Raw genomic sequence first — 65,110 nt, 5'->3', positions numbered from 1 at the left:
AGGATGTTGCCAGGTTTGTGTTGCTGTTTGATTCCAGGCACATTATGTGATACTCAAAGAGTAACAGTGTGTTTTTAAACGCCACTAGTAGAGAATAATGATCTTATGGCTGATTTGGGCCTGCATGAATGCATGTGTATGTGCACGTGATCACTACATTGAAATGGTGAAAGCTCCTTTGATATTGGTGAAAATAAAAGCCATTTCATCACTTTGTCCCAGCTGTTTAACAATCACGTTCTAATACATATCAGTTGGTTTCTACATATTTGTCACTATTAAAGTGTTTTTCTAAATGATTTCGCTATTACTTGCAAAAAAAAGGTGAGATTGTATCCTTCTTTACTAACCTGGATGACTGAATTACTCTTTCCAAATGTTTTAATTAGCGTTACTAAATATGCTAAGCATAGCTTCAGAGCGCCCTCTCTCGGTTATTGCCTCCAACTGGCTTTGTGGCACATAAAGCAGCCTCATTCTTTCATTTGGTGAGACATTTTAGAAACGATGGAATTTGTGTACATTTTCTTTGAGTTTTTGTCACTAAATAGATGCAAAATAATAATCATCTTATCTTGTGGATCCCGTGTCATGGTGAAAGTTTACCTAATGTTTAAATATCTACCGTCACAACATCAGGAATAGCTCCGGGCTGTTGCGGCCCTTTAATTCTCGCAGTCTGCCCTGTACAGTATTTGTATGACACAAACATCAAGGTGAGGCTGCAGTCCGGTGCCAGCCACGTGTCAGTAGTGGTACATCTATTTGACTGCATATTTACGCAAGAGCATAACTATCAGTATAGAGACCCATTAGTAAAGGCGAGTAAACCTGTCGTGTTGACGAGGGACTAACAGAGTCCGCTTAACTTGGAAATGAGATCATGAGAAAAAGCTCTGTGTGTGTTTGAGGATTGGGGATTTGACCGGAGAGAGCTGGAGATGGTCAAATCTGCGCTCTCTCGGCTTGCTTAAAAACATACGTTTTTAATTTTTTTTTAAATAATTAAAAACGACAATATAGCCTACTTTCATAATGATAGTTCAAGCAAATAGCCTAACATTTATTGATTGGCTATATTATTTATATTAGGGTAAATATTTATGTGCAGATATTCCGAGGTGTTGAAAATAAAAGTGCAGCCCTGTTGTAGGGCTATATTTTTATCCGGGTTGAGTCTGTGGATCTTCATATACATGTCTACATACATTCATTAATAATCCACGTAAGGTTTTATATATATATATATATATATATATAAAACATTGAAATAAAATCACTTTTAGTCGTATTTCTGTTCCATAAAAATAAGCCTGAGATGTCTACACTTTAGTTTGCTGTTACACAAGTATATATGGTTGGGGTGCTTTTTTATGTAAAAATAAATAAATAAATAAATTAGGACACTTTTTACTCAACTGTTTAAAAACTCTTCTGGTGGATATTTACTTAACTGTCCCTGTTCTTAACCAAAATGAAAAGACTTCCAAAATTGCAGACACCAAATCCTCGGTATTCTAAAATGGTCCTTGACCTGCATGACATTATGTTCCTCAATGAGACATGTTGCTAATTCCAAAGTTAATGATCAACCTGTCACAGTCCTCTCACATGGGTGAAGGTCACATTTTGGATTTGGTCACAAACAAAAACTTTAACTGGGCCTTTTGCTGCCACTCCGTTACTCTATTTTGTGTATATTCCTCATGTATCCTCTTTAATGTGTGTTAATACACAGAGTGTCCCTATACCACATGTGTAAAGGAGAGGCACTTCAGGACTACAATGGTCCTGATACGTTTTTCAAATGGGGAACAAGAATGTTGGGCAATGTCAACATCTCTCTCTGCCGGGCTAAAGAGGGTCATTACTCCGAGTCAGCTTGACCATAGAGTTTATCTAGACACACACTCATACCAAAATCCATGAAATTAAAAATAAAATGAAGATATCACAAGTGTAGACCATCAGACGTTGGTATAACAGTTTTTTTTTTTCTTCATCTGTGATTGTAATCACAACATGCCAGTACATTTTGTAATTTAGGCATCACCAAAGCAACAAACAGCACCAAGTGTTTTCTTAAACTTGCAACAGTGGTGGTTGGGCTGAAGTCAGAGTAGCTTTAATTCACTGAGCCTGCATGGTTAGAAGTCAAATAATGACTGAAATCCAACTCATTGCATTACACCCAGATTTAACACTTGGCAACAATTACACATGCTGTATGTAGGCCTGTTGTTGAATGATGAAATACTAAGGTTTGCACTTCTGCCACAGATACAAACCGCAAATGGATGTTAAATGAACAGCACCAACATTTTAGGACACATTAATGGATTTTTTTTGTTTGTTTTTTTACGTAAATTACAAAACATTTTTTTAACCATTAACTTTTAATATACAGGATTTGTTTGTGTTTTGCACAGTAAAATCCTCTTATAATTATATTATGCTCATGTTATGTGGAATCCTATCCATTATGTCCCTGAAAAATTACAGGCTAATAACAAGGTGCAGACAATGTAAACTTATGGTTAAATATATATATTCATTAGTTTTCTATTAATCTCTTTCTGTTCTTCTATGTTTTATTTTATTAACATGACATTTAAATTGGTCATCTGCTCTACTAAGCTTAAAAAAAAAAGTTTTTTGAATAGTTCAGCACATTAATTGGAGTGTTGTGATTTTAAATGCTGCTGCTGCATTTATTGTTGATCATTCTGTTCCATCCCAGCTCACAACCCTGAGCATACCCTGGAAATGAGGATTGCATTTACTTTCTCTCATTGAGTAAAAAATAAACTGAAGTAGCACACTGCGTTCTTGTCAAATTGACATGTTCTGTCTAAGAATATATATCCAGCACCCAGACCAGTGGTGTGCCCTACATGTCTCCTCTTTCAAGGCTAGTTTTGACACTTTGTTGATCAATTAGCCTCCATGATGATCAGTGTTACATTTCACACATTCAGGTGTCATTCCTTTACTTGTTATGACAAGGGCAAACACTAAATGATAAAAGTTTAATGAGTCAGTTAAAGAAGTGAAAGCACAAACACCTGCATGAGTGAGGCCAAAATGACACCCAAAGCCTAGTTTTCTGGTACGGATGCTGTCGGGTGTCTGGGGGGTTTTCTTGGGTGCAGGGCCGGGGGGTGGAAACAGGCAGGGTGCACCCTGGTTTGTGAGAGTAAGGCGGAACTCTTCTAGCATTCCTTCAAACACCCAGGAGTTGTTGGCAGGAATGTGTTAACTTTAAGCTTCAACTTTCAAAGTGAGGATTTTTTTTTAACTGAAATTGAAAGATTCACTTAAGCATGTCCCTTTTTTTTGCTGCCTTTGTATTCATCTGAGTGTACCAAGTCACACAAAACAGCACAGGGCAAAGGGTTAAGTATGTAATTCATCAAAATAAAATTAATAACGAGAGAGTCTTCCTCTTAGAAAGTGCTGGAAAAAAATGTTTGCTGCCAACTTGCCTGTGGTGACAGTAAACATTCCAGAGCCGGGCTGGAGTTTGGACTTGCCATTATCTGCCACAGCTGTGACAACGCCTGTTGGCCGCAGGTTTGTGGCTGGCCACACTGTGTTTACCTGGAAATGAATCTGAAAAGCAGCTGGACTGGGAAGGCACACAACCCAGCTAAATAAAAACCGAGAGTGGTCATTGCAACGAGATGCAGTGTGGGAGGGAGTCCAAAGTTATTGCACTGGCCCCAGTGGGTCAGGGCGCAAACACAGGCGTAAACGCACTAAGGATATCCTCAAATACACACCTTTTGATATTGAGAGGAATGTGGCGAGGAATGCCATTCGATATGTTTTATGTTGACTGTATCCAGGACACTGCAGATTCAATACTTCTCTCTTGTCATGGTAAAGGACCCTATGTTGACCGCTGCCCTTCATTTATCAAACAAGGTGACAGTTTATCTATTAGACCACAGGAGTAGAGTGAGAACAGTGGCATCCCAAGAGATGCACAGATCAGATGACACTAAAGAATGCATGTGCACCAAATTAGAGTCTTTAGGAGTTTAGATTGTTGCAATGTAGAGTTTAAAACAAATGAAGGGACCACTTTGTCAAAAGATACCCTTTGTAAAGGAATTATGTTATGTGAATTAAGTAATGGCTAATAAATAATTTTCTAATTCTTTATAGATCAGTTATAAGCATAAATAGGACTAGTTTTCAGGTTGCAATGTTGTAAAAACTCTCTGACTGGCTAGACCCCATAATTCATGGATCTAAATCTCTTTAATAACAACTTATCAACATGTATAACTGCAAACTTGATGGCTTATTTGAAAGTGAGACACCCATGAACATATATTAATGGATTACCAACAATATTATATATATCATACTATAACTCCATTATTACCAAATAGAAAGGATAAACCTGCCAAATGGGGTTTTCACAACTTTGCAACCCAAATTTTGTTCTTTTTAATGGCTTAGAATTATTACATTTAGGTGCAACTTCTAAGATTTTTTTAAAGGGCACCTTATTAGAAAAGTGAAGTTCAATTGAATGCATCATTAAAACATTCCAGGTAAAATTATGTAATTTATAGTACAAATCTCAGATTTAAGACTACACACATAAGAACACTAAAAAAGGTGATTGGTTGATTGAATGAATGAATTAACACAAAATGAAAAACTATACTTTATGTGGATTGTGTGATATATTTTATAAATTGTATATCGCTTCCACTCTGACATAGATGTGCTCAGATGCCATGGTTCCTTGTAATGTCTGAATTTTAAGCAACTTGGATGGGATGTGTATTAGAGCCAAAAGATTTAATATCACCAAATCAGCACATTGTTATTCATTAGTGGACCAACTGCAGAGTCAATACACATTTAATCACAGACTGAAGGCAATTAAAACAGGGGGGGGGGGGGCAGTAGTGCTATGTTAATTAAAGTGCCACGCTCCCATGGGAAGCTCTGTGTCTAAATATCACTACAATTAAGCCGATGCCATAATCCATGATGAGCTATGGCCATTCACACTCGGCCGTCATGCTGTCAGATCCATGTCAGCATGGACAAGAGGGCAAACCTAGCCTTGTGATTAAAAAGTTATGTATCAGTAATGGTCTTCCTAATCCTAACTGACTCAAGGGACATAGGCATTACCTATAGAATCCTTTTCATGATAGTTGAATTAACTGATCAACTTTTTTTATCTAGTTTTGAATTGTTATAATGTTAAGCTTTAGTACAAATCTTCCTTTGATGACCACAATGCTCAACGGCTGGAACCATCACTGACAGACCCCTTGAGAAAACACACACACACACACACACGCACACACACATCTCAGCTCTACATCAGAGAGAGGCTTTTGGTCCATTTCCTTTTTCCATCAGTCACTCAGTCAGTCAGTGAGTGAGGGTCATATCTGCTGCTGTCTTATCTGTATTCCAGGCTGATGGGGAAATTCAAGTTTGGGATTACCTCTGACTGCTGACCCGAACCCATCTCGGAAAACCAGCCAGCCCTGCTCTTTCATTATCCTCATGCTTCAAAGCGCTGTAAAACAAATTCTCACACTCTCTTCAGCAGGAATATCTAAAAAAAAAAAAAATCCCTGTGCCTGAATGTGCTATGTGTTTCGTATGCATGAGGGTAGAAATTAAAAGCTGATAGTGAAGAATGTATATATGGTCTGCATTAGAGGAGAACCTGTATCTTCTCCCTTCTTCCAGGCAGTTGTCTCCTTCCTGTATGGACTGAGGGCCCATCCATATGCAGATGGCTAATTTGTAGTGTTTACAGAGGAGCAAAGAGGGGGCCGACAACTCATGAAGAGGGCTGAAAAGAGGCTGCCTACGTGTCACCCCAGGAGCCTGGTGGTAAAGCCTGCCCTACCAGAGCAACAACATAAGTGTTCAATCTGTGTTTGCTTACCCGTGGACACCGATGGCTGAGTCCTGGCCTGGGGCCCGTAAATTGTGTTTTTTTTTTTTACAGGCCCTGACAGCTAACAGGCTATTGGGAACAGGGGCCCAATGACACAGCCACTCAACAGATTAGCACCTCATCAGCCTCCTGCAGCTTCGAACAAATACGGTCCCTGCCTCCTTTAAGACACAATAGGGCCGCCACCGCTAAACAGCCCCCCACCAAGAGAGCCCCCACCCTTCTCCAGCCACAAAACTTCCTGGTCTGGTCTTTCTCCGGGCCACAGCTGCATCAAGGGGTCCTTCCCCAGTCCCTGAGCCCACCCCGACCCCAATTGGCAAGATCTGTGCATTTCAGGTGAGCAAATATTGCCACTTGCCTGAGAGTTCAATGGCCAGCCCTTTCAGGCAGGGGGTTGCGTATTGCACTTGCCTGCTTTGCAACAGTGGTACATGTGGCCTCACACAGCAACCAGGTCCATAGGATGGGTCAGGGGAATTCTCCAGGCACAGCTGGAGTCAGCAAATCAAACATACCTTTATGGCTCATCTGCATTTTCCCGGACTAGAAAACCATTTCCAGCTTTCATTTCCTCTCTCCACGGCTTTTACAACAAAAGAACGTCTTGATGTCCCTACCAGCAACCACACACATAGCTTTGACTTTTTTTCTGCAATACACAGTCTAAAACTCTGACTTAGAGACATCTCTTATCTGACATAATTACCTTTACTATCTTTTCATTCAGCGTACCCTAAAATTCCCTGAAAATAGACACGCATAACTTCCATGATTCAGGCCATTAGGTAATAGGTAAACATGCAGGGAAATTGAAAGTTGATCTTGTCGACCACATGCCATGTTTTTGGACACATTTGTCTCCAATACACACATGCTTAAGGCATAAATGTCCTCTGCGGTTGCTGGTAGATTGTATTAGAGTTTGGAGATAGAGTGTTTCCTGGGACTTGTGCCCTTTAGCAAGGACACAGTAAGCAAAAGTAAAACAGTCTGGCTATACTGTGTGGGTTATAGTCAGTTACAGGCAGAGGGACTGATAATAATAGCAAAAGCATAAGTCTACAATGTTAAAGCTGTAGAATAAATGTATTTGTTACTTTAGTTATGGACACTTACTGTATCTGAAGGAACAGTTTAACACTTATACAATTACTTTCTTTATTCCTGACAATGTAATGTAATATTATGATGTTTAGGCTACATGGGATGACATCAAATGAATCATTATAGTTACTGGTCATCATGCCTGAGAGACAGCATTCTGAGGAATAAAGGCCACCAGCTGAATGTCACACCAACAAGCTTCTCACAGCTAAAGAGTACAGGGCCAGCTTAGGTAAAGGCTACAGGCCTGTGGCTGTGTATTGGGTCAGAAGTTGATGTTTTAGTGCCGAGGACCACCTTGGTCCCCCCTGGAAGTCAAACAGAAGTGTGGGTATAGTCGTGTCCTGGGAGGCCTTCTTTGCCATCATAGTGAAATGCAACTGGCCAAGAAAGCAAACAAGATTCCCCCCCCCCCCCCACCAAACCCAGACCAACCTTGTCTGTGTGATGGGTTTTTCTGTTGTTCTGTTTGTTTGCTTGTTTGGTCTGGAGCCCATGGATACCCAGCATGGAGTAGAGAAGAGAAGTGGAGGAATGGAGGATGTAGAGAAGAGGTAGGGAGAGGTATGTGTGTGGAGGGGGGGGGAGAGAGCAGAGGATGCGTGACACTCAAACCTCTCCTTGAGGTGACGAGAGGCCTGCAGAGAAGCTACCAGGCAAAGCTGCTCAACAAATACACAGACCCCCAGGATCAGGGCAACAAGGACAGATTGCTGTCTCTGATCCTTCAGCAGATGCTATTTCTGACATGCATCTGACAGCACAGTCTTGATTCATGTAAATTCTAAAAGGACCTTTCAAACAAGTTTTGTAGTTGATTCTAAAGGAGATTTCTTTGGCTGAATCCACTTATAATGTGTGAAACACTTCTGTGAAAAGCTGGCACAAGTAATTTTTTTTAAATGTTGTAGACAACAGTGCACATGTCTGACGCTCTACATGTACAAAATGAATTTGTATTCATCTTAAGATAACCAAATGCTTCACCACACACACACACACACACACACACACACACACACACATACACACACACACACACTGTTTCAGAGACTATTCCATTACAATTTCACTTTATTAACCCACAGAGAGTGACACCTTCTGGTCGCAAAGAGAACTGCCTGTTTCAGTGGCGACAGCCCAATGACAGTGCTACTGTACATGCATTGTCCCCATGGGACATTATATGAATATAAACAACAAACATGGGCACCTATGTCACTCATTTGCTTCCTTTTATTGCATTGTTAACTATATACATATTACCTATTGCTGAGCCTGAATATTTTTATTTGTCCTTATATTTACAATATTGTTAAAGACCCCCTTTAGGCATGTTTTTAAAATACTCTTGTTGGAATGTGCATTTGTTTTTGATATGGGTTTTCCACAAACATTCACGTTCATTGATTCTACTCTACCACCAAAAAATAACCTATTCCTTCTCCTCATACAAATATCCAGAATCTATGAATATGTAAATATTTCTAATTCTAAAAGTTGAACTATTAGACAAACAACGTCTCCTACTTCACTAAAAGGTCCATATTCAGTGTTATGTGCACTGGAGGCTTCAACCTTCCACATCACAGTTGTGTAAGTTGCATGTTGGATCACGATTTTGCTTCCAAATTGGTTATGTCACAAAATCATGCACGTCTTAAACTAAAGATTTAAGGTGAGTACAGAGAAACTTCCCCCCTTGAGCAGAATATGAATGTGTCTGCACAAACTTCTGCAAACTGAGGGTCAAACATCAAAGTGCAAAATACATTTCTGAGTCAAGGGGGACATGGCATCCCCACTAAAGTGAAGTATTCCTTCAATCAGTGTATATTATTAAAGGTCACAGTTAAAGGTGGTGTTGGTTGCTGGACTACATTATATTATTGAGAGGTGTTTCTAATTTGTTGTCCTTCTCATGAGGGGGACAGAATATTAGAATTTCTTTTTCAATATAAGGCAGTCCAGTACAAAACATCACTAGCACCTCTATGGCGGTGTAAACAAACTAAAGGTAGACTTTATGGCAGGACAGTTGTATTGGATTGAATTAGACTGTACAGGTGTACCTAATAAAGTGGAAACTGTCAACATAGCATAAACCTTTTTAAATCAATGTTGTAGGAAAGGCATGGATTCATGAACATTTTACACCTCAGTCCAGCCAGAGGAGGGAGACACTGCACTTTATTTCCCTAGCAGTTTTTGCTCTAATCTCCTTACTTCTAAATCACTATACCGAAAAAGAAATCTATTTAATTTCTTTGAGGTGTACACCTCATTCCACTATGAATCCTTAAATTTGACTAACACAAGCTACACTAAAATATGTGGGCTTAGTTAGGTTTTTCTTTGTTCACTGCGTAATGTGTGAGGACCAACTCGGTGAACTCTAAATAGTTCTTTGTATTTGTGCCTGTTCACTCTATAAATGTCTCCCCCACAGAGGTTAATGGGGTCGTCTGGCCTGCAAAGACGATCCACATCTTGAAAACATTCAGACTAACAGATGCAGGAGAGCAGTATTGAGTATCATTTAGAGAAAGAAAAGAGTTATCTTCAACCTCTCATCAGTGGCTATTAAATGATAGCATTGCAATAATGCTAGCCACGATTGCTAACAGTGGTCAGTCAGTATCTACAGTAAATGCAGAGAAGATTGGTGGAGGAATCAAGGAAAGCACACTTCAAAGATGTTGGTAAATTAATGACGGCTGTCTATTCTCTGTGGTTTACGGTGAACTGTACCTTCAAACAATAGTCCCATTCTGAAGTACAGTCCAGGAATACAACGTTTTATTCATACGGCTAGAGCTTAAGCACACGTTCGATACTGGAAGGGATTCCATGATAGCAATTTCAAAGTCTTCCACAAGCCCCCATTTCACCACCACCCTTTTTAACTATGTCATTACTCCCTTGTGGTGAGCGACTGGCTCTGCAAACTGCTCGGTGTGGTGCAACAATCAAATCCAGCTGCTGAGAATGGGATCTGACATGTTAAACCACTACACACACACACACACACACACACACACACACACACACACACACACACACAGTGATGCAACATACACAAAACTTTAAGCTAAGTCACTGAAATACAAAAGAAAGACATTCAGAGCTTGAAGAAAACTTTTCATTCTCAGTTGAGAAGTTGAGTTTTTATTCCATTGGTATGTACTGAAATATACAAAACACTGACACCTGCCAATCCAGCGGCAACAAAGACAGGAAGAGGACAACAAGAAACAGGAACATACTCCCAAAACACACCAACAGAGAAAACTACAAAACTGTAGTACAATAAACTCCCATGTGAACCAAATTGTAAGTATACCTAGTTTCTACTGTGTCCAGACAAAAAGGGCTGTTGAAACGGTCCAACATAATAAACAATGAAAACTGACAGCAATATTTTGTTCTGTGTAAAACCTTGGTTGGCCGCCTCTGGCCATGCAACACTTCAGATACCTAAGGAGCATCAAAAACACATTGAATCCAGAATTGGGGTGCTTAAAAAGTCACATTCAACAATACTGCAGGAAAAGATACACAGAAACATGAGGCTCTAACATACATAGAGTCCATGTTGTTTTAGCCTCATGTTGAACACAAAAAACAACGGCTCCATTATTGCATTTACTGACAATTCAGTGAGTCAAGAAATTCATGTAAATTTAGAAAAGGTTTGGAAACATTGAAATGAATATATTTGGTCAGGGTCTGTTGGTCATTGTCTCCAGGCGAAAGTTGATCAAACTTGCACACTATTAGCTGCCAGTAACAGATCATACTCTCATACTCTAATGACATGTTGGTTGAAAATACCTGAAGAGGTTTGTTTAAAATAAATGGTGACAAAGCAGCCAATACCGCGCGAGTTACATCAACTTTCTGCTGATTATCTCTGGGTAAAACTCTGCACCTAGACTGGATGCTCTCTGTAGCAGCGAATAGTGTTTCTATTCAATTGCTATGTTCAATTGCAATAGTGCAAAAATCTACCACAAATATATATTTTTTTTTTTTAAAACATACAAATATATGTGATAGTTCCAGTTTCATACCAAAGGACAGTCTCACAAACAGTTGGGAAATGAGAACAAAACTCAACGTTTTAAATTCTCAGACTGTAAATCCCTTGTGAAAAGTGCCCTTTACTCCTGGGGTAAGCTCTCAGTCTCCGATCTCTTCTCTCACATAAAGATAAAGAAAAGAGTCATATTATTACTCAAAGTTATCCAAAATTGTGTGTACAACAACTAAACTCTGAAGTTCACCTTGTTTTGGTTTGTGACTGAATGAACCAAACTTGAGTAAATTCCTGGAATGTTTTGATATCGTGCAAACAGAAGACGAACACTCTTCTCTCCTGACAGTTTCTTAATGCGTTTCTGCGGCACGCATCTCTACCTGCGTACTGCTTGTAGCAGTTGTGCATCATGCTACAAATTCTGTTGGGTTTTCCCCATTTTGAAAGCCTCTGGAGAGTGATTCTCCACCTGATCGGCTTATGATCCATTTCCACAACAAACAGTTCTGGAGGGAAAATCCGCCGCTCCCACAGCTTCACGAAAAAAGTCCCTGTGACAATCCTTGTCCTTTAATACATGTGGTGTAGTAAGTCCACTGTACCACTAGGGGTCCTCTTCCATGTCATCAAGGTTGGGAGCCATGATAAAGTGTTTGGGGTAAACGAGACTGTGCTCGTCTGCGTACTCCTCCCAGCGTGCGTCGTCGCTCTCGTGGGTGATGTAGCGCTCGCCTCGCCGCGTCTCAAACTCCCTGAGGTCCAGCCATGTTTGATAGTCCTGAGGGAAAGATACATGAACTTTTAAAATAGTCCAGCACAATGTACTCCTTAGTGAGGAGGTGTTCCTGACATAAAGTGTATCAGCGGACTGTTGATACTGAAAAAAACTTCCAAACGTGATGATTATGAGGCAATATCCTCGGAAAGTGTAAGTCATAATGAATCTAACAGTATGTGTATCATGTCTGTGTGTTCACATTTGACTGAGGTACGACTTTGAGAAGAAAGAGCGTGATTTGGGTTAAAGGGTCAAAGAAAATAATGTAATATGTTACCTGTAACCAGGGATGGCTGAGACACTTGTCCACACTGTACCTCTTCCTCATCTTGACTTGGAGAAGATTGTTGATCAGATCTGTGGCTGTGAGGGAATTTAAAGATTATTTTTGGGGCATTTTATGCCTTTATTAGACAGAACAGCTAAAGACAGGAAATGGGAGATAGAGGATGAATGCAGCAAAGGGCCGCAGGTCCGAATCAAACACGCAGCGGCTGCGGTAAGGACTGAGCCTTTGTCCATGGCACGCACGCTCAACCAAGTGAACTACCCAGGTGCCCCGGCTGTGAGGGAATTTGATAACGTGCAGACTGTATCAATACACTCAACTAAAAAGATATATAATCTCATACCAACAGCATAGTAAAGGATGTGACTTTTTAAAAGGGCAATAGCCGTTCACAGCAAAAGTGAACAGTTGGATTACTAAACATTAGCATCAACACCTTCATCAGTTGTTTCACCTTGTAATATATTTCACTCTGTGTGTGGGAGGAGCTGCAGCCTGGGCAGCTGGGGAGGTTTGAGAGTGACTCATCACAACCACAGCCAAAGACAAGTCAGATCAAAGTACAGACAACCCAGACGTGTAGGTGGTGAGGACAGCTCTGAGGCTGCATGTCTGAGTTTCACTCTGACACTAAACTACAGGTGAAACCATGCCGCCAAGCACTGACAAGAGTGAAGGATAAACTAGCTAACCTTCAGGGAACAAACAAACAAACTGTTGTACGTCTTCTTACCCTCTGCAGAGATGTCCTTCCAGGGCGTAGGAGGGTACATGAAGGCAGCATTCTGGATCTGGTCATTAATGTCCTCGTCCTCATTAAAAGGGAATGTCCCGCTCAAGCTGACGTACACAATAACTCCCACTGACCACATGTCTAAGGAGCGGTTGTAGCCCTTACTGCGCAGCACCTCTGGAGCTAGGTAGGCCGGAGTGCCAACTACAGACCGTCGGAACGACTTCTCGCCAATTATACGGGCAAAGCCAAAGTCACACAGCTTTACCTGTGAGAAGACAGAAAAAACATGGTCAGCGTTTTTACACACAGACACAGACACAGACACAGACACACACACACACACACACACACACACACATAAACTGTGTGCACAAATATCTGTTTTGTACCTGAGGAAAGGGCTCTGCGGAGGCCAGTAGTACATTCTCGGGCTTCAAGTCACAGTGAACAATGTTTTTGAAGTGCAGATGTCTCAAGGCCACCAGGATCTGTTGCAAGAAAAGTAAAAAAAAACCCCACATATTTAGCTAAAAACTAAAAAATCCAGATGACAATAATATAAACATGTAAATGTTTTAATGCATGGAGTGTCTGGTATAAACAGGGTAATGTTTGTATAATCTAAGCAGTAGGATCTATGATGCTGCCATATGGAAAAATAATAGCAGTATAGCATACAAACGCCCTTAAATACTTCCATCCTGACCCGTACCTTCACATAATGACACATGAACTCATCTCATCATCCCATCTCTATATTCACGAGGCCTGGTGTAAGCTAGCGCTGAACGCATGTCTGCCTATGGCCCTGTACCAAAACCACAGTGCGCCTGCTCCCCTATCCTGACCCTGACTTTGACAGAAGTCCTCCCGGCCACATCAGAGCCAGGCTCGCCGCAGCTAATGGGGCTTTTGTTTAATGACCCAGCTCCTGTTTGGGACCCAGGATCCACAGAGGCCCAGGGGCCTGCTGCTCTTCTAATCAGGCCACAAAGCCACCAGCACACTGCAGACTGTAATCCACGGCCAGGGAGGAGGCTGTGATGCCATGCAGACCAATCCCGTAAACAATTCCCCCCAATCAGCTCACCACAAGAATAAACAGGCCCCGGAGCTGCAGCAGAGGCTCAGTGTGCTAACACACCCCAAAAAACAGAAAGGAGGACAGGGAGAGAGGGAAATGATGCTATGATACAAAATCAAACACAACAAAAAAGCTAGTAAGAACTTGAGGAAGATGCCATTTGAAAATATAAAGCGTGAAAAGGAAATGACACATGCTGTAGATCTAATTGATTATAATGTTATCAGGCAACGAGTGAGTACTGCAATCTTAGTCTTGAAGACTTGAGCAAAGGGATGAGAAGTGTGTTTCTACAACACGGACCTGTGTGACTAAGAACTTGGTGATTCGTTCAGGCAGTTTGCTCTTCTCGCTGGACAGAATCATCTCCAGCATGTCGCCGTGCAGCTTCTCCATGACAACAAACACCCGCTCCGGCGTCTCAAACATACACTCCAAGTTGACGATACCCGGGTGATGCAGATTCTGAGGGAAAGCACAAAAAGACAACGTGTTTACCCTGATTCAGGAATAGTGGGGCTACAACTTAGGAAAGACAGTCTGTAGCATGTACTATATAATGAAAGGCTCCAGCCAAGGCCTCTCATACTGACAGTACATGCTAGACTTTGATTTCATTGTGTGCTATTATTGATGGATTCTTGTCATTACCTGTAATATGGCCACCTCATTCCTTAGCTGGCTCTCCTGCTTAGTAGGAAATCTCATCTTGTCAATCACCTTGATGGCCACATCTCTGCCGCTCTTTCTGTGTTTGCCTAAAATATTACGGGACACGGTAAAATGGGTAAATAGCCTACGAATGTAATACACACAGTAGAGCTATACTATATCAAATGTTAGTTGTACCATATCAAAAGTGAAACATACCTCCATACACAATGCCAAACTGGCCGGATCCCAGTACCTCATCAGAGAATATTTGGTACACTGAGGCAATATCCTATACAGAAATAATTTGCATTGTTACTGTTGTGTTTTCTTTGACTGTTTTCATGCTTACATCGGTAAAGGTTACATTATTAAAAGCCCGGAGATAAAAAATGTTTTGCTCTTCCAAAAATGTTTTCTGGTATTGCCAAACAATTAACTTTCACTCAATGCAGAAGTGCAACTGAGATGAAAACCCCTTGACCAAAAATATGGGTCAGCAGCTTCCCTATTTGTGCAGCATAAAAGCTTCCCCTGGATGTTTTGGTAAAGAAACAGTAGGATACAGTTTCTGATTTTACCACAACAGATACTTTAATAGCACTTGAATGCATGCATGTGGAGACTATGCGGGGAAATGGTGCAACAGCGTCTAAGAAAAAAGAAGCCCCACTTACCACATTCTCCTGGATCTGGCAGTTGGACACAGATATGCTGATGGACAGCTCTTCTGGAGAGGAAAACACATGATGTTTCCACATTCAAAAATCCAAAAAACGTCACTCTACCAAAGCATAAGCATGAATCTTTAATCGTTAAGTCAAAGACGCATTGTTCAAACACTAGTATTCTTTTCTCCACAACTTTCAAGCTTATTGCAGCTGCATGCAATAAGTCACGGCCCCACTTAATGAAACATTTATTACACAATAAATTGGCTATAAATTCATCTGGGAAACTATGTGTGACTAAATGGTGCAAGCATGCAATGCATTTCATAACTGGGATTTTAAACAGCCGCAGGGGCTAATACTGCATACTAGCCCAATGAATACAAAAGCCAGACATAAAAGCAAGTAGAAAACATGATGTGATCATTTAGCTGACGCTGCGCACAAAATCTTTATTTCAATCTTGGAAAATACGCTCTACTTTGTAATGAGAAATGACCACCTATATAACAGCAATATTTGCAGATTAAATATCAATATAATTTACCAGTTCATCTACAAATACTTAATAAATAAATGAATACAGAAGAAGGGACAAGGACATTTTTAAACCACTCATTGTCAATTCCTGTCTTTATGTTAAGGACTAAGCTTCTCTGACCTATAACACCTGAGTACAGTGAGGGAGGCTCAGTTTCTGTAGAGTCATGTCAGACATTTGTCACTACTGTCACCATCTAACAATGACACAGGGTTTTCCCTGCCTATCGAAAGCTAATGCTGGCTACCTAAATGGTTTTTTGACCATTTAGCCGAGGTGGTGTGAAGAGGGCCCTTCTTTTCAACACACATAATCAAGGAAAAGGAAGACTTTTCATTTGTTGTGGCCCTAGAAGTTACCTACTTAGTCCCATGTTGAGTCAGGAAAAACCCTGTGATATCACAAGTCATCACTGACACGGCACACAGTCACAAACTGAAAACGTACCGCACTGATGTGTATTACAAACTATACTGTATATCTGATTTAATATAAGAAATGAAATGCCTTTTGCAAGCCAAAAGGTTTGGATATGGTTTGGTGTGGATCTTACCCATCCCATAATGGACTATATTAACTGAAAATGTCAAAAGAGCACTCTTAATCACTTTTTTACTTTCCAGTGTCTAATTTAATATGATTGGTTGTCTGAATTACAAGAAAAAAAAATGTTAATTCTATTTCAAGTTGTTTTTCCATTTCTTCCACAAAAAAACAATGTTTCTAAGGACAAGAAAGCTGTAATCTTGTACTTACTATGATCTTTGCCCTGGCCAGCAGCACTGGCCACACTGGGCTGAGGGGTGACAGGCATCAGGGCCTGTCTGATGGCTTTCTCCCAGCCCTGAGCCACATCCATACCGACTCCTGAGGCAGCCAGAGAGGGGCTGTGGTAGTGACTGCAGTTGTTCTCCCCTACATAGTAGACCATGGTGGCTGTGATGATCTCAAAGCAGTGTGGGTTGCTGCCCTGGGCCAGATTACTGTAGTCTCTGGACTGTTCCACCTGGAGGATCTCGGACAGAGGGATTTCCTGTGGGACGGGGGAGGGACAGAGATCACAACTAGTTACACAAAATATTATCTTCTACGTTTCTCAAATAAATGAGATCCAGAACATATTCATCAAGTGAGAGCCTGCCTGAGTGATGCCTGCCCAGTCAACCAATACACCTGAGGTATAAACAATATGGTGCAAAAAAACAACAGCAGATGCCCAACCACATTTCTAAGTAGCAACATGTATTATATAAGTAATGTCACAGAGGGAGGAGAGGTAAGAAATGGGAGGAAAAAATAATAATACAGAAATACCTAATTGGATATTTATTAGATAAATAATTTTTTTTTAAATGTATGAAAAACTAATACATAAATAAAATAGATCTACAGCTAAATTACTAAAAGCAATTGGCTCTTTTTATCAAGTCAACAAGTTTCCTATTTGCTTAAAAAAAAAAAAAATCAAGTTACTAATGTTGTAAAAGTAGACAGCACTTTTTTAAAGGTGGAAAAAAATAAAAAAAAATTAAAAATCTTATTTAAGCAGAAACATGCTAAATGATATAATGTACCACCTAAACAATGACAAGACAGAAACAATAATACAGGTAGTAACACTCACACACTCCAAAAGTCTCCCAAATCACTGGGTGTAATCACAGTGTTGATTATATAGTCCCAGCTCTAACTTTCTCTCCTCGACTCTTCTCTTTCTTATGAGCACATACAGAAAGGCCAGTTGAGCACACTTTAAAAAGTCCCCCCCCCCCAACCCCCGCCCTTCCCCTTCAAATTCACTGTCAAATCAAAGAGAGGAGGGAGGGTCAAAAATTAAAAAACACAGAGAAGTTCCAGCCAATGGGGGCTCATAGAGGCACACGCTGTCTCTTCCGCGTGGCTCACCACAGAGTATCAGATGAAGTGCTTGTGGTTAGCGGGGCCGGGTCACGTGAGCAGGCCCTGCGGTGGCTGAAGTGCTCTGGTTCCCTGATTACAAGGCAGGGCCAGCCAGAGGCCCCATCTGAGCACGAGCCGCTGGCGCTACCGCTAGCCACTGAGACGAAAGACACGGCAACTACTGTTCCTCCTCAGGGCAGGGTGTGTGTGTGTGTGTGTGTGGGCGGGTGGGTGTGTGGGTGCAACGTTTGAGTATGACAGGACTCAATCTGGCAGGGACAGAGAGAAGCCCCCTCACCCCATAAAAGGTTCTTCAGAGAAAGCCACAAGTACAGTGGTCTCATCTTCAAACGAGGAGCCGTTATGGCTTCCAAATGGAGAAAATGGCTGCCATGCCTGGCAAGCAAGCCACCACACGACCACCACTAATCAGATTGGAGGTATAAAGAAAAGAGGAGAGGGGAGGACAGTGGCCACACACTGATGAGCAGCAGGCTAGAAACTTCAGAGAAATGACAGGAAAATGCCCAGGACGGTTTCCCGGATACACACATGAGCATATGGAGAATCTGTGGTTTCAGAGAAGAAACCCCTGAAAGAACATTTGTCTAATGTATGTGCAGGAAAATCATCTCACGTTATCTGTCATTGGATAAAAAAATCTGCTACTCTGAGGCAGCGGGCATGGAACAAAAGATCGAACTTTGAAGCATGAAAAGAAGGCATTTACAGCTAGCCTTGAATTAGCCTCCTGAAGGTCTTAAACATAGCTGAGTGCCAAGTTGATAATAAAGAACCACATAAAGCTGCCAGTGAACACACCCTGAGGAGTCGGTCCCTGCTGAGGTTTCCTCTCCAAGGCTTTAGTGGCAGGGGATGCAGGGTGTGACAGAATAATTGGGAGAGAAGGGTGAAGGAATTAAGTTTTTTTCAGGCTTCTTTTACAACCAGCATAAGAGGGAGCTAGTAAGAAAGAGGACTATGGACACAGCTGCATATTGAACCACCTGTTTGAATGACACGCACACACTCAAAAGTGAACGTGTTGACTCTCACACTGGAAACTCTGCTGCATCCTACACACCATCCCACTGCAACACAAGGCTGACCACAGCTCAAGGAAGTGTCAAAGTCCCAAAAACACACAAAGCGACATGAACAATAAAATTATTACATCCCCCACCCTACACACACACAACCACCAACACACATGTGGAAGTCTTTACCTTGCAGGCTGTAGTTCCCTCCCTCAGTCCTCAATGTATAATTACTGTGCTATTAAGCCCCTGCGGCAGTGTAATGACTGACTACGGTGCTGGCACTGAGCGGGGAAGTGTCACACAACACAACTGGTTTTACATATTGAAATTACAGTGTTTCACTCACAGCCACTACTTACTTTGGAATGGATTAAAAAAAAAAAAAAAAAAAAGATTAAAACTCCAATTTAAAACTAATTGTCAGGTTTTTAAGAATTCCACCATGTTATGGAATAATGGTGCATCAAAATTGTCCTGTAAATCCACATTTCTTTTCTTTTTCTTTTTTTTAAACTTGGGAATGCCTGTCAAAAAGATTTTTTTTCTTCTTCAAAACCCCTTCAAATGTCCTATCTGATCTGATATACAGGAGCTAAAGATAGTGACTGTTAGTGACTTGATCCTTTTGCTTCTTGCAGGAAAGAGACCAGGCAGCAGGGTGATAAACCACATAGGGAAATTTCAGCGGGCCGAACTGACCTCAGGGTAGTTTACAGTTGCAACACGACAGCCCTCAAGCTGAGTCACACAGCGACCACTGGTTAGACTGTATTAACATACCTCTCATAAGTGTGACGGGCAATATTCAAACGTGGATATGAAAAATAATCACTCCTAATGACTTCAACATCACCATATTTGAATCATAAAAAAGTAGTGTAATGGTAAATTGTCACTACTATGGTGCTATCATGGGGACTGTGTAGATATTATTCTTCGGGGACTCAACATTGAATCAATTTGCATCCAGCTGCTCCATTTTCTGACAGTTTAATAAATGCTTCTGTGTGTTTAATGTGGAGGACAAGACATGATTTTCCAAGAACAAGGCAGAGATGATAGTTTTATGCTTACTTTGTAGAACTTGGCTCCGGTGTCATTCTGGAAGAGACTAAGACTCTTGCTGTCCAGCCTCCAGTAGTGTCTCTTCCGCTGTTCAAGAGGGAAAGGAAGGCCAAGTTAGTCCAAATGACAAAACACACATCACCTACCAACATTACAGTGCTTTAAAGTTTAGTTTCATGAGGAAAATACCTTCTGTGCTGAATTCAACACATGTGAACAGCTTTGGAGAAGGAGTTTTCCCCAGCATACAGGCTAAGCACAGCCCATTTCAGACTGGGCTCCTTTGTTGGGCTTTTGGGGTTATCAGTCTTACCAGGTTGTCCCTGCTCGTATAATGAACCATCCAGCCCTCCTTCACCACAGTGGAGCTCCGCCTCTTGGTGTGTTTGATGGACTGGACCACCCGCATCAGAGGGATGTTGCTGCTAGTGGAAGGGCTAGACATACACACAAAATTAAGATTTCATGAATCAATATGGCAATTACTTACTCTGTCAGGGCTACATATACTGAAACAGTAACAGGTTACATTTCAATTGACCTGTAGCCAGCTTATGAAACCTTTAATATTTGTTTTTCTAACCACCCAGTGTCTGCTAGGTCATTCCTAACAGAAATCCTGCACAGGAAGTGATGCATTTTATGTTTGCAGCAGTGGCAACACTACTGGAAACATAAAACGCATACTGCTGGTGTAGAATAAACATAGGAATGGGGCAGTTAGACCTGGTTGTTTAAAACATAACCGCAAAGTCCCCGGTTTGAATCAGGCCAGAGTGGTGCCACCTACTCTTCAACAACAGAAAATCTACAATGGCACATTATCAGCCATAATGTTTGTCTTTGAATGTGGTAGCAGCCATGAAAATGCGGTAATGTCAAACTGGATAACCTCTGCTTAAATCAACATCTTCAAACATACCTGATTGTCTTGATAGGCTCTTCGTCCTTCTCTCGATCCAATAAGGGAGAATCCATGTCGAACATCCTCTCATCTGGAGTGGAGGGTTCCTCTGGGTCGTCCAGTCCTCTGCCGCCATCCATATCGCCACTGTCCACCTCCATAGTATCCATGGTAGTGTCCGAGTCCGGGCCAGGACTGGCTGGCTCTACACAAATACATTAAATATGCAAATATTTAAAAATTGCAAATATCTGAGATATACCACTGTGCCTGTGAACTTGGATGAAGAACTTACCTCCATTGAAGTCCACCTCCCCCAAACAGTCTCTAGGTACCTTTGAAGCACATCGCTTATGGCAGTTAAATCTGCAATCTGGCAGATGAAATAAAAAAAAATAATAAATGACTCAAACACATTATAATTATAGTAAAGCATCACCAAATAGTGACACAATGTCTTTGAAACTCTTCATATATAGTCCTACCTTTACACTGCATTCCCTGGCGAAAGAGACCCTTGAGCAGACGCTTGCAGTACTGGCAGATAGTGGGACGAGTGTAGGTGTGAATGGCGAAGGTGTGTGGAACCTTAACCCGCCCCAGCACCATCTTCTCCATCCAGATAGGCCTGCCACTCCAGGACAGGATCCGCTTCCCTGCCTCTTGATGGGACCTCTGCTGCGGAGGTTGGAAGGATGGGGGGAAAAAAAAGAAGAGAAGGGACGTTGGGAAGAATTAAAAAGCCATATGCAGGAAGGAAGTGAAAGGGGAAAATAAAGGATCAACAGCCTCAAAGGGAGTATTTGAGTGATATGGAAAGACAGAGTGAATAATGATATGGCAGTAGAAGAAGAGAAAGACATAAGTGGAAAAGGGAAAAAAGAAATCTGTCAAACGGAGTTAGCATGACTTTGCATAGTTAACACGATCCTAGTGGTCTAAAGACGGTTATTAGATTTGTCATGTTTTACCACGTATAAGCATTGTATATGAATAAATCAAGCTGTTTGGAAGCTTCAGAAATGGAGAGGGAAGCTTTCTTCATGTAGATACTAGATACAGAAACTTGGACTTTTAATGTCATTAGTATAATTACATTTCCTGATGACCTTTAGTGGCGACACAGACAAGAGGGGAATATTCCAGTGCAAGCTTATGCAAAAACTGTCTCATAAAAAGGATCTCTCCACTGAGCTCTATGCAGCTCAATTCAATGTTCTGCATCAGTGGTATTTTACAACAGGGCCCAGGAGATTCACCCATGGAAACGAGCCAAATTTGATAAGTTTAACAGTTGAAACAAAGCTTGTGAGCAGCATGTGAATTGACTGCCTTGGCCAAATCACCTGGCTCGCAGTCTGATTTAGGATAATGTCTGAACTCCAGCCAGCTCACTTTTATGTGTGAGGATAATAAACATCACCCCCCTTCATTCAGAGGACAAGCAGATACTGATGTCACATGTTCACAGCGCTCTTTGAAGGGTTTCTTCACTTCTATCCAAGCACAATCAGAACTCACCTCATCCAGGATGACGACGGCATTTTCGGGAGGTGCCGGTCGGGGGACGGAGAGGGAGGGGCCAGGCAGTGAGACATTGGACAATCGCCTTTTCCGGACACCAGAACAGTTATTTGGGATCTTAAAGGCGCAGCGCTTGTGGTAGTTTAGCCCACATCCTTAAAACATGAAAACACAAATGACATCAGTCACAAACACTAAGGTAGTATAAATGCTACAGGTTACAGTACATCAACCTGTGAGGTGAAAAAGGGGTGAACATATTTTTAATTTGCAAATCAGCCACACGATGGCCCCACTGATGGCTTGGAAGGAGAATTTATGACTATGAACGTTTCACTGGTAAATAAATCAATTTAGTTCATATGTCAGATGGGACTTCAATTGCACCCAAATGACATGAAAATGAAAGAGTACAATTCAAATCTGATCCAATGAGGACCAAAGAAAAAAATGAAAAGGCGGGCCAACATGCCATAATTCCACTGGGATCTGAATGTTAAGCATTTCACTGGCTACACTGCCAAATCTGTCTTTTTTGCTTCAAAATCTCCCTGATACATTGTTGAAGTCAGAGATTTGGTGTGTTTGCGTGTGGATACAGTAGGAAAGAGTGATTTTCCCCCTGAGATACAGTGAAAGGTAAAGTTGGTTAGCTAAAAACCTTGTGATGACACAGCACGGTTCTGTAGTATTCAACAAGGTGTGTGTGTGTGTGTGTGTGTGTGTGTGTGTGTGTGTGTGTGTGTGTGTGTGTGTGTGTGTGTGTGTGTGTGTATGTGTGTGTGTGTGTGTGTCTCTAACCTTCACATTTGAGCCCCTGCCGGACGAGACCCCATAGCATCTCCCCGCAGTAATCGCAGAAGGTGGGGGCCTTGTAGGAGTGGACATAAAGGGCATGGGGTCGTATCTGGAAGTCTTCAACTGTGGCTTGAGCTAGAATCAATAAACAAGTTGCATAACTAAAAGTTGGCGAAAGCAAAACTAATCTGGAAAACAGTGTGTATTAAAAAACTACAAAAAGACAAGTGAGGAGAAAAGATGGCAAAGGAATCAAAAAGACAAGAAGATAACAGCCATTTATCACACGCATCTCACAGCTATTTCACACAGTTTTTTAATATAAAACCAATATTGAAGACGATACACAGCCTCATCATAAGTAATCTAATAGAAGTGAGATTCTCTCTGCAAGTGTTCTGATGCAAACAAATAAATCGGACTTCATTCCAGTGTATATCTACGCTTCTGCAGTAGAGGGCGCCACATCTGCAAAGACTCAATTTCATCACTCTTAAGTGATAGGGCACACCCATGAGACACCAGAGAAATGCAGAATGGTCCTGTTATATCAGTCCATCTTTGTTATTAAGAACACAAAATTAAAACCAACAGAGCTGTCCCACTTCCTGTTTATCTCTTATCTTTCCTTTGTGTCTATACTGTTTTGTGTCAAAGAGACACACTGAGCTCATTGTTGGAAGCAACCGCTGGTTAATCATGGCTGTGACTCATCAAAGATGTGAAGATGAGTAAGATATGAAGGTGACCGCTGGCCAAAACCTGGATGTGCAACTGAAGCTTCAGACCTTGCATTAGCAACGTGTTCCTGTGCAATCATTCATGCGTCCGCAGTGACCAATGAGGGAACGGTTAATCTTTACACTCTGGTTAAGCTGCAAAACCTGTGTGGTGGCCATGATGTTGTCATAGTGTGCTGTGTGTTTAGGTAATTTCCTTTTAGGTGATTCAACCAAACACATTTGCACTAGGACAACTGAGGACAATCTCAGCAGTTGTGACCGTGATGAAATGCAGACTTTATATAAGACAGACACAATATATGACGATGTGGCCAGTAAGAAAAACAAAAACACTTTCTTTTGCTAAGAATCTGCTCAATACAAAGAATAGAGAGCACATCCTTCAAGCAATAAATCAATTTAAGATTTGGAGGAATAAAACTCTAACTCTACATGTCACAGAAATCATCACGGGCAATAAAAAGCCACTCACGCTGAACCAATCTGTTAATTTGACAAAAGAATGCAACATTTCCACAGGCAGGACAGGTCAAGGGTTAATTCTAGGGTCAACCCAAATAGTGAAACAAACCTTTTCTTAATTTTAACTCATTTCCTGGGACCGCTGCTATTCAATTATCTGAGATGTTCATATCTATTCACACCATCAATACACATTGCTCTCCATTTAAGAGAAATAGGATGGCTTGCGGGGTGATTTTCACAGTTTGGGTTCGATTTGAAAGAGAAGAAAGAACTCAAGCAGCTCACATGTCATGGGGCGAACATAGCTTCCTGGCACAGACACATGAAAGGCAGCATTCATGAGCTTTTTTACACACGTCTGCAAACAACTGACCGCTTCTTAGCAGTAGCGCCGCTATGCAATGCTTGCCGCGCTAATTAGCATCAAACAACACCAAACACAAACTCCACACGTTTGTCGCAGCACTTCTCACGAGCGGAGAGGCTTACATGAATGCTTTATCTGTTTGCTTTGAGGCACAGAGTTTCCATTTGGAGGCCACAAGTTTCCATCTGACAAAAACAAGTTTGCCATATTTATGACAAACAGAAGGTATTGTAAAATATCAATTTCACACTGTCAGCACTGGTGAATAAGGAGCTTGTGAAAGTGGGTGGGAAATGTAAGGGAGTGAAAAACAGAACAAAGGGACAATCGGTCAGGCCAAACCTCAAACCTCATGGGGCGAGATGGCCTGCGCGGTGTCCGCTGTGTCCAGGGCCGCCCCGCACATCAGAGCGTGTTTACACTCCACGGGTCTACTACAATCACTTACTGCAGGAAAAACAAACCCTCTTCTTTGAGCCCACAGCCAAGAAAAAGCCACTTCTGCCTCCCTCTCGCAGCGAGAGAGATATGCAGACCGTCTCTATCCCACAGCCGCGGAATCCAACAACAGGTTGGTTAAGGAAAACTTAACGGAAGAAAACAGGAGACAAATTGTGGGGCGGGAAAAACAAGGCTTATAATTTCTCTGAACCAAATGAAGGGCTTGGGAACATGGATCTCTCAGCTCGTGTTTCTCAAACAAAGATCAAGTGTCTGACGTGCAAACCCCCTCTCATGAAGAAGGCCAAGTGTTAGATAAAATAAAGAAATAAACAGCATGTATAGCAAATCCGAGATTGGACACTTCTATGACGGTTTTCATCAGGTATACCTCAGGCTCTGTCAAGCTATCATGCTAGAGCTTACACCTGCAGATGGATTTGTTGAGGTAGGAGGGATTAGAATGAGAGAAAGCGAGAAGGGAAAGAGAGCAACAAAGACTGACACAAAAGAGAGCAGCAGACAAACACAGACAGTGAGAAACAAAAAGAAGGAAGTTCTCCAGTCTTTAGTCTACATTCCTCAGCACTGATGCCTGAAGATGCCTCAGATCCTGAACCTATACAATCATCCCCTGTCTAAATCCCCCTTAAACAATACTCTCAGCCCAGGAGAGAGGGGGAGATATTCAGCACAGGTGGTGTCAGGTGCTTCCCAGTGGAGACAGATGGAGCAGGAGAACAGATTAGAGCGGAACTGATACTCTAAGCCATTTGTGGCTCTCAGCAGTGCACAGGAAGCTGATTCATTCATCGCAGGAAAACGGCAAAGAAAAGCCAAACACCTGCATAGCCGCTAGAAAGGTGGACAATCCGATGGAAACTTTGACGAGTAAGAAAGAAAAAATGTTTTACCACAAAATAAAAAGCAGGTGAGTGAGCGGGGCGGAGTATCGGGTGATTCACTTGCAGTCGTTCAGTTGACGACATCGAATTGCACAAGAATAATATTGCATTTGGACAGCAGAGTTTCAGTAAGAACAGTGGACTCTGATCCACTGAAGTTCCCTTAAACAAGACACTACAGGTTGTGTTTACTGGAAGGTGTGTCAACTATGACTAGGCAAAAAAAAAAAATGAAACATGTTCCTCCAGTTTATTAGTTTTAGACCATTGTTTGGACTTTAAAACACATGGTTTGTACTGCTCTGTTGAATGTTATGGCCATTTTTATCCAGTTTTGGAAGTCTGAAGAAGCAAGACCTTTAGTCTTAGTTTCTTTGGGCAATATTTGCTGATATTTTAACTGACATGAGCATGAGAAGATGTATAAAAAAACTGTCAAGAGTGACCAATTTCTATTATCTAAATTTCCACTTTTCTAAATACTGTATACAGGACACATATGCTAAATGTCGTTCAAATGTTTCATGTTAGCAGCTGATTTCAAGCTACTGCTTTCAACATTTCATAAATATACCCCCCATATCTCCTCCTGACTCAGACCCTAAGATTCAATGATGAGGGGCAAAAAGTTATTTGGGTGTCTCGATATAATTTAAAAACATCTAAAATACTCACATTAAAAGGGTGAAAGCTCTTGAGAATGGATGAATAAAACCGCTTGTTCATTCTGTACCTTTGTGTTTGCCAAAAGCAACAGTTCAAAAAAGGTCTGTTGAGTCAATGTTTTTTTTAGTACTACTTTGTTCATGTTCAAACTAATCTGAGATGCTGGAGAAAAAATGGTGCGCAAAATCAACACATTCAAGGTGAGACACCATGCATCCATTTGTATTTTCACTGCAGCCTACATACCAGATAGCACCACCTCAATGAGGTCCCCTTCATGGATGTCCTCTGCCGAGGTTAGCCTCTGCAGGATGTTCTCGTCGTTTAAGTCGTGGCGGAACAGCAGGATCTTGTCGTACATGCCAAAGAAGCCGCACTCTGGGAACTGGAGAGAGTTGGAGATACAAATAAAGATATTAGTGAGGCTATACGCCTAATAAATAATGACACAGATGTAATGTGTAAGCAGAATGTCCGGACATGAATGGATAATGCACTGAGGTGGGTCCACGTCTGATACAGCAACTAAGAGACAAAGAAAGAGATAAAGATTAACCCCATTACTCTGACTTGTATTCACAATCTTTTCCTGTAAACACACACACACACACACACACACACACACTCATATTACATAATTTCCAGTGGCTTACATCACCACCAGTATGAGGACTGGAGTATTCTGAACCCAGACCTCCTTTCCTCCCTTCAGAAAGGACTCTCCACTATAAAGCAGAAGGAAATACCACTTAAAGGATCCTTCAGTGAAGTAATGTATTGTATTGTTTATTAAGCGTACACAATGAAAAATCATCTGGATTTCAGCATGACCAAGACCCCCAACTCAGCAGTCACCGTCACTGACGATGTCTGGGCCAAACTAAACCTAGACAAGCCGGGTCGGGCCTGGAGCTGAGTACACCGACGTAAAAAAAACCACGTGATCCTGGAAGGGGGCGGAGAGGAGGGTGGGAGAGGGAGACGGGGGAGAAGGAGGAGGTAAACATCCTGAGAGGAGTAGGGGAGAATCAGCTCACAGGGAGTGCAGCGGCAGTCAATACTGAGTCACTTCCTGTACTGAGAGCAGCCCTTGAAACAAGGAAAGGGCTACAACCAAATTATATAAACACATGCACAAAACGTATACTGTATATGTAAATATCAACTGTACCCATACACTTAAAATTGACAAAGAACACTCCTGCTTTGAATACCAGCTCTCCTGTCCTGCACAGCATAACATTACTTTGCAAACCTGAGCCAAAGCCAATCAACAATAAATGGATGCTCAGAGCTGTTGTGCATGGTTTGTATCAAAAGTGGGAATTGGGGCGCAGTCATTTTACACCATGGCTTGTGCCCAGTCTTCAGTGCCAAGCAGGCAGGGGTACTGGAGGATCCACCAGCTGTTTCCCCTGAACCAGGGTCAATCACAATGGGCCACTTAGAACAATGCCACTACGGCCCAGGAGCACCAGGGGCTGGCAAAGCGTCTGGGCACGGGACACACAAGACACCTGGAGCCTTGCTACTGCCAAGAAACACAGATACAGAGACAGTGAGACAGACTGATGGCTCAGGAAAACATGGGCCAAAAGAATGAGCCGTCAGAAGGCAAAAATGTAATTCTGCACAGAAACTGATGACAATTAAGGCCTGCTCTGGTCAGTGGACTAGTGGTTGGACAGAGAGACACACAAAGACCCTGCTTAGAATAACATTCATGAACTGTCTATAGGCACACTCTAAGAATAAAGAACATGTGGCTGAAGCAGCAATAATCCTCTGTAAACTTATTATGCAACACTTGCACTGCACACAATGCAATGTAAGGCAAATTGGACCAATCAGTCAGTAACCAGGATATTGTTTCTGGAATGATACACTGCTGTTGAGCATTCCAGATGTGATATATGTTCAATTCACCGCCAATGTATTGGGCTGGAGGTAGATAACGCACTGCCAGATATTTTCAAAACCAAAACTTTCCGCATTATTAGATTCTACTCAGGGTTTATTAGAAAAAAATGTGTTTTAATGTAATTTGGGTGAACCCTTTAAATAAATATGGCGATTGAATGAGAGTGGTGAATTACTACATTATTTCCATCTCAAAATTACCCCAATAATTGCGAGAGTGATCATTCCTAAATGGGTGTACTGAGGTTGTGTGAGGTTAAAGCTTGCATTCATAGTGTAAAATTATATACAGCATGTTTTTTTTATTACACCAGTACAAACTAAAAAAACACACAGCTAAAAGGCCTTTTGGAAATAGAAACACAACGTTCTGACACACACTTACGATCACATACACACATTGCTACCATGATACTGATGGGTTGATAATACTGTGGTGCAGACTATAGGTAAGCCTTCACAAACACCGTGGGCCTGTGTTTGAGTATTCATGTGTTTTTGCCAAATGAGGATATTTTGTGACAATAATTCATTGTATATAGAGACACCCTCATCCTTCCATGTGTTACATTAGGAGTCAATCCCTGTGTGTGAGGATGATTTCCACTGCATCAAAACTATTGCAAACACAAACATGAGAAGCTAACAGGAGAAAGTTTTGCCAAGCTCTGATAGTAACGCAAAGGCACGTGCCTTTATAATGGAACATTTCCAACTTGCCCCTTCCTTCTGACATACCTACATCCTAAACCCTGACACCCTCTGAGGTGATTAATGCTATGTGGCTCAAACAAACACCACACAGGCAGGGGGGCATCCTTCCTGAGCCGGCTGCAGTGTCACAGTGGGGTTTTCCTCCACTCGCCTGCTTTCGAACCCCGCACGCACATGGGTCGATGCCCAAATCTAGCCAGCTGGAGTCACCTCCTCTTGGCACCTCCGTGCAACACTTTCCACTGTACAGAACTGGTCCCATTCCAGAGCAGGAGAATCTGCAGGCCAGCACGTTAACGGCTGCGAGGGCAGAGGACACTACTTTTTTCCATGCCCCATTAAAGCAGGAGGAAGCCAGAGGTACAAGAACAATAGATTGGCAGGTTTAGGACATAGTATGTTGTTCAGATCATACAGATAAAGTGATAATTGATGGCTGAACCTGTGTGTGCAAAGCAGAAATATCTCTGTTCACACACGTTGTCAGCTCCCAGCATACACGCATGTAAAAACAAACCTCCACCGTGCTCCTGTACACATATGCACACACCATCACCCACACATGCTACTGCATACATCTCCGAAGCCCTTAGTGACTAAACATGTCTTTTGTCATCTTCAAACGCAAATCCATTCAGCCGAGCAGCCACGACCACACACGCACACCAAAGACCCCAGCGCGGAGGAGCTGTGTGTGAGGTCCACAAGTCAGGCTGGAAAGACGAGTGGAAAGGGGCTTTGCAGTAGTAAGCTTTTGTTAAACGAACTAATCCGCCATTGATATGCTAAATCCTGTTATAAGGAAAGAGAGTGAGAGGCAGGAGAGAAGAGAAGAGGAAAGAGGGGAGATGTTTGGGGGGGCAGGGAGCGGGACAGATCTGAAATATGGTACTAATTCATTGAGAGCCAAAAACAAATTACCTCAAGACAGCCATGAAGAAATGATCTGGTTTGAATAACCAAGTGTGCCATTTGGCACTGAGGAATATTGATGCTTTCTCTTGCATAGCTAGTCCTGCAATCAGTTGCATTGTTAAGCTCAAAATGATAAATTAGGGAAATGACTCATAAGTCATAACTCATGTACAATGTGACATTAAAGCTGGAAGGAAAAAAAAAAAATAGCTGTGTGTTGTGTTGAATGTTTTGATGAATTTCTACGCTTTCACAGTAGACTAACCAATGTGTGAAGACACTCAGTCACAGGACAATAAAAGCTTTTGTCAAAATAGAATAGTTTTCACATGATTATGCGGTTAGACATTTGTGTTTCGGTGCATGTGTGATGTGTGCCTGAGGTGGGTGGCAAAAGGGAAGCAGTGTTGAGAGCGGTGTGCACAGGCTCTGACAGATGGCCATGTGATTACAGTAAGGAAAAGTATGCTGCTTGACCTCAGGCTGCCTCACACCTTTATTAGTCTGGCGGCAGGCCAGACAGATGGGGAGGACAGTTACAGTGAAGTGTCCTTCTCCAGATCCGTCTGCATGAGCTAAAGAGTTGTACACACTATACAGTACATGTGTAGTAGGGCTGAACGATTAATCGTTTTCAAACCGAAATCGCCATTTGAAAGACCGCGATTGATCGAATGTGAAATATTTTGTTGAATGTTTGGTGTAACATTTGGTTTAACATTTTTTATTCCACTTTTTATTATTATATGTACTGTTACTTCATAAGATACATGCTGGAATACTGTTACATATCACAGATTGTTCCATGCTTATTAAAAGAAGAACATTTATTGCTGGCACTTCATATCTATGTTCTCATCCTTGCATAAGAAAAAGGAGTTTTATCTGTTACACAGTGAATATTGAACTTTAGCTAAACTTTTTAAAAATATAATCACATATCGAAATGTAATCGCAATATCTGGCAGAAAAATCGTGATTTGATTTTTTTCAGCCCTAATGTGTAACTAAACAATGCTATTCATAACAACAGCTAGCTGTGCACACTGAGGTAGAACTGCAACTAACGATACGCTTTTTCCCGGTTAACCTGTTAATCATTTGGTCTAAAATGTCTGACAATAGTAAAAAATAAATGCTCTCATTGTGTCTGGCCCTGTCCTAAAATCCGGGGATGGATATTTTGCAAGATATGGGAAAGATATTTGGTGTGGTTTTTTCATATTCTCTTTGCTCCTGGGTCATCCGAGTCAGGATGCAACTGCTGGTGCTAATTCTGGGAGATTACGATATGTTTGCATATGTCGCAAGGAAGAATCTCTTCATGTCATGGGTAAGTGACAAACTTCTCACTAAAGCAAACTGACTTAAGATAATCATGGAGTGTTTTTAATCTGGAATACTTGACCATCAGTTTAGAAAAGAGCACAACTAAGTAAGCTGTCATCATTCAAAGCAAAACATTTACATTAGGAAAACTAACCAATTTTTCAAACTCTATGTGCCAGGTATCTTGCTTTACCCAGTGTAGGAGATTTTACGCATATTACTTTTGTTTTGGCATTTCAATGGGACAGTGCACCTGGAAAAAATCTAACTAAAAATGCAAGAGATGATGGAAAACATTAGACAGGGTTTTTCGTTTCCAGCTGGGAAACTGTGTTGAAAGTGAATAAACAAGACTCTCACTCAAACACAACTACTTCTGAGGTGCCCCTGTATCCAGCCTGAAGACTGGTGTTGTACTGGTCGGCTCCCAGATATGAATGTGCAAAAGTGAATGAAGGTACTCATCCTGTGTTAGTATTAACAGTAGAGGATTATCTAACCTCTCTGCAGAGGACAAAACCTAAAGATTTTCATCAAGGTACTGAGTTCATGTGAAAAATTTAACCAGAGTCAGGAGGTATACGGCTGTTGTTCATTTAGCTTGAGGTGGCAAGATACACACTGTCACAAGATCAGTATGATACAAGGTGTTTTTTTTACCACCAGATAAATAAGTCCATTATAACCCTGAAATTATCTAATAGTACCACGACACAGATCACACTGCCCCAGAGATCCTCCACCAGAAGCCACAAGATGTTCTATTTATCTCTCTCTGGAACAGAGAGATTTCTTAAAGAGAATCCCTTAAGAAGACCTTAAAAGGAGAAAACTAAGAAGAGAACATTCAAACTTGGTAAATAACTCCAAGCATGACCTGATGAGTTTTAACGTACAGCAGATTTAATAGACACCATGTGTGCTGAATGCTCCACAGTAAGTCATGAAAGTTCCACTGAGCCATAGCGAGGGCTTCACAAATAGGAAAACAGTTTTGATGTCAAAAACAATGGGGAAACCATTGTTTGACTTTGAGGTGTATGTTAATGCCCACAACAGAGGAAAATATACTTCAATAAGTCGTCTAGCGAATGCATTGGAAAATCCAATTATGTGCTCACGAGAACCTTGGGGGAAAACTGTGTAATTACTTTGTTCAAGTCACATCAAACACAGTGTGGAAAACTGTGTTAATTTATTAAAGTCAACAGTGGAATTGTATTTGTTTTCATTACATATCATTAATGTAATACCAAGCAAAGGTTTTCCACACAGCATGGTACGAGAAACACATGCGTAGCGAATTATAAAAATGACTAGAAGCGGGCATAAACATATTTCATTTGTCATTTGGAGCGAGGCATCAAAAAAAGGCGCACTGGAAACACTCTGGTTTTCCACTGTCTTGGTCAACATTAAGTGTGTTTTGGTCCTCCATTAACAGTTTCCATATACAGTAATTTAGCTGTAAGAATTTTAACTAATTTACTATGATGGTGCAAATGTCCTCACTGTACTTTTGTTTATTTTTTTTACAGGTTCCAAGCCTAATGAACTGACTGGAATCAGCAGTGAGCAGAAAATCTTACACGAAGTGTTGAAGTGCTACCACAAGCACACAAGAACAACCAAACACATTGCTACTTAACCTGTGACTTTTAGAGATGAAAAACGATTGCTAATAAGCATCTATTCCACATCTGAAGCACAAAATAACGGTGGCTGTTTAAATGAAAACATGCAAGAAAAATGTATTAGGATGCAAAACACACCATAAGTACAAGGAAGGAGGCAAGAAACTCAGTATGTGGTCTCAGAAATAACTAACTGACTTGGCAGGAAAATGTTGGACTATTCCTTTAACGTGTGTCCCAGACCTAGTACATTTTTGTTTAACCGCGCTAAACCGATACTGATATTGATATTTTAAAAAATGTGATAACAATGCAATAGCCAATCTTCTTTTTTTACATTAAACAATTAGGAGCCCCTAAATTTGGTTATTACAGGGTTGTGACCATGTTATGTAATACATGGGACACTTTACATTTGAAAAATACTTGTTACTTCTTTCTGGTGGATAAACTTTGTGATAAAGACACTCTTTCTAAATTACCTCCAACAATTATTTGCCATTTATGTACTTCTTACATTAGGTCGGCCGATTTATCGGTCTAGTTTTAATTTTAATGAGCTCATCCTTGGAGAGCTTCACTCAGTTGCAACAGATGAAACATTTACTAAAATCAGAGAGCTTTGTGATGCCATGTGACAGCACCTACCACACCACCCACTGTTCTATTAGCTTAGCAACACATTTTAAATGATTTTGCAGGTTGTTACAATATCCTGTAGATCTACTGACCACAATTTATGATAACTCAAGCACCTGCATATAATGCGCTTCCTTTCTGCTCTGCAGCCAGTGCATGAAAAGAACGGCTTCATTTCAATGGTACATTAGATACAACTATTTGCTCCTCTGTTTGCAGGCGCAGGCCAAGAAAAACACACTACAGCTGGAGGCAGAAAGAGGAAAGGGGGGGGGGGCACTACCCTCATATGGTTTATATTCAAGCAGGCATCTTTGTGCACTTGCAGGATCAGATCAAGCAAACTCATCCCATCAGCCTGCATAACATACACACATTCATACCATGTGTTCCTCCTGAAGTCAAGTCAGCGTATTTTCCGCTGCAAAAAGGAAGACTCTACTAAGTGTGACCAACTGAAGCAGCCACATGCAGCGGAAAGGAAACTCATTTGGTGGGAGAGCTGCAAGAAAAGCTGTGACTTTCTCACTCTACAGGCTGACTAACTTATTTCCTTCCATGTGGCAGATTGGTTCATTCATAGGTTTTTACTGTATAAGGCTGTATCATATGGAACACGGCAGTATGTTCTTTAAAACAACAGATCCGGTCACATCTGATGCTTCTCAAAGTTTCAGCCAAGCGTGGAATAAAGCTTTACTTGAAATACATCTGCCGCTACAGTCAATTTCAATGTGCATCACACCGTGGCAATGCACTTTCAAAACTGTAACACACACCAAACTTGAAAATCTTCACCATCACTCAGCTGTAACTTCTCCCCACTTAATGCAGCTGCTTTGTACGAACATGACGCAGCAACTTATTGTTTGGCCAACACCTCAGAGCCCTAGGCAACTTGTCACTCTATGTCTTTACCCTGCACGTTTCAGAGAAGTGTGAACACTGCAGCCTGGCTGAGGCATAGCTCACTAGTAGGAAGAGAAATGCAGGGGTCTGAAATAGTGCCATAGGCAAGTGTTCATATGCAATTAATTCACTGCTGGTTTCCTTCTTACCGTAAACTGAGAACTGTGTATGTTAGCATATGTGTGTATATCCATTTCTGGTGCAGACAAGGTGGAATCACAACTCTTAACCACTGAGCTTAGGCCCAGGGCCTTGTCCAGACCACAGCGTAGTATGAGACTCTACACCTGTCATCCTAGACCTCTCTCAATCATCAGGAGACGCTAACAAAGCTATACCGCTTACCCAATTTACATCAACCACAGTGGCTGATGGTTTCCAGCCAAATCCCTATCCTGGTTCTACGAAATGTTGCTCTCCAAAGAAAATCCCGCAATTATATCACCAGGCTTTTGATTACTTGAATCCAGAGAAACAATAGTCTTCTGTGGTAATTTGGCCTGAAGTACAAAAGCACTAAAGTGGAGTGGAGAGATAATGGTGATGAGGTCAGTGTTTGGTTGCTAGCCACTGTATCCCCAATGAGAGAATGAGAGCCAGGTGGAGTTTGACCTTATAGCACCATTTCTTTTTACATACATGACAGAAACTGTCTCATCTCTTTTCGATAACTGCACGTGTGTGTGTGTGTGTGTGTGTGTGTGTGTGTGTGTGTGTGTGTGTGTGTGTGTGTGTGTGTGTGTGTGTGTTGTGTATTGCATGCGTTAACAGTGTCCAGAGGCGAAGCAGAGAAGAGGAAGCCTGAGTCACAGGATCTAAGGCCTTTCAGGAAGAGAGCAGTGTGATCTAAGACATGCTTGGCCAGGCCCCCGCACACTGCAGATGAGTTATAGCCCCGCCGCGATCCTCCGCCTCACAGATATACTGCAGTACACACTCCATCTCCCCTCTCTGGCCTGGAGTAGCAGGGGACAGCCGCCAGATTCACCTCCACACGGGGCAAATAAACAGGTGAACCTGGGAGGAATTTATGTGAGATTGATTACGACTGCACTTTCTCTTGTTCTGGCATAGCAGGAGGTCAGAAAGTGAGCGGTAATAGCAGGATGCAGGAACATGCTGCTGTTGCTCAACAGAAACATTAATAATTGCTATGGGTTCGATGTTACAGAAAGTGGGCAGGCACTGGCTGCTTGAGGTTTTCTCTTTTTTTTATGACTAATAATGAGGAGCTTTTACAGACGTTCTTTTGTTGAATTAGCGTTTTCACAGGAAGACAATTGTACCTATGTAAAAGAACTACATTAACAAAACTATACCAACTACTCAGTGGAGCCAAATTCCAACACTCAAGCTGTCACCTTCCTCAAAATATAGACACCAAAAAGGCAATTTCTCTGAACATTTAAACACACAGACAAGAATAATGGCAAGTGCAGTGTAGAGAAAAGCCATTTGAACGCAGGCCCAAAGACTGAACAGGCTGTGCTGCTCGACCGACCACAGCAGATTGGAGTGCAGGAGCAGAGAGAATATGGAAACAGGGAGCGGCTCTGAGGGGAACTAACCGAACAGTGAGTATGGCTGGAGAAAGAGACACAGTGGCAAAAGGAGTCATGCTGAGTGGCTGACTGTTTCCCCTTGGGTTTAAAAATGCTCAAACAAGCCAATCAAACAAGTGCAATTGTAATACAACTACTTTTCTTTGCATTTGGCCTGTGGCAAAGACATATTCCCTTCATAACACAGTAGGTTTCTTGTTGTATTCTCTTTGTATCAACATGTAATTGCACTTCCCCTGCCACCTTCCTATCAGTTTGACCGATCACTCACTACGCTGAAAGACAGGAAAGGCAAACAGTGCAGAGAAAACAACACAGAATAAGACATTCTGCAACGTGCTCCTACTGCAGGGATCAATAATGCCACGCTGATATGACTGTGTAGCTACAACAGACGCCATGTGGTCTTCATTGCAGGACACTGGAAACATTTTTGGCATGTTAAAACATCTGCTAAGTTCATGATTATAACATCTGTTTGTACTAGCCTTTTGAGTTCTTCAGTTCTGAACAGTGACATTAGCGATTAACCAGGTCAAATAAACGAGGGTTAATATCTTGAAGAGGGCAGCGTGCATGTCAATCGGCCCCTCCTCTTCAGCATTTGTCATGGTTGGAGTCCTCTAAGTGTGCTGAGGTTGTCAGCGAGTGCAGTGAAGGAGGAACTCCAGTCTAAGTAGAGGAGAAACTCAAGCTGTTAATGAGTAAATTAATAAGGGAAATGAGATATCCTCTTTCAGCGAACTGTGTTATGCTACGGTTACAAATTTATGAATGGAGTTTCTCAGGAAGTGCTCCTAAATCACCACATGTGGTTGGCTTCACAAGGACAAAGTCACCAGGATTCCTGTGTATTAAATGGTTCAACATTGCTGCTGCTTACCACTTCAATACAATCACAATCAAAGCCCATTCAGCCAGCATTAACAGAGATTGGAGTGATTCAAGATTATCTCCCACCACTGGCAAAAGTCAAGTATGGTGAAGGGCATTTGGGCAGAAAATCCAAAGCAAAGCCACACTTGGTGGCAGGAGCGGCCTTCTATTGATTGTTCTGGCACAGACTGAACGGCAGCACATCAGCCGTACGGTGGCCGCAACCCCCTCTGTGCCCCATACAAGGCCTGCCAATAGGGCTGTCCCCCTGTCCCTGGAGAGGACTACTCTTCTCCACTCTGTCATTCTCTCTAACTCTTGTGGCCGAGCCCTGTGTTCTGCCTTGCCACTTTACATTTAAAGGAGAGCAAGGCGGCAGAAATGTGCACTACAGATGGTAGAAATTACTTAGTTCACTTAACTTCAGAGATTTTTTTTTTCCTTCCCTTTTTCTTCTCTCTCTCCCTTTTCCACAAATTACTCCAAGACTTGGGAAATTGATAGATTCCTTGTGCAAGTAGGCTTTTGAGTTGTACATGGAAGGGTTTTTTTGTCAGCAATCCCAATTGTGATATCAATTTAGTGAACTCGGTGGCTTTGGAATAGTACATCAGAAAGCCTGGAAATGAACACTGAAAATCATCGCAGTTGGAAAAAGGCTAAGGCCATAACCAAGAACCAATACCAACAGTGAATATTTTGACTCAACGGTGACCTATTTTTTTTTTTTAGAAGGAGCTGAATGTGCTTTCCAGGAAACGTCTGGCCTCATGTATATCACACAGAAAGCCCTGTGCTGTTGGGACGTCCTCTGGGGTGAAATATGGCTGCCAGCTCCATAGGAACATGCAGATGTGAGCTTATACTGTCGAAGGGAGGGAGGGAGGGAGATGGTGGTGATTTATTTCCCGCGTGTTTCAGTTAGTTTTGGTCGATGTGAACTGCAGTCTCTCCATTTTCCATCTGCACCCTTTTTTCTTGCGATTTTCTCTTCTCATTTTCTTCTCCTTATGACTATAGATACCCACACAAGGTCTATCTTTATGACAGACCTCAACACCACAAGCAGATCTTAGGTGAAAGGGCTGATGAGGTTATAGTTATTTTTGATTTTATATTCAAAAGCTTAATCACCAAAGCTAAATCTTCTAAACGCAGTTGGACACAATAACCTTAACGGCACCTAAAGGCAGATACAACACCATCATGAAGTGTATAAATGCAGACCAAAAAAGCTGTCTCTACTGTTGCAACTCAATTAAATTAATCTTGAAGAAGGAATGTTGAGCCAATCTTTTTTTCTCTGCCAAGTGTTACATTGCATCATGCGAGTGAGATTGCTCAAAGGTTTAGAACAATCCAAATCCTTTCATTTTTATAATATAATGCTATTTTACTGTACTTTGTCCAACGTAGCCTGTTTCTGACTCAAAAAGGCTTTTGTCTCGCTAATTACAGAGGCAGCTGTACAGCCCTCAACCAGAGACTGCGAGTTACAGCACTGACAAAACCAGTAGGGAAACCTGTGGCTGAGGCAGCTGCCTTTCACTGCATTTCCAGCTCAAATTGCAGCAACATCCTAAGGACAAGCGCTAAAAGTAAAGTATTCATAAAAAAAACATTTGAGGCAAAGGTTTAATGTTTCTTTTTCCATTACCTATGCCAAAAGAACTTCAAATGTCCTTTATCCTGCTATTAGCTTTATCATCCCTTTTTGATAGCAAGAAAAACCTTTAACTAATGTCAAGCTACGCTGTAAATTTCTACCAACATTTACCAAAAAGCATCTCCACTGTGTATTTGTAGAATATTAAAAACAGATCGCGCCATTGACTGTAATCGCCATTGCAGCATCCATTACAATTTGTCAGATGTTCAGTACTACCAGAGCAAGTGTTTAGCTTCAAATATTTCAGTTTCCTAGCAGTCTAATCCCACCCATCCCGAGCAACATCACATCATCCTCCAAAAATGCCTGGGTGAAGAGGAATGTTCTGTAGCTGGCTGGCTGTCCAGGCTGACCAGCTGGCTAACTGGGAGTCATTCTCAGGGAGTCATGAACTTTTGTCCCGCCACTGCTCCCTTGCTGGCTGCACGAGAGGACTTGGGCGACACCAAACAGGAAGCGCTCAACAAGTGGAAGCTATGGATGTTTATCTCGCCCCATTCATCAAGCCCCAAAACCAGACAGAAAAGTCAGGACCTGACCAGTGAAACAAGCCTGTCCCGTCTTGGAGTTGCATGTAGCCACAGGGGATTGTCAATGCGCTGTCGTGAGTTAGATGGATACCCGACTGGGAGGGTCTCCACCACCCATTGGCTGGCTCCCTTAATCCTTTCTCACAGTCCTCAAGGAGCCTGGCTTCGAGTCGATGCTCTTGTGCCAAGTGGTGACACTAGAATGGTCATATTTTAAAGTATTCAGTAGATTGCAGGAGCAGTGACTGCAATAGCTGCTCTAAAAGACTGAGACTGAAGCTACCAAGATCAGGTTGCCCTGGACTAAGGTTGACCTTAATCACTAAAGTTGGTGAATTAGGTCCAAACCACTACTATCACAACCAACTTCAGATCAGCACAGAGAACAGAGAGAAAACAAATCTACTCTGTGGACGCTGGCCAAGTCATGTGGTTGAGTCTTTAGCAGGAAGGCACATGAGCCGTACAAAATCTATACAATACACAGCTATTATAACAGGCTGCATGACTCCCCGTCAAACAATGACACTGATTCAAGACTAAAGTGTTCCTGGAAAGATATGAAATGTCAACCTTGAAGCCATTACACATTAAATACAGTAAAAGAGAGCACATGCAAACATCTGGAAATGTTACAGCTGTCCGACTGCATTTGCTATGGCATACAGGCTTGTCTCTATGGTTTGTAAAGTCATTAATACAAAGGCTCATTGAAAATTGGACATGAGTTTGTCATGATGTTGCTGTCTATACATCAAAAGACCTCACACATCTTCACACTCTAGTTTGGCAAGCCAGTGAAGGAACAGGCTACAAAGAGGAACACTAAAAATGTGCCGCCAACAACAACAACAACAACAACAACAACCATGCAACAAAGTAAAGCACTCACTTCAACTTTCTGTCCTTAAGCTATGGTCACAAGCTTTGAGAACATCGTGAAAGAATGAGATGGCAGATACAAGCAGCCTAAATGAGGTTTCTGTGTAGAATGGCTGGGCCCACTGTCTGCAATGAAAAGTATGAATGTTAAGCTGGATATACAGTATACTAATAATTAAGGGGCTACGACATACCTACGTAGATGACATTCACCTCATTTCACTTCAATCTTACTAGACGTCAGGGGGCTGCAGCAGCGACAGAGATACCACCTTGGGACCGCAAAAGACATTAAGGAAGTTGAAGAAAAACTGTAGTATAAACACAGTGATTGCATGGCATATTCAGTACTAGACATGTCAAAAATAATGGCGAAATTACGTTACAAGTTAACTTGATGTAACTTCAGTAACTAAGTATGTGTGTAGCCCAGCATCTCTCTGCTTCACAGAGTAGGTACTGTGTACTGGGAAAAACCCAGAGCAGAGACAGGACACACTGGAGGAACTACATCTACCAGCATGCCTGAATGCAAACTGGGATGCCATGAAAGGTGCATCTAGGTTGCCCTGCTGGGCAACCTACATAATCAGCAGAAGGATGGACAAACTGCTCAGCCCCAAGGTTGAAAGCTAGCAAGCTACCAACATGATCATGGTTTACACACAACTAAATCCCACTGTAAAAGTTCATAACAGCCGACACAGCAGAAAACCTGACACTGAATGGACAGATTTAAGTCGGAATAAGAATCCCTGTTTGTTGCATGGCTGAGTGGTGAGTCACTTTGTGAAGCAGGCCAGCTCTCAGCGGAGGAAACAGCAGCACGAAGGGGGGAATACACTTCCATCCAGACTTTATCTCTTTTTACAGTCACTGCTCTATCTCCATGCAGATATTACCACATGAAGTCTAAAGCGTTTTCCTGTCTCGCCTCTGCTGACAGACACCTGAGCTTCTGCTGACTGGAGACATCCTGGGACGACTGTCAACGGCTAAGCCCGGGTCAGAGATCCTCAGCTGGAAAAGTTGGCCAGGATGAGCGGACTTTGTTAAAAGGCTCACCATTGTCATGCATATTTTAGAACAAGAAGTGAGGCCGGGATGGACTGGAGGCCGCAGAAGGCCAACAGTCATATTTTCCATTGATATCAAAGCCATGTGGCTGGATTTCATGAAATAGTTGAGGCAGTACACTGCATTTGGCAGTGTTTAATAGAAGAAATGTGGATGAACGGGCTGGATATGTTATGTGGTGATGACAGTATATTATAATGAAAAGGATGTATAGTATGTTCAGATTTTAATTGTATATACTATAGCCTTTTCAAAGTTCCCATGGCCATACATTAGATAGTTTCCTGTCATATTTTATTAGAGTGCATGGCATCTTTAAATGAATGATTCAAAATGATACACAGCCAATAGGTGATCCTGATCTCAATTTGGCACATTATCAGCACCCACTATACTATACAACTTCAAAATTCATTGAAATCGTTAATTATACTTCAAAAAAGAGCAATAAGAATAATTCATAACACTGGATATTTGGAACACACCAATTCACTATTTTCACAGTCTAAAGCATTAAAATTACTTGACCTAGTCGGATTTCAAACAGCAGTAATTATGTTCAAGGCGAGAAACAATTTATTGCCTGGCAACATACAGAAAAGATTTTCTGAAAGAGAGGGGGGCTACGAACTAAGGGGAAAGTCAAATTTTAAGACTCCCAGTTTTCGAACTACAAGGAAAAGTTGCTGTTTATCTGTCAGTGGCACTAAATTGTGGAATAAACTAAATAATGAATTAAAGCAATGTCTAAACATATTCCAATTCAAAAAGATGAAGAAATTATATTCCAGAGGTACAGAGAAACACAGTGCAATTAATAACCTGGGCTATATTGAAAAATATGTGGTATGTGTATAATTATTGTTGTGTATGGGTAAATATATGAATGTGAATAGAACTTCTGAATATATATTTTCATTGATTACAGATTTATTATCGCTATAGACTTATTATTTTGTAGCTAACTCATTTAATATGATAGAAAGGGTATAAAGGGGTAGGAGTACATAAGCTTAACTTCTTCCTACTCCTTTTTGCATGTGTAAATAGAGGTCTTTAAGTACTGGAAATTATGGAGTTTTATTTTTTAACTTTTTTTATTACTATTTTTTTCTGATGTTTTATTTTATTTACATGTTCAAAATAAAATACATCAATCAATCAATCAAACCACTCACACAGAATGCACTGCACTGATTTTCTTTCACGGGCTGTGTTCAAAGCATCATATTTCCCACCCTTTTCCTGTTACAGATTCTTGCAACTATGCCAATATGTTACAGGATCATGTAAATCCTGTAAATATGCGCAGTGATGAGATTTTCTGCTCTACAGACCAGAACTGTTCATAACTAGCTAGCGAGAATCAGCAGACCTCGTAAAGAACAACAACATTACTCTGCTCCTCTGGAATGTCAACTTGGACAACGTGGAACCAAAGGACACAGGCTCAATACAGAAAGCTCCTTCACTATCTTCCACTTGTTGTTCAACACAAGTCTGTTCCTCATTCTTTGTTTCCTTATTTCCATTATCATCATCTCAAACACAAATATAGCTCTCTGACCGACCTAAATGTTCAGATCCTGGTGGCTGATGAAAGTGCTTTTTCTTAATCACCCTCTTTTTATCCAGTCGATGATAATTACAGACACAAAGGGAGTAATCATCATTATTCACAAGAGGTTAGAAAAAAAAAAGCAACGTGCGGATGCACACAGGAGCCATTTCATTATTCCAACAGGCTTTGCACACCATTAATCCTACACAACTAAGAAGTATGCGTGCATGGGCTCAAAAAATACAATAACTGAGTGAGAGGCTTAGAGCACCTATTGCACATACAGTATGTTTAGAAATAATATAATTTTAGTAGATAAATAATAGATGTTATCAACTTTCAATTTTAATTTGCAATACTTATTGTATAACTTACTGTACAAATGTACTGCTAGTTTAACGTTCCAGTTTATGTGAAATACTTTTTTGGGTTTTGCACTAGTGCAAAACATATTTTTCTGACAGACAAAACCACTTCATATGAAAGGCACAACATCTGTGGTGAGGTAGCTTATGCTTACTATTATATGGGGCCACTTCAAATTAGAAAGAAAAATGTCATGTTTTATCCTCATTCTTTACTTTGCACGTTATAAACAGACAGACACAAACCATGATCAGGACTGGCCTAACCACTTCCAGCACAAATGAACAAGAACAGGCAAATTAAAGCTGGCGCCGTTGATTTGCACTTTAGATATTCTCACACAAGCAATATATGAGATGGCAAATGATGAAGCCTATACTTGTATTTAAAGCCACTTCTTATGCTGAGGCTAACACTCCACTGTCATTACAACACATTACCAGTGGCATAGAGCCACTGCCGAGTGGCCAAGCCTTTTCTGTAGTAGCCCCCAAACTCTGGATTTCCCTTCCACTCCATATCAAATCCTGTAACACAATTGCCAGTTTTAAATCAAACCTGAAGACACATTTTTACTCTCTTGCTTTTAACTCCCTTTAATTCCTTTTTTTTTTTTTTTTTTCAGAGCAATGAACCGAACTCAACTTTTTCTTATCTTTTTGTATTTGCAAATTTTGTTCCATTGTTGTTTTATTCTATGTTACATTATTTGATTTTACCTTTGCCTAACTGCATTCATGGAATCTTGCACACTTGATTATGTATCTTTAAGGCATACTGTTTCTGCCTTCCCTGCTCTACCTGTAAAGCACTTTGGGTCAACTGTTGTTTGTTTAAATGTGCTATACAAATTAAATGACATCACTTGACTTGACATAGAAAATAAAGTAGGTCCAACACTCCAGTAACATTATACCACAATGTAAATAACTACTACACTGTGTGCTGTAACTGGAGGAGCATCCGTGCTGTCTGTGTGCATGCTTCTGCGGTGTTGACTCATTTTGGGATACGAGGCCCAGATGTCTGAAAATTAAACGAATATGGTAGAAGATGGCAAAACACATGTTGGTGCATCATGTTGGTCCTCCGCTGCCTTGGGTATTCCTGCTAAAGTTTGAAAACAAGCCAATTGTAGTTGGTTTGCATATGTATGTGGAAAACCTTTCACTTCATAAGACATTGGAGAAACAATGTTTGATGAGAGATGTCCTTTCTAACTGAAAACAGAGTGTGAATCATATGAAAGGGGGTGCTTCGATAAGTCGCTTACCTTCTGGTCCACTATGGAGCACACCAGGTCCTTGACAGAAGACAGCGACAGGTCACTGGCCTCCAGGTTCACCGTCTCTCTGGTCAGTCCTATCTGCAGCAGGAAGGACACCCCATGGAAAGAGCTGCGGGAGTTAGTGGGGCTGGGGACGCTGTGACTGCCGTTGGACAGCCGTGTGTACAGCAGTCCGGGTGGGCTCGGCGACGGGGCGGACGACGAGGATGGGTGGTGTGGATGGAGAGAGTGGAGGAAGGCTCGAGGTAAGGATGGGGGAGAGGAGGCAGACATTGGGTTTCTTCCAATGGCAACGTAGAATGCTGAATAGTGGAGGTTTTAGTGAAGGCTGGCAAAAAAAAGCACAGTTGACTCTTGGTCGGGGAAATCTTTGGTCTTCATCAGTGGTAGCGAGTCAGCAATATATGATTTGATCAAAGTGACATTGTTTTTCATGAATTAAGAGGGGTAATAGGTGATCCGCCCACCTGAGCTCCAAGAACACACACTCGATGGGCAGGCGATGGAGAAAAAGTCTGTGAATAATTCCGCAGACTTCTCACTGCAAAGAGCATCATATCCTGAAGTGGCGCTCCTTCTCCTTACTGAAGTCAGTAATCCATTCTGACCACAGGAAGCCTGTCACCGCAAACAGACACACACAGAGACAAACACAAACAAACACACATAGTGCTATTTTCAATAATGAAAAAAGTATTCACCTGCTGTCTGAATACAGTAGAGACAGTAAAGGACTGGTGCACATTAGAGGCTCTCATTCTGCCTGACTGTATGAATGAAACTGCTACTTTTCTTCCCATTGTAACACTTTTTAGTTGAATTCATTTAGAAAAACATGTTTCAAATGTTTCAGCCAATCTGCCTTCTCAACTCACAAAGGATTTCACCACCAACTAATATCAAATTGTTAGTTACGCTTATATACATATTTTTCAAAATTAAGACCACAAAATCTTTATCAATATTTTTCCCCTTGCTATAATTGTTTCTTAAAACTTGAATTTGTACTTCTCCTAGACTATCATTAGATTTTTAGCCTACTTGTGTTGTGTTTTGTTGCTGCCTTGCATTGTTTTGGTTGTAAGTGCTTCCCAGGGTTAGCTTTAAGCTAACTCATAAATGCCTTTTTGTAAATGGACCGTGCTAGCCACAGCTTGTACTTTTGTGTATAATATCATAAGTTTTAACTTTACTATCGACCTTTTTGACATTCGGTAAACTAACAAAACTATACTAACAGGCCTTACTGCTCGTGCGCAAAACAATTAAACAATAGCCTAAAAGACACGTAAAGATTGATAAAGCGTATCCTTTCTGTGTTTACAGAGTTCAAACTTCACAAACATCTGGAAACAAGGCTTCTTAACATCTGCACCCCTCCCACTTTCGATTGGCTTGCTGGCAGAAGACGACCCGAGAGTCGAGAATGCCAGCAAAACGAGTTATACAAGACTTGAATCTACACATTCAGAGGACTTGTTATAGTTGGACTAGATATCTCTTCACGTAAAGCCCGTTTACAACTAAACGTCGCTTTAAATATTTCTGAAATGATACTTTACCTTCACAGTCAGCGAAGGGCGCTTTTCTTTCCATTGTGAGTTTACTGCAGAAACTTTGTAACTCCATCAACTGAGGAAAGCGGAGTCTGTAGTTTCAAATTCTGCACTGTATGGAAGTCACACGCAAAAGCGCAGCGTCGTAGTTTACATCTAACAAATTGCGACATTAGTTTTACATACATGCGAGCTGAGACTAACCGAGCCGTCCATTTATTTTCTCTTATCTTTTATTCCTGATTGTAAATTCATGCGCATCTTTATTCCCTCCAGCTGTGTCTACTCCCCCTGCTTGACGAGAAAAAGAGCAGCGACCGTCGCTGGGGCTTGGAGTCTTTTTATTTTCTCCGCATAACTGACTTTCCATGTGTGGGGAGGAAAACTTGAACTACAGCGATATGTGAAGCAATGGCGCCTCCGATGGAGCTCAAGTCAATGCGCATGTGCTTTTCTTTTCCGTTATTTCAACTTGGCCATGCCAAGAAACAAAACTTTATTCTACACGACCCGGATCGGTTTGTAACTGGTTTCCAAAGTGGGGTCCAAGAGTCCTCATGTGCCCTTGAACGGGTTCCTTTTAATGTCCCCAGCAAAATGAGAAATGAATTGATTTCACTGTACTTTAATAAATAAACAAGAAAGTTGAAGTCTCTACTATGTTGTCTCTCAACCTATAGCCTAAACAGCTTAACAGAGGTTTAAAGGGAAAACAGGACTATATGGGCCATTGTGTCTGCTTCAGGACCCTGACATGGAAAGGGTATGTTTATTTCCTTTGAAATGAGGAAGTTATCTGTTCAATTAACTATTACTAATTCTAAGAGCTGAAAGAAAAAACAGGAAGAGGGACTTGATTTTGCAAAGATGCTTACGTATTATCTAACTGCCAGCTCTATACACGATCTATACACAGCAGGTTACACAACACATTTTAGGAACTGGTCTATTGTTACACTTTGTATGTGAGATTTTGCTGTTCAGTAATGACAATAAAGTCAATTTACCTGGAAGATGTTCCGTACACATACAGTATATATAAGAAAACAAAATCAACATTGATGACAAACAGAATGCAGTTTATTGACAAAAAAAAAAAAAGCATTTAAAATGGATTAGTACTGTGGAAACGTGGGGTCTATTCTCTTTGCCCAAGCCATGAGGCCTCCACTGATGTCTTTCACTGTGATTCTGTCCACTTCTGATCCACTCATCTTCTCTACAACCTGCACCGCCTTCTGAGAGATGTTACCCAGCTTACAGATCACATACACTGGAGGAATTGGCAGAGAGAAAACACTGAGAGATTAGTTTGGCGACACCAGTGAATCTTAAAGACTCACTATGCATTAGATTCAAAGTATTAATTAACTTCAATATACTTAGTCTTAACTATGATGAAAGAACACAGAGAAACACTGTAAGGTACAGAAAGCTGAACACAAGAGTTTGAATGACACAAATATTACATTAAGTGATATTCTTAAAATCATAAAGTTGATTGTGCAAATAATAAACAACCAAGGCTGTATTAAATGCTAAGCTAAAACGCCACAAAGCTAAATTTAGCTCACTGATAAAGAAAGCTCAATGCCCAGAACCTCACCAAAATAACATTTTGAATATTAATTTCTCTGAAGCAGGCCAGCTGCTCAGATTGACCACACTTGTTTTGGAAAAAGGGTTCACCTAGCAACCCCATTACAACCTGTTACTAGCTATCCAAAATAAGCCTGTGGCCCTACTGTATGAGACCACAAAGTGGACTGTGAATATGCACAAGTGGCTCTACGTGCCTGTTCATTTCAAACAACATGTACGGACCCTAAAAGGTGTTTTGACATGTTACCTGGAGGCCAGCAGTCACCTTCCATCTGCTGTTTCAACTGGCTGATTCTCTCCTGAAGTAATTGCATATGTTCACTCTTCCTCTCCTCTAAACTTGAGAGGGGAATGTCTGGCAACAATATAAGGAGCATAATCACACAGAAATGGGAAATAGGAGATTGATGTTGTGCCTCCATCACTGAAAGGATACTGAGAGAGAAAGGTAAGTGGCATATATCCACCTCCACAGGAGGGCGCACATCCAACAAGAGATGGGGCTCTGCATTGTCCATTATCGATTTATAATCCTGGAATTACATTAAAACAGGCCTTAATGCACAAACACTAATAACTTTATAATTAGAGAGAGGCGTGGCTTTATCTTTTGGGTAAAGACATTGATTAATATCTATAGTTGAACAGGGAAACCTAAATTACTCTCAGCAAATGTTGAAATGTTGCTTGGATTTGGATTTGTGGAGTAATATGAACATTGTAACTGCTTTTCCTTAAATCACAGGAAACAAAACTGTTTTCTAAATAGAGACCCTTTGCACAATCTCGATTACAGCCCAATCAATCATGATCCCAATCTCTGTGCCTAATGACTCAGTGGGTTTGAAAGCACCAATTCTCCAGGAACAGATGCAATCCACTACCACTGCTCTCACTGCCAAATAGAACATGTTATTCTTTCCCACAGAAAATCTACAGGCACATTTTAAGTCATTTCCCATTTGGGGCTGGGTCAGCGCTGAGATGTAATCAGTTTATGAATGCACATGAAAATTGTGAGTAATCATACAATAAACAGCACTAAATACAGGGAGTCACGCAACGGCCAACTGTTCTGGACTATATATTCCCTACCTGTACTGTGATCCTCTGGTCTTTGGAAAGGAGGTTGAGTTTGCGGCACTGAAACACATGATATCAGGCAATGAGAGGTTTTTCCTACGATTAGAGAATAATGGCATGTATGGCAAAATCCAGCAGATGTCAGAAACACTTCTTATTACTTACAAAAAGAAACATTCCTGTGAAAATGTGCACAACCCCATAATACGGGGTACCCCAGCAGTTCTGACTCTTATGACCAACCTTATCAGTGGCAGCAGACCCACAGAACGCCTCATAATCCACTAGCTGGCTTACACTGGGGTTCTCTCCGCACACTGCACAGCCGGCCTGCTTGGGCCGCAACTTGATGGACCTGAATCTGGTATCTTGAGCGTCAAACATCACCAGCTGTTGGCCGCAGGAAGCTGGCAAGCCGTGTCAAGGAAAAGGCTACTTTGTTGAAAAGTATCACCGCGTTGCTTGATTCAGAGAATCGGCTGCCACGTCCCCCATTTGTGTATGAGCACCATAGCAATATTCAGCCGTTTTGATAGGAAAACAGTACAGTACTTCCCTGGCTGATGCATGAGGGCCAGGTGTTAGCATGGGTATCACAATGCAAGACAGAGGGCAGGATATGGGAAGTCTACTCTCTGATGTGAGTCTTAATGTTAGCATGAGAACACTTTAACCACAACAGCTTCAAAAGAGTTCTCATGGGAATGGCAAATGAAGAGTCAGCAGAGTGCATATTTTATCAGACAGGCACTAAAAACCCTTCCCATCGCTAACTTTGCTACAATGAAAGCACTTTCAGCAGTTCTTTGTTGATTCATCCAGATGACTCTGCGGAAAATTCTGATGTAAAGCAACAAAATGTCCAAGGTAGGTACTGTATGTAATGTGGGAGTTCAGAATGGGAAACCAAAGGATACAGCCTTGTCCAGAGGCAATCTTGAGGACTTCCAAAGCTTGGAAGCAGCCCATTATCCCTGGAACTTAAAGAAAAGTGGAACATGTTACTAACAATTATCATTTACAAAGAATATACTTTGTATAAAGTTAATGGCTCCTGGGCAAGTAAGGGGACAAGACTCACCCACTCCCAACACCCCTCCGTCAGAACAGTTGGTCACTGTCTCTGGTGGTGGGGGTAGTGGGTACAGACATCTGTAGCAGGGGCCTCCACAGTAGTTATATACTGTCAGCTACACACACACACACACACACACACACACACACACACACACACACACACACACACACACACACACACACACACACACACAGACAGACAGAGCAAGAAGGCTTTAACGCTGGTAAGATAACATTACACATCTAGAGGAGCTGATGGACTTCTGCCACATTGATGCACAAAAGCCTTTCTACCTTACCTGTCCCTCCATTCTCAGTGCACTTGCTGACACCAGAGGCTTGCCACTGAGCACACAGGCGTCATTCACCAGATAACGAGTGGGGACGTTGTCTGAACAATCAGCCACAATGTCATATATGAGGTCAGCAAAGTCAAAGTGTCATCACAGGCAGAGTTCATATTAATGGTTAGACACATGTACACATTTCCTAACTCAATATCTAAAACACTAGTCATGCAATATAAGCAATATAGGCCTGAAAAAGACTTAGGGGGTGGCAGCTGTAAGATAGTTTCATGGCAAAGAATAAGCAGGTCTGTGTAACAGATGTAGGTTGCAGCAGGATACTGTTGAATGAGTTGCAAGGCGTTCTCCGACGAGAGCTGCAGGTGGTAGGGGATACACTCTACTGTTGAGTTCAACCTGGAGACATGAAATCACATTCAAAAATATCAATTCATTTACTAAGAAGTCTGGTTTTGGTCCTCCATAATTAGCAGCTTTATTACAAGCAGATTAGTATTTCTAACACATGTCTTAAAACAAGCAGGGTCATAGGGTCATATTGGTGGTTTGGTTAATCCAAGAACAAAGAACAAACCACAAATGGCAACATGTGAGTTTTGAATCTGACATGGGACCTTAATCCCATTATGGCTCCTGCTCTTCTTGCTCCCTCCTAATCTTTACTGTCTGTCCTAACTATCAAAATCAACTCAAGACTCTTGTATTACAAGTTGTATTGTGTATGTAGTAAATTATCAGTAATGAACAATTAAAGTAAGAGGGTGTGTGTGTGTGAGACACAGCATCAAAACAACGTACAAGATATTTGCTAGTAAGAGAAACGGCGCCCTCATGTGGTCATGGCTATACAATGCGTGCGTGCGTGCGTGCGTGCGTGCGTGCATGCGTGCGTGCGTGCGTGCGTGCGTGCGTGCGTGCGTGAACCACACTAGGCCCACTGTGAGGGAGAAAGGCACCAAAAACAGCTGTCTCTAAAATAACATGTTTACACAATATTTGCAGACTCGGGTGAAATACACAACCAAATATAACCTGTGGTGAGACTGGAGTGCGCCAGCATGCATTACACTGCAACCAAATGGTCACAAAACACATAGAAACAGAGCACTTATCATAGTTAGACAACATTTACTAATAATATCAAAAATAATTACTTCTCTGTCTCAAGTCTGTCTGTGCATTTTTGGCACAAATGTATGCAGGATTACATTTCTCAAATACTCCAAAACACTTTTGCTCTACTAGATAATATTGAAATGGTGCTTTTGACCTGTTAGGTACCACACATTATACATTTTCATCCGATGTCTGCAGACGCCAATCGGTACCTTTTAACTGAATTGGCAGCCGACAGAGCCTTTGCTTGGTTCTGGTTCTCCTCCCCATGCAGCACCTGTCTGTGCAGGTTACTGAGCTCCACCTCGTCATAGTCCAGCAGGCCCAGGCGCCCTGCAGAGACACAAAGTCAGTCAGAAAGGCTTTAGAAAAAAATGTCAAACCTGGATAACGTCGGCGAACCATGAAGATTAAACTCTATAACCGGGGTACAAATTTAACAAAGTGTGGCTTTGTAAGACTTGACACTTTTTATCTGCAGTTCCTCTCTGTTGAACTTAACTCAAATTGTGTATCTGCTTTCTTTGTTTTTCTGGTTTTCCCTAGTTGGTTTTAAAGCCCAAAAAATGTGGTTGAAACTTCACCTGAGGCAGCAGGTAGTAAAATTTTGACTGAGAAGAAAAACATATTCACAAAATAAGTAAGTCTTAACCCTTGTATTGTCCTTGGGTCAAATTTGACCCGTTTTTAAAGTTTTTTAATACAGAAATATGTGTTTCCTTTGAACCAAATCGCCCCAAAATAACATGGATGGTTCGATATGTTCTTCAGGTAAAATCAATGATTACCTGCATAACATTTTGGGTCTTCTATTAAATTTTGGTTTCGAAACAATATCCTGACTAAACTTTGACATATACTAGTCTGTGATTATCAACATCTTCTGATCTTAACTATTAGTCAAAATAATTTATAATTTCTGCTTTTTTAACTCAAAAATTAGGTATAATTTCATATAAATGAGGTTTGTTGACCATAAATTCCAAGAATAAGTGTAAAACTTGTGGTAACAAGTTGGTGTTAGTGTTGCATATAAGTGACAAAAAGGTATAAAAAAGGCCTCAAAAGAATCTGGACGACAAAAACAAAAACGTCAAAAAATAAATTTTGAAAGACAACACAAGGGTCAAATAAGAATCTGTGAATACACTCTTGTCTCTTTACCTAAGCTTTTCCAGTGTACCTGATTTTAATCATTAAACGGGACTAAAATGGGTGGTGTGATATATTTCTTTTTGGAAATGGAAATTAATGGCTGCAAACCTCTTCCCCACAGCTACATTTATTTAGTTTACCAGCCACTGGGAGGTGAGCCAGATTCCTAATTTTAGACCTGGCCTAAGGGAAAAGACAACCCGTTGACAGCTCAACAATTACTCACACCCATACAGCAGATTTATTTCAAGGTTAATGATTTGATTTATTTGGCACAAGGTCATGCTGAGCATTAATCAACTAGATTACCTACCTATGCCTGCTGCTGCAAGATACTGTGCCAGGGGGCAGCCCAGTCCTCCACAGCCCACAATCAGCACTGAGGTCTTGGATAAGTTTAGCTGACCTGTGGGCAATCAAGATTCACTTTGTTGTGTTTAGTCATACCATTAATCTCACTTGACAGAATGCTAACTGTACTGTATATCAGAATATCACTGTCTGTAGCCATCCGTACCTTGTACACCCAGCTCAGGCAGAAGGAGCTGTCTACTGTACCGCATGATGTCCTCATTGCTTAGGGCTGTTTTGGCTTTCAGGGGGGTTAGGGGGGTCACTTTTTCATACAGCTCCAGTCCAGAGGCATGGCTCTTATATCACATCGGGGAGAAATGATTACACATGATATAAGAAACAAGTTTTAAGTTAAGTTTTGAGCCAGGTGGCATCAAAGCCCTCAGCAGCCTGCCTCTATAATATAATGATCTCTCTTTGCATATGTCTACAGCCCATATGTCTGACATAAGGTGTTATTTGGGAAAAGCTCTTCATATGGAAAGATATAAGTGGCTTATACTGTAGTATGCTTATTTATATTCTATTCAGCATGCAAGATTAAATGAGTCAAGTGTGCATTATCTCTTTATTTATTTAAAATATCCAGATTTATTTTGGAACTTTTAAAACTTTCTGTCTCCCTGATGGCACATTTACCATTGATTTATTTGTTAGTTCAAAGAAACCTGAATGTATAATTATAGCACTGCATTCTAGGATTACATTTACATGATTTTTGCATTTAATTATATACGTAATGTGATATTCACAAGGGTATTGTGTGATCACTCCCTGTAATTTAATAATTGGGCATATTTTCCTCAAATGTATATAAATCAGTTAATCAATTCTCTTTTTGTGCTCATTATTTGCCCAGCACATGTGGATGTGGATGTGCGGATGCCTCATGATGACTGACATCAGGAGCTTCAACAATGTCTGCAGTTAGGCTACTGTATATGTTCTGTGTTTGTTAGCCGTCCCTATTTTTATATTACAAGGTTTATGTGTTACTGTGCTTTAATGTTGAATTTCCCCTCAGATACACATCGTCTTCGGGACAATTATGTATTTCACTTGCTAGCTAACAAGCTAGTAAGCTGTCTATCACGTGTCCAGGTTCATAAGAGGAATATGTTAACGTTTAAGTTCACGTTAGCTGGCGTAAAACGTGCTGTTATGTTCGATGACAGGCTATAAGCAATGTTTGCTTGGTTACAAAGATGATAGTACCATACACCATAAATGCTAAACTGCTAGATAAAATATAAAGCGAATAGATTATAAAAAACATGTATATAGGAACATAACAGAATGTACAGTAATTTCAGTAACGTTAAGACTTTCGTACTTTTTCCAGTTGTGCCAGTTTATTCTTCAGAGCAGCGATCTCTTTCTCTTTCTCCTCGAGCTGCGCCTTCAAGCAGCGCGCCTCTTGTGCCATGGCTGCTGGCACTAAGAAAACACGTAACTTACAGTGAAAATATATATGTATATCAAAAAAGACGCTACAATTCTTATTTAGCTACAGTCTATGGATGTAACTCAAGAACTTCATGAAGAACACGGTACAAACTTCCGGGTTGACCACGTGACAATGAGACCACGTGGTAGCTGACGTATGAACCACTGATCTAATGTACTTTTCTTACTTTTACAAATAAAAAAGAAGTAAACAAATAGGCTATTTAATGCTATTTACTCTTAGAAAAAGAACATGTTTTGTACTCCACCAAAGCTTCCGTGTACTGCACAAATCTCTAAACAAAGCATTCCCATTTAAGTACCTGCAAGAATGATATCTTTAAATATAGGCTATTACTTATTTGGTGGGGGTTTCTTTGTTTTTTTGTTAAATATAAAGTTCCCATTTAAACGATGACCAGTAGTTAGGAGATAATGTGTTCACTGGGTTATGTCTTGACATGTGTAGGTATGCAATACATGAGTTGTTGTTGAAACGAGCAATTATATAGGGGGATATATGGGGTTCCTGTGTCATACCCATGTGGTTCTTGGGAGTGGATGAAGCGCGCGCACGCCAACGCACGTATACACACACACACACACACACACACACACACACACACACACGCACACACGCACGCACGCACACACTCACACACACACACACACACACACAGCAGTAACCATTGGCAGTGACGCTCTGTGGTTTAGAGAGCTTCGGGTCCTCCCTCCTGCTTTTCACATGATCTGTAAGCTTTCACAGAGGAGAGAGAGGAATGTGGAGAGGAGCGACAACAGCGATGGCTGAGCGAAGCCACAGTCCCTCCAAAATGCGTTTATTTTACACTGTGGCCATCTGGGTGACATTAATTCACTGCACCGATGGAATTCCCTGGACACAAGAAAAAGTAAGTCAATTAAGTCGAGTAATTAGTAAGTTTTGTTGTCAACATATTGCCAGGCAGTCATAATTGTGCATTTAGACATTAAGAAACCCGTCTCTTAAAGTGAAAAAAATGCCACATACAGCATCAAGTATTTTGACAAGGCTCAAATGAATGCTTGCAATTAACTCCAAATATCTTGTTTAATTTTTTTGTAACGTCAAAGCATCTGAACCCAATATATTGATTTGTTTTGTCAGAGAAATGTTTGAATTGTCTGAAAAATGATTCACTCCAATTGTGTATATGGTGTCTCTGTGTGTTCATTTGTTCCCTTTTAAAATAGTAATATCCCAGTAGACTATTCATTATGAGAAAGGGAAAACTATAAGTGCCCAAAAACAGTTTTGATATGCATAATGTAATTATATAATTTATGATATTCCAGCAACCCTCTGCATTGTTACCCAGCACTGTTGTGTAATTCTCCTGAGATACACCTGGGTATGCTTGGCCATTCATGTCCCTTATTTATGTACTTCTTCTCTTCTCCTCCTTGCCTAGTTGCTATGGCAGCACAGTCATCATCATTGATCCTCCAATTGCAGGTCTTGGTATTTATAGACCTTAAATGAACCCCCTTTTAACCCTCTCTGAACTTAGTGAGCCCTAGAGCTCTGGATGACTATATTCAGTCTTTGTGACCACATAATTATGCATTTTGCACTGTGTCTATAATTACAGTACGTGAGACAGTATCGGCCCAACTCATACAGTGAACCGGTTTTGTAAGTAAATGTTTATGCTTCAATTGTGATGAACAGATTTAAGTAATGTTCCCTCCCCTATTGTCTGAGACAATAAAGTGAAACTAAATTAGGGAGAACAAATGTCCTCTGTGATTTTCTATAAAAATAGAAAATACATACATTACATATCAAGCAACAACGTCAGAAATCTGCCAGTTTCAGCTTCTTAATTGAGATAATTTGCTCTTTATATCATTGAAAGTTTAATATTGTTGGGTTTTGAACGGTTGGTCGCACAAAACAAGTTATTTAAAGACGTCACCTCGGGCTCTGGGTAGATGTGATGGACATGTTTCACTATTTTCTGACATTTTTAAGACCAAATAGTTGATCGAAAAAATAATTGATAATTAAAATAATTGGCAGTATCAATTTGATAATCTCAATATATCACATTGCCACACCTCTACCCAGAGGGCCTATTACTGGAGAGGCGCGAGCAGTGCATAACACACAAAACAGGCTGTGACTGTTCTCTGATATTCACCATCGGCTGTTTCTCTCCTGCTCTCTGTCCTTCCTGTCGGTTCAGTTTGTTACCAGGACAACCACTGTGCTCAGCAGGTGAACTTTGAGACCAAATGAAAAAGAGCCAAGGGATCGAAGAATCAATGTGTTTTTTTAACCTGTGGCTGTCATTTAGCACATATTGAATTGACAGCATAAAACCTGAATCCAGATCCATATTGTGTTTCTTAAATTACACAAACTGGTTGATTTGCTTTTTTAAATAATTTATATTTCCTAGAGCAAGGGAGAGCATGTTAACAAGCACCCTTCACATTTCTGCCTCTTTATTCTATAGATTCCTGATTTTCTAAAGTAGCCCTGTGTGTATTTTGACATTCAATCAGTGTCTATTCACACTCATCAATTTTTTTATGTTAACATACTGTGTGGCTTTTTTAGACATTGTTATAGGATGTGATATTACAGTAACTGACAGTGACCCCGTGAGTGGTTTCCAGTAATATGAGAGAGTGTTGTGACACAATTGTTCTGTATGCTGTGAGTCATCCACTTTGCTGCTTAATTGAAATGCATCGCAGAAAAACTTCCATATTCCTACACTAAGACATTGTTGACATTGCAGACACTGACTGAAAACATGAGTAAATATTGCTTAATAATAGGCTATGTTCCATACCCTGTTTGCAACACTGCAGTGCTTAACAGTAGACCATAGATCACAGCACTGATGTTACCAGCCATATTGCAAATGTCTGTCTGAACACCCTTAATTCCTTCCTACATGTACATATCAATTGAACCAAATGCTATTTCTCATCTATTTTTCTTTAAATATAACTTTATTTTAGGCGTTTTCAATATACAGAAATGAGCATACATACATATACAAACAAACTCGAGACATAGTCCCACATTGGGGATGTGTGTATGCTGGAGATGCATTTAGCCCAGACATCAACCAGGATTACAATTTCCAGGTCCCTTTCCCAGGCTTCACGTATTCTAGTGTGTGATGGAGGATCAATATTATGTATTATATTATATGTCTTAGAGATCAGACCCCTGTTCCATGGATTCAGATTTAATAGATCATATGCTGAGTCTTTATTTGGTGGCTTGGGGTAAGTAGGGAAATGTTTGGAGGAAAAATTGCGGACTTGGAGATATCTGAAGAAGTGTGACCTTGGAATATTATGATCTCTAACCAGGGCTTCGAAGGGCAGAAAAGAATTCTCATCAAAAAGATCAGCGAAGAAAACCAGTCCATATTTCTCATCTATTTTGTACTATTTTGTTTGTTTCCTCTGGCTCTGTTCAGCTCCATCACCGAGCTCTCACTCTAACACAAGATGAGATCACTGCCGCCCTGTCTCACACTGACCTGGAGCAGATGTGGCTGAGGGACCTGAGGCCGCTGCTGGTTACCAGGTACCCAGGCTCTGCAGGCAGCCAGGCCGTGCAGGAGGTGAATTTATTTACATGATCATTGCTGGACCATTTTCAAATACAGAAAACATGTAACACGTATTTGACAATAAATGGAAAGAAAAATGTCAAAATCCTGTTACTGTTGCTTCATGGGAAAACACTATTTTATTGCCATTTATTGACAACTAAAGGCATCACCTATCACCTGTGCATGAGTCTTCCACCTTCTATGCCCCAATATGTTGTCATAGTAGAAAATACAACCACTTCAGGAAGTTATCAGAAACATTGTGTTTCATTCCTGGATCATTGGAAAGCAACAGGTTATATTGCCACAGCCTTAGATCAGCTAATTAGTAAGGTGGTGATAAGGTGAGGTACGGACTGAATGCTCATTACTAACAAGTAATCTTTGTGTGTGTTCACAGCATATCAAAACAACCCTTGGTTCCCTCGGAGCAGGCTGGGAGGTGACGGAGGATAAGTTTGCGTCAGAAACACCCTACGGCACCCTGCCCTTCACTAACCTAGTTGCCACCCTCAACTCGTCAGCCAATCGCCGCCTTGTCCTGGCCTGTCACTACGACTCCAAGTACTACCCACCACAATGGCACGGGAGGGAGTTCCAAGGCGCCACTGATTCTGCTGTTCCCTGTGCCATGATGTTGGAGCTGGCACGAGCCCTGGATGAAGAACTGAAAGCTCAGAAGGTGGTGGCCTAGCATGACCTAAAGCTGCGTCCGAAGTTAAAGGGCATACTATACATTAGGCTACTGGCCTATCTGTCTATCTGTCATCTATGTGTAGATGCCTCAAATCCCTGAGGTGTGCATTAGATCAGTGCATTGAATGATACCCAGGCCATTTTGGGGCTGTGTTTTAGTTTTTGTGGTTGTGCACTGACTTGTGTTGTGGCCATGAATCACAGGCAAGTCATACAACAACAAGACTAATGACAGTAAGCTTTGGGGAAAACAAGGCCAAACATGTTGCAGACAGTTCCAGGAACTGGGTTAACATCACTCTAGATTTTCAGACTTCATGTCACTTAAACATGAGAAACAATTACAAGTGTTTCACGAAAAGACCAACACCAATTATGCATTAGTCTGTCTCTCAGTACTTTCCAACTTTCAGTTTCATTATTTTAAAAAAACGTAATTTCCTGAAACAGCTGGGCAGCGTAGTTTTTAAGCTAACATTACTTAAACCGGAGTAAATAGTGCATTTTTAGGGACTATTTTCAGCTGCAGATTAATACACATCCCTGTGCGATTGACTTTAAAATAAAATACAATGCCCATGGTAATAGTAATGAAGGAACATGTCAACCAGTGCAACATTGTGGCTCATATATGAATGAATATTCTACATCAGGCTTCAGCTACACACAAAACACCTGTTAGTAGGATCAATTTCTTCTTTTCTTGTGATTTGTTTACAATAAGAAATATGTAGAATTTTGCCAGCCTTATCCCTTATGCATTTTCATTGCTAAATATAGGAAAAAATAGCTTATTGTAGGTGAAGGCCTAAGGAAATTCTCTCAATCTAAATATTTTTTTCATATTAGGTATAATTTATAGACTGCCATGAACCTTTATGTATGAACAAACCTCTGCTCAAACACAACATCATTGGCAACAACAACATTTTGAGTACAAAAGCTATAATTATTGGTGCTGTTTTTATGGGAATTAACACAAAGTTGCCAACAACAATATTAAATTACTCCACAAACAAGTGAATCATAAGGAAAACACTTTGTATTCATGCAGCTTGTTCCTCTGGCCTTTCCCTGTTTCACAGTTGAGCTCAGATTCTTGTCTGTTGGGCGGGCAATGACAGGGCCTGTGACAGGGAGGGATGTTTATCAGACTCAGCTGTCAGTCACAGTGGGAATAGGAATCCTATTGAATACTAATACATTAGATGCCATAGAGGTGGACACATAATCAATATCATAGCTGATAAATGACATAGAAGAAATTGTAAACCGACCATCACAGAAGCTTATTTTTGGGGTGTCACAAAATTAAAAAGAAATATTTCACATAAAAACTATCTGAGAAAACCTCAGGCAGGTTTCTTGTCACTGTAACCTCAAAACCACTAGAGGGCAGCATAACTCTGGGAATGCCTTCACTGTCTTTTTTTCCCCTCACATGTAGAGCTCCAATCCCGACCTGACTCTGCAGTTGCTTTTCTTTGATGGAGAGGAGGCTCTTTTCCAGTGGACGGGCACAGACTCCCTTTATGGCTCTCGCCACCTTGCCCAGAAGATGGAGAGCACGCCACACCCCGCCGGAGCCACAGACACCAACCAACTACACGGCATAGTACACCACAGTTCTCTACTCACACCTTTTCTGCCTAGCCCACCTGAGAGTAGTATAATCACTTAATCATACCCAATATCATCCCATCTCAATACAATCTGCTTAGCCCTGATCCCGTTTTACACGCACAGCCCACACATACCCCTCAACCAGGGAGGTGTGTGTCTTAAATAGTTTTGTATTTCGAAGAAATCTCAAATCACAAAGCCACCCATTTTATCATCTGGGAGGCTTGGGTGTCTTGATATCAAACATGATTTTTTATACAGTCTATAATAACAAGATGTCACATTAATTGGTATATATTTCTGTATCCTAACCATGGAGAGATAGGGCAACTGGCTATCTACAAATGTCGACATTCCTGTGTGGATAGACAGAGATAAAGCAGACAGTATCTGCATGCGTGCGTGGGTGCGTGAATGTGTGTGTGTGTGTGTGTGTGTCTGTGTGTGTCTGTGTGATTATTAAGGATCGACCGATACTGGTTTTTCAAGGCCAATACCGATTATTAGTAGTTAATGAAAATCTTAAATAAAAATTAAGATTTTGGAATGTTACAAACTCCAACACAAAACTTTGTTTAAACGCTTTAAGCAATTTTTTAATAAATTAGAAACTTTCAACATATTATACAAAGTAGAGCACTTTTAGAGGTAGAGATTTTTTTGGGGGGCATTTTCAGCCTTTATTTTTGACAGGACAGCTGAAGACATGAAAGGGGAGAGAGAGGGCGAATGACATGCAGCAAAGGGCCGCAGGTCGGAGTCGAACCCTGGCCTGCTGCGTCGAGGAGTAAACCTCTATTTATCTATCAACTGAGCTATCCGGGCGCCCGAGTGAGCCCTTTTTAATTAATTAACTTTATCGGTTATCAGGCAAATAAAACGCCGATACAGATAATCTGTAAACTGCCAAAAAAACTACCCGTAGTGATTATTATAGAAACTAACTTGTAGATGGATGTGTAGACAGCTTCTCATGAGTATCACCATCATTTTTTCCCTCCTTTCTCCCTGTTTCTTCCCCTCCAGGATCTTTTTGTGTTGATGGACCTGATCGGGGCTCCTACCCCACGCTTCGGCAACCAGTTCCCCAGCACAACACACTGGCTCTCCAGGCTGCAGAGCATTGGTAAATAATCATAATAATCCCTGTAAACACTATGTAAGTCTGTTTACTTTAGTGACTGTGTGCCACAAACATAAGTCACTTTAATCACTAGTCATTAATACAGTCATATTCAGTCATCATCACCAATGGGGCAACTGTGCTGACAGTCAAATTATTGCACATTTGTCACTTCTTTGCAACTCGTGTGCTATTATGACTGCACTATGGAGATTATATCCTAATTATATATATATATATATATATATATATATATATATATATATATATATATATATATATATATATATATTTAGCTTTGCTAAATTGCTAATAGAGCATTATTAGAGATAGAGAGAGATCAAACTACACCTACACAGTCCTGATGAAGCAAAACAGCAAATTATTGATTTATCAAACAATTAAATGATACCTGTACAATTTTCTTTAAACTGAACTAACAGATGGACATTATTTTTACGCTTTGTCCTCCCTCTTATATCCTCAGAAAGGCGTTTACACTCCATGAACCAGCTTGTGGATCATAACAACGTGCAATATTTCTGGCCCAATCATCCTGTTGGCCATGTACAAGATGATCACATACCATTCCTAAACAGAGGTAGACACACCAAGTAACACAACTAATGCAAAATATGATTACATATATTGTGTAGCTCTGTCGAGTGACCCTCATTCTGTGCCTCTCTGTCAGGTGTGCGCATCCTCCACCTTATCCCCTCCCCCTTCCCGTCCGTGTGGCACACGTTTGATGACAACGAGCAGAACCTGGATCGCTCCACTATTCAGAACCTCAACAAGATCCTGCAGGTTTTTGTTCTGGAGTACCTCAACGCCAGACCCGCCATCCCTGCAAACCCACAGAATGCCCCATAAAAAAAATCCCAGCATACCAATTTGACAACTTTCTTTTAATGTTTCACTGTAGTAAAGATCTTCAGCTGTTGTTTTATAGACTGAAGGAATACACTGTATTTAATGCTGTTTAAACACCAACAATATGTATTCATTGACCTTTTAATTGTGAGGTTGAGACTCAACACTGCACATCAGACAGGTGCCAGCCCCACAAAACATTTTACATAAAGAATGTGTTTAGAGATGCTTGATGTCATCTACATCGACATTTTTTTATTTTGCAATCTTTTTCTAAACATATTTGAGCTTTGGTACGTGAAATGTACTTTGTTCCCAAATGGGTTCAAAAGAGACTTCAAGATTCTGAAGCTTCATCTTGCCTTTAGGTCTTAAGTCCCCAGCACACAGGATCTCCTGTGTGTTTTTTACTACACTGCTCTCTTTATATCGGCTTCAAACCCTCCTTTACACTGTGATGAGGCATCAATGCTAATGTCTAGGATATGGTGCCTCAAAGAGAAGGAAAAAGCACAGCGCAGAGCTTAAAGAAAATAATTGTAAGCAGTTAAAATGCTATGACACCCTTTATTTTTCCACCTTCATTTCCCTGGCAACATTGAAATACATGAATGCATTGCTAAAGTCTAAAGTTGGTGATAATTTAATTATGAATTGCTATGGGGACCACTGTAGCCTGCTTATAGTCGTGTAATAACATCCGGAATCTCTGACCTGTCATGTGTGATAAATATATACAATGTATAACATATATAACATGATGCTACCAAAAGAACAGAGTATAAGGCAACCCACATAACATGTTTTAGCTACAGCCTAGGTTACGTGACATATCCTCTCCTACGAAAATGTGTTCAGAGCAAACCTGTCAGGGGCAGGAAGTGGGTTTATATGTATTCTTTAGCCCTTCATATCCTGTCATCTTAGATTGTGAAGTGGATAACTTCCTGTGCTGATGTTTTGCCTTCCTTTGTTGAAATCACATTAGTAGCCCGATCTTAATGTAGATCCCAGAATAATATACAGTGCCAAAACTGGACTTCCTATATTTTGAGGCTGAAATAAATGTTGATTCAGAATACAAGCGAGACCATGCAGAGTTTGCTTATCTTTACGAGTCTTTGTTTTACTGTTAAATACTGTGAATAAAGAAGTCGCTCTGACGCTCATGATGATGATCATAGTGGTTATCTAAGGTGACCTTTTGTATGAGGAAATGTTAACTTTTTCTGTAATTCTAACCTAAAACAATAGCGTTACTAATGCAGTTCTTCCAGCTTTCCATCTGGTGCTCAAGTCTTTCTTCCTCTCTCAGCTTTAAAAGCTTGGGCCCTCTCCTCTTCAACAGACCAAACACCCCTTCCATCCCTCCGCCTTACCTCTACAACAATCCCATGATTCACTTAATCCTATCAGGGAGGACCTCCCCTGAATTCCACACCACCCAGATCCCCTTTAATCCAGCCCACTCCCATGAGAACTGAACGTGGATCTGACTCTCCCGTTTGCTGCAGTCAGAAATGTTTGCGATGCCTGGCAACAACGTACACAAACATACTGTATATCTTGTCTTGAAGGAGATTAAAAAGAATAAGTGCTTGAAGGGCCATTAGTCACCTAAGACTGCAATGTGTTGTATAGTTTCCAGAAAGTTGGGAAAACTGTCTTTAAATACAGTGGTAAAGCTTTCATGACCTGGAGTGCTTTATAGAGATACATTTTCTTCTTGCCTTATAATGTGCTAATCACACTCATCCTCACTTCTTTTGTGTTTTCTATAAAAGCTTACCGCAGGCATTCTACCTGTCAGTAATCACCAAAATTACTCGGTTAAACTGCAGTGAAGAAAATATTTTTAACTTCAATCTAAAGAACTATTCAAAATGTCTTGGCTTAGTCCAACCAGCAAGGAAACCATGCATGCTGGAACAAGGAGAAAGAAGAGTAGTAGTTGTTGTATAGCACTGTATTGGTGCATCCAGTATTTCTTTGTCTGATTGCAAATTGATGCATGCCTAGGTTTAATAACAGCCAAGCTTTAATCTGCAGCTGATTACAGTGCAGAGTAGCCTATGCAACAGCTTCCAGCTGTACAGTAATGGAGTTATAGGAAGGGCCGGGACTTGCCCATGCGAGGTGTGTTTCAGAGTGTTAGAAAACAATAAACCAGGGAACACAAGCCACAATTGTAAAACTACTAACTTTACAAATCCTCTTAAGGAAGGCACATACATATGGCACAAAAGGCACTAAACATGCTGGAGTTTTAACACTTGTATGAAATAAATATACATTAAAATCAACTGAAGAAGGTCCTTTTTTATTTTGATATTTCCTAATACTTACTCTACCTGATATTGCTTTCTAATATTTTGTGTAGTAGTTAGCTGTTGCCACACAGTAAACCAGTTGCTCTCACTAATCCTGGCCTATATCATTATGATATATCACCATATCAGCCTAGAGCAAGGAAATAAGATGATGTTTGGTCCAATGTAGGCTATACATTTCTCCGTTTTAACAATGCAGCATTGTCATCTTAGAGTTCAGAAATTTCAATCACTGAAAAAAAAGAAGGAAAAAAAAGACAAGAGTATCTTTCTAACTGGGTCTTTGGGGTGGCTGTGAATTGATTTTGCTCTGTAGCTGGGACAGCCGTCTGACTCCTTCCATTATATTATTGGATTGGGAATGTTTTCTAAATTAGTTACTCAGATTGAATCTAATGCGAAGCATTACTGTGAGCATGTGTGTTGACCAGTGACCATGTGTGGGGGGATTGTAGGGCAGCCTGCTACATGACTTGCAATGGTGCAAGTTACCAACAGAGAGCAGCCATGAGTCACAGTCAGTTGTATAGAAAACGTCCACGCTTCTTCTGATGTATGGAAGATTTGCTAACATTATTTTTTGGTGACTGCTTACTGAAAAAAGAAGACGC

At 41.0% G+C, this 65,110-nt stretch overlaps 3 protein-coding genes across 4 annotated transcripts; 1 reads left to right on the top strand and 2 right to left on the bottom strand.

Annotated features, from left to right (window-relative positions):
- Positions 1-10,178: 10,178 nt before the first annotated feature.
- prkd3 (protein kinase D3) lies at positions 10,179-46,524 on the bottom strand. Of its 2 annotated transcripts, none has more exons than XM_031288664.2 (19): positions 46,094-46,524; positions 44,517-45,149; positions 26,907-27,045; positions 23,077-23,208; positions 22,273-22,430; positions 21,237-21,426; positions 21,047-21,124; positions 20,770-20,956; positions 20,161-20,284; positions 19,857-19,934; positions 16,600-16,876; positions 15,309-15,361; positions 14,851-14,923; positions 14,632-14,738; positions 14,284-14,445; positions 13,286-13,384; positions 12,894-13,161; positions 12,149-12,234; positions 10,179-11,871 (listed from the first exon to the last, which is right to left on the bottom strand). In XM_031288664.2, exons 2-19 carry the CDS (start codon positions 44,802-44,804, stop codon positions 11,698-11,700), a joined length of 2,673 nt encoding a protein of 890 aa, XP_031144524.1. In that variant the 5' UTR covers positions 44,805-45,149; positions 46,094-46,524; the 3' UTR covers positions 10,179-11,697. The 2 variants fall into 2 exon arrangements, with proteins under 2 accessions (XP_031144524.1, XP_031144523.1); XM_031288663.2 differs by having other exon boundaries at positions 21,237-21,429; positions 46,094-46,523.
- Positions 46,525-47,149: 625 nt separating this feature from the next.
- mocs3 (molybdenum cofactor synthesis 3) lies at positions 47,150-54,368 on the bottom strand. The gene is made up of 13 exons (XM_031288696.2): positions 54,116-54,368; positions 52,946-53,078; positions 52,742-52,834; positions 51,486-51,606; positions 50,479-50,553; positions 50,149-50,266; positions 49,854-49,962; positions 49,690-49,752; positions 49,016-49,179; positions 48,785-48,832; positions 48,126-48,222; positions 47,937-48,044; positions 47,150-47,360 (listed from the first exon to the last, which is right to left on the bottom strand). The coding sequence occupies exons 1-13, from the start codon at positions 54,206-54,208 to the stop codon at positions 47,203-47,205; spliced, it is 1,380 nt and encodes a 459-aa protein (XP_031144556.1). The 5' UTR covers positions 54,209-54,368; the 3' UTR covers positions 47,150-47,202.
- Positions 54,369-54,905: 537 nt separating this feature from the next.
- LOC116042479 (glutaminyl-peptide cyclotransferase) lies at positions 54,906-63,348 on the top strand. The gene is made up of 7 exons (XM_031288651.2): positions 54,906-55,139; positions 57,714-57,860; positions 58,252-58,533; positions 59,995-60,162; positions 61,197-61,296; positions 61,781-61,894; positions 61,988-63,348. Exons 1-7 carry the CDS (start codon positions 55,008-55,010, stop codon positions 62,167-62,169), a joined length of 1,125 nt encoding a protein of 374 aa, XP_031144511.1. The 5' UTR covers positions 54,906-55,007; the 3' UTR covers positions 62,170-63,348.
- The last annotated feature ends 1,762 nt before the right edge of the window (positions 63,349-65,110 follow it).

The sequence above is a fragment of the Sander lucioperca genome, chromosome 18, assembly GCF_008315115.2.
Source record: "Sander lucioperca isolate FBNREF2018 chromosome 18, SLUC_FBN_1.2, whole genome shotgun sequence".
Lineage (NCBI taxonomy): Eukaryota > Metazoa > Chordata > Actinopteri > Perciformes > Percidae > Sander > Sander lucioperca.
The sequence above is the reverse complement of the archived record's forward strand: the minus strand, read 5'-3'. Positions and strand labels throughout refer to the sequence as shown.

Bases quoted from the DNA above. Each gene is read 5' to 3' on its own strand.
- prkd3 (XM_031288663.2), bottom strand. From the start codon at position 44,804: ATGTCTGCCTCCTCTCCCCCATCCTTACCTCGAGCCTTCCTCCACTCT. The intron at 21,430-22,272 runs GTGAGTTCTGAT...CAACCTCCGCAG, and splicing joins CCGTCGTCATCCTGGATGAG to CAGAGGTCCCATCAAGAGGC. The intron at 19,935-20,160 runs GTAAGACTGATA...CCTCTTGAACAG, and splicing joins ATACGAGCAGGGACAACCTG to CGGAAGAGACACTACTGGAG.
- mocs3 (XM_031288696.2), bottom strand. From the start codon at position 54,208: ATGGCACAAGAGGCGCGCTGCTTGAAGGCGCAGCTCGAGGAGAAAGAG. The intron at 53,079-54,115 runs GTACGAAAGTCT...ATGTGATATAAG, and splicing joins AACTGGCACAACTGGAAAAA to AGCCATGCCTCTGGACTGGA. The intron at 48,045-48,125 runs GTATCCTTTCAG...TATTGTTGCCAG, and splicing joins CCACTTACCTTTCTCTCTCA to ACATTCCCCTCTCAAGTTTA.
- LOC116042479 (XM_031288651.2), top strand. From the start codon at position 55,008: ATGTGGAGAGGAGCGACAACAGCGATGGCTGAGCGAAGCCACAGTCCC. The intron at 55,140-57,713 runs GTAAGTCAATTA...GGCTCTGTTCAG, and splicing joins TTCCCTGGACACAAGAAAAA to CTCCATCACCGAGCTCTCAC. The intron at 61,895-61,987 runs GTAGACACACCA...CCTCTCTGTCAG, and splicing joins CATACCATTCCTAAACAGAG to GTGTGCGCATCCTCCACCTT.